A 72,089-nucleotide genomic window follows, 5' to 3' on the forward strand; every position below is an offset into this window, starting at 1 on the left:
CAGCGCTTCGACGATGGCGTACGCCTCCTTCTCTATTGCCGAGTGTCTCTGCTCGCTTCTAGAGAGAGTTCTCGAGAAGAAAGCGACCGGCCGCCCAGACTGATTAAGTGTTGCAGCTATGGCGTGATTTGAAGCGTCGGTCTCCACCACGAAGGGCACCGAGCTGTCGATCGATAAAACCACGGACTTACTGATATCATCCTTGAGATCGTGGAAAGCTTTCACGACAGCGGCATCTGGTGGAAAGTTTTTGCAATGCACTAGGGGATGTATTTTCTCGGAGTATTGCGAAATCCATCTTGCATAGTAAGCGAACATCCCGATCACCCGGCGCATTGTCTGCAAGTCCTGAGGTGGTGGAAGCTCACGGAGCGGGCGCAATCGCTCAGGATCAGGCTTAATTGTGCCGTCGGCTATCGTGTAGCCGAGAAGGTCAATTGACCTTGCCGAGAATACGCATTTCTCGTAGTTGAGAGTCAGATTATATTTTCTAGCAATGCTCAAGAATCTGTCTAGATTCCTATCATGTTCCCTCTGATCCCTACCGCACACTGTGACATTATCCACGTAAACAAAAGTGTCTTCGAGGTTTTCATCTGAGATGATGTCGTCCATAACCCGTTGGAAGCAAGCTACTCCATTCGTGACACCGAATGGTATCCTTCTGAACTGGTAGAGGCGCCGCCCTGCCTGGAATGCAGTGTACGGTTTGTCTTCCTCTCGGATGGGAATTTGATGATAGGCGCTTCGCAAGTCGATGGTACTGAATACCTTATAATTGGCCACGCGTTCGACCATCTCATCTATGCGCGGCAGGGGTAGGCGTCGAGTTGGGTGAAGCGATTGACCGTTTGGGAATAATCGACAACCATCCGTCTCTTATGGTTCTGACTGCTGGTTACTAACACCTGTGCGCGCCATGGCGAATCGCTCGGTTCTATAATTCCCTCCTCCAGTAATCGCTTGGTTTCTGAAGTGATGAAATTCATGTCAGCAGTGGTATATCGCCGCGATTTGATCGCTATCGGTTTGCAGACCGGCGACAAGTTAGCGAACAGCTGGGGGGACGTCACCTCCGCGGTGGTCAGCGCATTTAAAATTAGACGAGGCTTGCTTCCTCCAAAGGGTATTTCGATGCTCGTGTGCTGCTTGAGGACATTATGACCCAGAATTACGTCTGCGCACAAATCACGAAGCACCAGCACCTTTACATCCCGATGCGTGTAACCTTTTACGTCCAATTCAACATTGCAGTACCCTCGTACGCGGGATTGTAGTGAGGTGGCGGCCATGCATACCGTATTGTCAGTCGGGTGGATTACCCATTTCCTGCCCTTCACTAGCGAGCTGTTGACGAAACTTTCAGAGCTACTGGTATCAATCAGTGCCTCAGCCATATGCCCGTTAATTCGTACGTTGATGATAGCCTTGGATAGATTCCCCGGGGAGGCTGCAGTCAATTTATTTTGCGAGTAGAGAGCCGCAGAAGTGGGTTTATTCCTCCTTAGAGTAGATTTACATACCCTGGCATAATGCCCTTTCTTGTCGCAATTCATGCATGTGGCATCTCTGGCTGGACATTTTTGACGAGGATGCCTTTTGTACCCACAAAAGAAGCATTTACCGACCGGAGCAGTTGCTGAGGAGTTTGACGAGGTCTGGGTATCCGGCTCCTCGGGTGTTTCTCCATCCCTCATGTCTGGCTGTGTCTGTGCCAGTGGGGTTCCTTGGGTTCCCATCGTAGCAGCGTTCATGAGCAGCATCGGTGTCCCAAATGACTCAGATTGCTGCTGAGCCGTATCCATCGCTCGAGCCTGATCGACTACCTTGTCAAGAGTGGGTTGCGCTTTCTCTAGTAAGCGTTGCCGTATGTGGGCTGATCTGAGTCCTTGGATGAATGCCTCCCGTGTCGCTTCCTTTCGGTGTTCCTCGGCGCTTACGGCCCGGAAGCTGCAGTCTTTTCCCAGCTGATTCAGAGCTTGCAGGAACTGATCGATTGTCTCCCCGGCTGCTTGCTTGCGTGTGTTGAGAAGATGTCGTATGTATACCTCGTTCTTGGGCTTCACGTAGAGCGCCTGCAGTACGTCAATCGCTGCTTCGTAAGTGTCGCACCCCGAGAAGAGCCTGTACACGCCGGGCGAGACATGATTCACGAGAGCGGCAAATTTGTCAGCTCCCTCCGCGATGATGGTCAGATAGTGTGAGAAGGAGCAGAACCAATGTGACCATTTCATTTCTGCGTCAGTCGTGTTTGGGTCTGCGTCGAACCTCTCTGGTTTGTAGATCTTGTCCATCTTTGGTTGAGAGAGCCGAGAAAATTAAATGGAATAAATTGAAATGAGAGCGAGAGATGAACCTTCAGAGTTTAGGCTTTATTCCATTTGATTGGAGCCGCTTCTGTGGACACACCAGGAAATACAGGTTCAGCTAGGAGTACATAAGCAGAAACGTATACATGTGCAGTTAACCATTGCAGACTAATCCGCGTAAGCACGGAGTTCGATATAATCTCCATTCTCACCAGTCAATGAGCACCTTCAGTTAACGAGCATCAAGTGGACAGCCGATGTCAATAGCAATGCCCCGGGGACAATCCACCCGTGCCGCAGAGACCTCCCCTTATACGCGAGACGCACAACATGTGATCCCGCGTCATGTCCCTTGATTCACGTTAATTCACCACAGGGATGTCCAATAAAGAACGAAAATACAAGCACATCTGACGCTAGGCCAAGGCTTCAGACTTTGGCACACTCACGAGGCTGTACCGTTGAAACGAAACGTCCCAGAAGATAAAGAAAATAGGCTCACATTTGTACATGTAGTGTTTTAAAATAACGCTTCCTGTGACCAAACATCACATCTTCCAGTTTAATAAAATAACTCCAACCCATCACTTTTGATGGGCTTTTATACCAGTGAGTTAATATTCGATGGTTGTACTTGGGGTATGCCAATGAAGGCTTTAGGTATTAAAAAAGTCGTCGTCACAGGGGTTCAGGAGAGGAGGTTGGGAGGGAAAGGGGTGGGGGGGGGGGTGGAGGGAGTCTATCCATATTGTCAAAGTAAATGTGTACTATATAGCACCACCCGGTGGTGGCGCAGGGTATGTATTTCAAGTGATAACTTGTTGAGATCATTTTGCATTGCACACATAGTATTGCACAAGTGCTTTACTCACCACTGCCAGAGTGATGGCCATCTTTTGTAACTGGTCTCATTTGATCTTGGGGCATGGAAATGGAATGAAGCATGCTATACACCCTCAATATTCCTATTGTTCATGTTACAATTCCCTTGACTGTGGCTCTTCAGAACCATGCCATATTTTGCATTATTTTGCATTCACTTCATAACGATGTTTGCATTCTTGAACGACTGACAATGTATCAGGAACGGCATTGCTCATAGAAGTAGCTTAAATATCTATAATTTGGAGAGTAATGTGAAGGGTTGATTGCTCAATTACAACACAGTCAAACATGTTGACTGTTGCATGGAGTGGAGAGGTTCAAAATTTTTCCTTTCATGCACAGGCAGATTTCCCATTATAGCTTTGTCGAAGAACTCACCCAGGAGACCCTTCCACATGGACTTCTCACAAACATGATTTCATTAACATCCCCTGTACCCTTAGGCTCAAAGTTTGTTGAAAAAGCTTTTCTAATAAATCATACAACATAAGAAGTTGAGAAATGTCCACACTTCATTTTAGAAATGTATGTGTGAATAACATCGCACGTTGAGAAACCTCGTGAAAATTCCAGGTTCATCACAAAGCTGGTAAAACCCACGGAATATATTAACTCAACAGGTGTTTTGAAACAGATCGAATATATATTGTATTTTTATCTATCGTATAAAAACATGACAAAGGGAAATCACAGTCTTCACATCAAAAGTTATAAAAGTTCAAAGTTGTGCAAAGACTTTATGGACAACCTGCTCAGTACAGTCCAGTAGTCAACATTGAGGTCAACAACATCAACTTCTGTATAATATGTAGATGGTCTCAAATCAAAAATCGATATGGTTCTCTCTTCTGTGAAAGAACCACTTCCAACAAGCTTCAGGAATTTTAACATTCTGTACTGATCTGTCCCAAAGACAAATGAAGATGGACATGCAGGATGAAAACATCATAGGCTAAAATTAACAGCTGCACATTTGATTATATTAAAAGGCAAGTACCATCTTGCTTGTTGGACTCGGTACAAAATCGTCATCGTGCTCATTTACAACAAAGCTGTACCCTTTTAAATGCAAGAGAAAGAGCAAATGCTCGAGATTTTGTACGGCTGGTGTCCCTTGTTGAGTATTCATTGGAGGAGGGAACCTGCCTCCTTCAATTTAATGAAAGTCTATTGAAAGTGCTTGAGAAAGAAATTTTGTCAATAAAACTTGCTTTAAAGGGGAACCCAAACGCAATTTCTTTTCTTCTGAAACCTGTGAAAACCATTAATCGCAGTCTAATTTGAAGGGAAAAAAAATTGAGATTTTTTTTTTGCCAATCACAAAGTGCTGAAAAAAGCCCAAAAGTGTCGATTTTCGATTTTCACAAGTGACGTCACAGCTTGAAAACCCACCTACTGTATATCCAAATTGTGGCTTTACAAAGAGGAACAGGGTATTTCGAGCTTGGATTGCGACACTGATCCCACCGTCATCAGCAGCTCTGAAGGTTCTCAGAATGTTGAAACTGATCACTAGGATTTTGCAGAAACGATTGGAGACAAAATTAGTGATGGAAACACTTTCGGGGGAATTATGGAGCCGTATTGTTTCGAGCCTTATGCGAGCAATTCAGATGAAGATGGCAACAATGGAGGTGTTCGTGAAGATGAAAACGCTGGTCGCATGCTCACTACAGATTGGTAGGTTTTGTTTTTCTGTTCAATCGTCTGTTTATAAGAGATTTTGTTTTAATTGATAAATCAGTTATACTACTCCAGCAGAAACACAACACGGACAACTGCCGACATAATGAGCGACAAATGCTTTGTCCCACCATCACAGGCTGACCAGGTGTCCTGTGTGTTTCAGGATCATCCCGTTATCCACTTTCCCGGGACACCATTTGTGTCTGTAGTCATGTCCGTGCTGTGTCCTACCATCATATCCACGCCATGCCGTGCTGTGTCCCACCATCGTGTCCATGTCTCACCATCGTGTCTGTGCCGTGTCCCACTGTCATGTCGTGTCTGTGCCGTGTCCCACTGTCATGTCCCTGCAGGCAAACACATGCGTTTCATCCACCACTCAAATTGTCCGTGTACATGTGCTGGTAGCTGGGAAGAGATAGTGTTACAGTTTTGAGCAATGGACGTTTCTTCCGCTTAATCATGGGGATGGCATCTTCTCTCAATTGTGGCGGATAACCACAAGATCTAGCCATCTCTGTTGTTTCATAACAATGCTCTTAGGGTCTTTCGGCCATTGGTGTAGCCTGAAACCATCTTGGTTTATATTACTACAAACACCAAGGATGCATCAACTGGGCATATTTGTGAAAAATCGAAAATAATTGTTCCACAACGAGTTCAATTGTTTCGCGATGTAACCCGTAGAGGGTATAAATATTGCAGTGGACGCCCGGATGTGACGTCACGGCTAAATGTGAAGAAGATGGTTTCGACTTTTAATTTCAAAATTACCTACTTTATAAATTGCAAATCGGAAAATGACACAGCATATCGATTTTGTAGGTTATCAAGAGATAGATTAGCATGGAGGTGGTCTGAGCATTTGGGTTCCCCTTTAAAAACGAGACTCTTCAACACTTTTCTCACACGAGTTTGCAGGAGCTGTCGGATGGCAAGAATATCGTTCTTGTGTATTCCAGATGGCATGCAGCGGATACTTCAATGTGCCTTTCCTGTACATTTATCTCTATATTACTAAAACTCTCATCTTGTATGTATGTATGTATGTAGGTATGTATGTTGGAATGTATGTATGTATGTAGGTATGTATGTATGTTCCTGAAAAACAGCCAAAACAGTGCACGATAGCGCAAAATATTTATGGCCACCTTACTCACCATTCACCTGCGGTGTGCAGTATCAAGTTTCGTTCAAATTGTGCAACGAAAAAATTATTAAAAAATAAATTCCCAATTGAGTCAAGTACTCTTCAGGATGATTTGAACAATGCAAACAACCTCAGCGGTATAGTTCGCTGGAACTATCTTTTTTTTTTTTTTGAAATGATTTTTTTTATCAACTGCTGTTAACAACGGGAACCCAACGGGTTCATGGGTCGTCTGGTATCTATTAATCGGAATATCAGATGTCCCATTTGTGAAATCTACAAAAGATGATAACATTGTTTCAAGGATGTTGATATTGATGTTACGATAGGTAAAGACCACTTGTGTTAAATAAATATTACAGAAAACGAAATTTTGAAAACAATTTTTTGTGAGGGATTTGTTGAACCCTGGAAACGCAATACAATATAAGAGGGGGAGTCAAGGGAAACTTTGCAAATGTATTCTTTCTAAGTATAAATACGGAAGCATTTCCCCCATCTAACATGTTTTGGCATTGGTGAGAAACCTTTTTGTGTTATCCCTGTTACTTTAGATGTTTTGTAGGTAATCTCTGAGTGATGACATAATCCTGCTCACCTGCTGATCTCTGACGCTGATCCTGCTCACCAGATTCTCTCAGCGAGGGAGTCTCGTGAGTGGAGGAGGCCGATAGGACGACCACGTGCCTCGTGGTTGCAGCAGGTTGATCGGCATCTCAAGGAGATGGGGATGGGTCAGGCATCTGCCTGGAGGATGGCCAGACGGAGGCCCCTGGAGTACCGGCGGAAAGTGGACGCAGCGACGCGCTGCTCTGGCACATGCTCCCATACCTGACCTGACCTGACCTGATGACATAATTTTGACGTGATAATGGGAAGTTTCACAGAATCTGAGTTTACAACAACATACAATATCAAGAGTATACAATTATAATATGTAAAATACGAATATATGAGGAAAAGGAGAAGCATCCTCCATGTTTCCATCCGTCATGTTTACGATAATAAAAATGGTACCGTTGGAAACCTAATAATCGATTTACTTGGAACAAAAAATCAGTTTTTTAATAAATGTAGCTTTGCATACCCGTCACTTCACTGATAGGTTTAATCAAAAGACAGCATTACTCTTCACAAACATATTGCATGTCTATCTGAGTCTCAATGAGGATGTCACATGAAGTGAAATACATGAAAAAAAGGTGGTTATAACATGTAGTTGAAGTTGTTGCTGCTGTCATGGTGGCTGTGGTTGTTATTGTTTGTGTGCTCCTTCCATGTACTTTTATATATTTCTCTATTGCTTTGAGAAGTATTACGATGTATAATTTTGTGTGCTCCTTCTGTGTCTGTCACACGTTATTCTAAAGGGTTCCTGCCATCATGGAATAATATAAAATGTTGCCGTTGGAACTTGGAACCACCGCATTAAGCTCATAATCCCGCTTCCTCTTCTTAAATGCTGGAAAGATTAGCTTTCAAAAAAATGCATCTTTATGTTTAGACACACAAAATTTCTGTTCCAAGTAAATATTCATTATCAACTTTTCAACAAAATAAATCGATTATTAGCTTTCCAAAAGTACCATTTTTAGCTCACCTGAACTTTAGTCAGGTGAGCTTATGCGATCGAGCAGTGTCCATAAGTGAGTGAATGAGTGAGTCAGTCAGTCCGTAAACACTTCAGTCATTATTCGCTTGAATCAAACATACAATTTTGATGAAACTTGCCCACAAGCTTCATATCTGATGTCTAACGAAGGTTTTTTGACCACATCAAAATCTGTGCTCATTAAGGAGGTCTACGGGGAAGTTTTCTGACCACCCCAAAATAGGTATTTGCTCTCTTTTCCGAAACCACACACACAATTTTGATGAAACCTGATCATAACCTTCATCACCCATAATGTACCAAAGTGTATTGACCGCATGAAATTTCTGTGCTTATGAAAGGGGGTCTCTTGGGGGGGGGTACCCCCAAAATAGGTGTTTTGCTTTCTTCTCAGAAACTCCACACACAATTATGATGAAACTTGACCACAACATTCATCACACATGATGCACCAAAGTTTGTTCACGGCATTAAAAAAACATCCATAGGTATCTACTTTCTTCTCCGTTACATATTTTATGGGTCATCCACACCTACCGGTGGTTCCCTGGTTTTCTTATTCAGCCACTACCAGGTGAGTACCCAGGGGTATTGCCCCTATAAGCTGTTGGTCCATGAGGGTGAGACAGTGCATCATCTGACTTAAAGAAAAAGGAGTGGGATCTTTTTTTGCCCTAAACCATCAAAGGTACTAAATTTTGAAAGGAAGCTTATTACCGCACATGCACAGTGCAAAGCAGGGTTAAGCAATTAGTTCATTCTCTGTTCGTCTGTCTGTCTACAGCCATCAGCCTATGATCGAGGTACGACTTTATTTAAATTGAATTATGGGTCAAAGCAGCTAAGTGTGAGCCAAATTGTTTCAGAAGTCGTGAAAAAAAAATCAATTTTCATGTACAGTGAAGTTGTTGCAGCATAAAAAAAATCAAAGATTCACTGAACATTTTGCAAAAAAAAGTTTATAAAAAGGATTGGTCATCACAAAATGTCATCATTTTCAAAATAGAGTAGGATTTTTTTATTTGGTCAGGCTGACATGCAAGTTTTCAACTCAAACAACAGCAAAGTCAGCTCTAATGATTGGTCCAGGACAAAAACATTGTAGTTTCGGGGTTTTATAGCTTGTACCATTGTTTCATAATGCTATGTGAACCATTGTTTAAAATGACTGTCAGTTCATCGATGACTCATTCGAAGGGTCAAAAACACAAAATTGTCCAGAAATGATAACCTGAATAAAATACTGCATCAATGCTATCAATAAGCTTAGTAATATAATCAAAAGCATTTATTATGGAAAATAACAGGAATTACACAGAAAATAATCACCTTTCTGAAAATGTGACGGACCGGTGGAGAAATTTTCATCGGATGATATTTTCTCTAATAGGGGGAATAAGGGAATGATACTTGGTCAGATTAACCACTCCCATTGTATTTGAGTATATAACCAACAACAATTTAATTGCCATGTTATGAGTCAAAACTATTGACTGAAATGCAAAATGTGATGGACCGGTGGAGATTTTCACTGACCAAACCCAATTTGCTAGCCGAGTCATATCAGTTCCCTAATCCTGATGGTACCTAACATGAAAGTTTACTATTACTCGAAGAAACTTTCAAGCAATATCATGAGAAAAAAATATTTATTTTTTATCGGATTCGACTCGAGGGAATTTATAGGCACCAATAAGAGCCTTCTCGTGTGAAAATGGTCAATTTCGACATTTTCCGTCAGTTCACATGGATAGACCCTTTTCGAGCTATTCCAATTCTATTTTCAAATAATATTGGGGCTATTTGTCATACTGGGAACCAAGACTAGCATAAACAATGGAAATAATTATGTCAGCCCTACAAGAAATGTCATTAATTTACAAATGTGAAAATAAAAAACAGGCCCTTATTGACAACTTCATTACAAATTCCCCAGAGTGAGCACATGAAGGACTCGATATAGACCAGGAAGACCACACATTTTTTATTGATTTTCAAACGGTTTTTTAGAATATCTCCTCCAAAATTTTGTTTAGTAAACTATTTAGGCACACTGACCACTTTCTACAATGAGGGTTCCCTGAAACACTGTTGCTCACACTTCCCTGCGTTGAGCCTTATATATTTTGAATGCTGTAGAACACAAATCGGAATAACAACCTGCAACTTAGTAGTACATTGGCTCTGAATTTGGCAAATTGAACACAATCTCGTCCCAAGTGCACATGCGTACAGAGTAGCAACTTTGTCGTTTTGTCTCGCAGTCAAACAAAATTGAAAATCATTACAAACAGGAAACTTACTGTTTTAATGGACGTTTTTGAATGCTGGGAGTATTTTTAGATCCTCGTGGAGGATCTCTAAGTCTTATTCACGTTGTTGTTCTTCATCTTCTTCTTGTGGACTTTTTTGTTTCACAGCCTACAGTTTTCATCGAAACTTCCTGAAACTTGGCATATATATGTAAAAATACCCTGCACAGACAGTAACCATCTCCGATTTTGAAAAATCCTCCTAGAAAAAAAGTTATGATGTCAAAATATCTCCGCTAATGGAAATCGCCGAAAAAATTATCTCTGAAACTAGGCAAGCTTTTTGAATTCTGTTTGCGGGAATCGAACAGGGCATTAGCAGAGATGAATTACCGCACATATGATACATCACTATGATGTCATATCAATTTTTATGACGTCATTCCTATTTTTTTGACATTTTTTGTTTCACAACCCAGAGTTTTCATCGAATCTTCGTGAAACTTGCCACGTATATGCAGAAAGCCCACATGCAGGCAGTAACCATCTCCGATTTTGGAAATTCTTCTGAGAAAAAAAAGTTGACGTCATAATATCGCCGCTAATGGCAATCGCCTATGCCATTATCTCCGAAACAGGCAAGCTGTTTGAATTTTGTTTGCGGGAATCAAGCCGGGCATTAGCACAGATAATTTATCGCAAACCTGATACATCACAATGACGTCATATTCGTTTTTATGACGTCATCATTAAGAGGACGAGGATCTTAGCTCATTTGAGCTTGTTGATACTAAAGTACCATATTGCAGCCTCATAATTTGCTCTCTTTTCCTGCATACACAGAAAATGTGTCTCTCCTGAATGCACTTCATCTTTCTTGGCCAGAAACAATTCATCAACCTCACTCATTCTGAATCTGGATGAATACAGCTTGCATGTACAGCCAGTATAAGGGACCAAATAATAGGCACGAGGAACTGATATAACATGTTAAATAAGGTGGTATAAAAAAAACAGTGCATCAACGGTGGTAAATTTCTGAAAAAGTGGTTTGTTTTGGTTTTTTCGGCAACTTCGAAAACGCTTATTTTATTCAAATGGAATTAAGGACTTGAACACTGTAGGAAACAAACTGCCTTGCTTACACTTCGAAAAACACTATTTCGCAGTACTTGGGCAAAATGTTACACTATTTTACACCATCTAGCTTCATCAAATTTGCCATTCACACTCGGCAGGGGAATATGGAGATTTAGACAAAGTGGCAGATCATCCTTGGAAATATATATCGTGCTCGGAAATGCAAAGCAAGAGTTGGAAAGACCCTTCCAATGACATTTTTCTCAAGACTGCATGAGGTAAAGTGTTCATTGAATCCTTCAGCTATAAGCTTTTCTTTCGTAAGTTCAATGCTTTTTCGCCGCCATATTGGATTTGCCATATTTCTTTCATTAAGCTGTTGCTCTGGCAAGTCTCATATTTTTTTATCATTCCATACCATGTGATTAAAAAGCAAAACCCATCTACGTCTGGTCCCTTCTGGTGGTACCGAAAATGGTCTAGCTCATGGACAAATGGGAAGTAAAGAGTTTCTGCGAAAATGTACAAGATCTAAACTTCTCCGTCCTGATTATAAGTTCAGTAATCTTAATTTCTGCACCAGAGGGCTCTCTTGTTGAGGGAATTGCAAGAAGTTTCATACGAAAGATATGTTCACTAAGTTGAACAAAAGGAAGAAGACGGATCTGTACATCAGACAAGAAACTTTTTCTCTCATCAATGAACCACAGCACAGTGTTCTATGTGTTGCCATTATGGTGTTGTACCTGTGCCAGTCTCAGTATCCAACACCCTCAATCTGTTTCACTCTTGCTATTTAAATCCCCAGTTATCTTTCACTTATACTTTGCTACACAAACGTGGTGTGTGTGTGTGTGTTGAACATGTGAGGATAACGTTTCATAGGGAGGGAAGATTGCGTAATGTGGTGGGAATGGGGGAAAGAGGGGGGGGGGGTGAAGGACTGCTTCCCAGAAGGGAGGATGGGAAAAGGAAGAAGGGAATGGATAGAAGAGGAATTAATGAGAGGGGAGCAGAGGAGGGGAAAGGTGAAAATGAATGCATGCAATATTATGCATGCGTAACATTAGAATGCACACCAGGCCTATGCTGTCACAATACACCTGGCCAGGTATCTCCTATTGTCCCCGCTCTTATCATAGCAGAATATAATAATCTCATTGCTTGCTGTTGGAATTCATTTCTAAAAAGCAAGTGTCTCAATATATACACGAGTTTGGTTATTCTATGGTTTGCCTGAATCTCAAGAGTAGATTAAGTGTTGAATTGTGTTTTAAATATTCGTAACAGATACAATTTTCAATGCTTGAACATCCAGCAAAGTTGATCCACAATGACATCAGAATTATAAGTCAAAACACGTTTTCTTTCCAACCACGAAGGAATCATCCTGTGCCACTGAAACTCGGAATATATGTCAGTCCTTTCATGTGGAGTTTGCAGCCAGTCAGATGTTTCCCCAGTGGTGTGTGAGTTCTCTAATGGCATTGGAATATATTTTAAAAAGGTAAAAACTTTCTTACCAACCTTCACGAGTACTGCACTTCAATTGTGAATATCTCTATAATCTCTGCATGCCAATTTTCACAATACTAGTATTGAGAAACTCCATATAATGTCTTTGATATTTGAATAAAAGCAAATTAGTGAAAAAAATAGAAAGCATTGTTCTCTAAAAATCAAGTGGAAAATGCATAAAAGAAAAGGTTTGCAAATGAAAATGTCATAACTCAATATTGTGATTGTGAATTATAAGAGACATTGTTATGATGGAACAAACCTTGTTTGTTACCATTGTTACCATTGTTACGATTTGCAGAACACAATTCAAGTGCAGAGAAAGACGTGATGATGTCGGCAGGTGATTATCGCCGTTGACGTTGCTGCGTCGCATCCACATCCGGGTTTGTTCCATCATAACCGCAAGGGAGATGCTTTGCCATGGCCTCCTCTCGAGGACGTAGCGTGCAGGGTGGCTGTGCCCGAGCATACATCTCACTTGAGAAGTTGTTCCAAGCCACGTGGCCCAAATCTCTCCAAGTCTAACACCGAGGCTGTGACCGATCTGTTGAATATGTGGTCCTGACGATGACAACGCTGCGTCGAAGCCACTCCAACCTGCGGGAATGGTAGAATCGAGTGTGGTCACAGAGGTAGGATGCCAGTATGATGACCGAGGCCTGGGAGGAGGAGTGGGTGGAGTTCATGCAGCGCTCGGAGTGAGCTCTCCATCGAGATGAATGAAGTGCTCGGTGCAAGAGTGGGACACACTTGGTCTTGTGTTGATGTGTCGGGGTGTATGGTCCCGAGTTCTGAGCCGGCGGGGTCCTGCTGTTTTGCGTCTACAGGTTCGTTCTCGTGGCCTGTTTGCAAGGCCTGGGCGCATGGACAACTGTGGCTACAGTGCAGGCGATTTCATCGCTGATACCAGCACTCCGTGTGCCCTGACTGAGTGAGCGTTGAGCCATGGGGACTCTGAGCTTGGATACCTTTTGTTGCAATTTAAAATCTCTTTATTTCTGGCTAATATGCATTTTTATACGCCCGATATATATATATATATATATATATATATATATATATATATATATATATATATATATATATATATATATATATATATATATATATATATATATCGGGGCGTATTATGTGATAACGGTCGTCCATCCGTCCGTTCCTGTCCGCACTCTAACTCCCAAAGTTTTCAACTTTCACGTTTCATATTTGGTACATAGGTACAGACTGTGGAGACAGTGTGTTGCGACATACGTTCGTCACCTAAAGTGGTTGCCATGGCAACTGGGATGCTGTTTTCCATGTAGTAGCACAATTCTGTATATACCTTCTTGTTCGGGCGTATATTGTGCTCACTTGAGCTCTTGTTATTCTATACATTTATTTCATTTCATAATATACATTGTCATGTAATTTTATATGATGATTATTATTAATTCTATATACGCATACATTTTTATATATGCATATATATTTGTAAGTTTGTTTTATGATTGTAAACTTGACAAATATCAGTGTTTCGAATGCCTTGTTAAGCGTTTGAGGTTCTCAATAAACCAAAATGATTGATTGATTGACTGATTGATATGATGCAATATTTTTGGGAAGGACTCTTGGATCATGCATAAATGGATTTAATATTGACAGAATTAACTAAAATTTATCGTATTTATAATCCCACCTTCTCCCATTACAAAAACTAAACGTAAAATGAAAAACAATACTGTTTGTTGTATGAAATTAAAATATACTGTAGGTTGTACGATATTGGAGGAGTGTACTGTATATACATTGTTTTTGATGTTCCTCCAGACAAGAGATTATGCATCCATTTGGAATAAGAGCAATGTTTCATTTGTACTATTCATGCTTTAGAGTTTAGGCTGTCTGCATATGTGTTGTCTGAAGCCTTTGTTAGTCTGACAGTTTGTCTTCTGAAACCATAAAAGTCAGCTAAAGCATGACTTTAGGGATATAACCAGGAGGCAGTGATCTGTATTTTATCGAGGGCATTCAATGGCTACAAGTAAATACTTGCATCTGAAACATGTGACTCCATACAGGGTGTTCCAGATGAAACACCATGATGTTACATTTTTATTATTGATTAAATAATGATGAGAAAAAAAATATACTGAACAAAAATATAAACGCACCAAGCGATTGTTACTATTTTACCTCGAACTCATTAATACTAAATCTTCACAACAATTTGGTTATAGAATCCATGACAATTGAGCATTAAATTTCAAAGAGTTCCTTGAGAATTCTGGCGACAGTCTTTGCGCTACAACAGCCGACACAACCGAGGTGTCACTGTCAGAGTTCACACAGTCACTAGCGGGTGTTGGCCTCCCTCAAGCTTGGCCTCCCTCAAGCTTGGCCTCCCTCAAGCGGTTACGCACCGTCTGGGCTGAAATGCGCCTGTTATGCAGCCCGACAGTCTCATCGGCAGTCCTCGTGGCCGGTCGGAGTCGATCCCGGAGATGTTGCAGCCTCATGTGACGATCCTGACCGGCGGTGGTCACACGTGGTCGCCGGGCATGTGGGCGGTTCACGGTGCTTCCAGTCTCTCTGAGGCGCGTTCTCAGGCGGCTAATGGTGGAGTGGTGGACATTGAAGTGTGCTGCAACGGCCCGTACTGACGTCCCAGCATTCAGCATGCCAATGGCACGCTCCCTCAAGATTTGTGACATCTGTGGCGTGTTGACATTTGGCACCAGTCCACATTTTGGGGAGGCCTTTTATAGGGCAAGCTATAGGGAGTGTTTGTGTCCTGGTCACGCTCACTGACCATCACTCTGTCAAGCCCCATGGTGCTCATGGGAAGGATTACTCAACGTGTGAGTCCACACACTCAGAGTGGTCAATTTCAATGGGAACATCTGTCTTGAGCAAAACAAAGGAACCATTGCTCAAACATATCATCGGTTTGACCATTTTCCCATAATGGCAATCTTGACTTAGATATTTAGGTTGGTGCGTTTATATATTTGTTCAGTATATATACAACTGGTATCACCCGACAGAGGCACAGTCCACAGTTTTGTTTCATATTGTTACAGGTTTGCCAGCTGGGTCACGACTGGTCTCTCAGATCCACTTCCCGACTTTTGACCCTGAAGTCGACGAGCCGCAGATAACGCTGCAGCATGATGGGTTTAAAAGCAACTTCAGACGCATCTGAGATGATTAACTTAGATGAGGTCCTCGACTCAAATTCCCACTTTACCTTCCCGGCAAGTTAATTACTGCAGAGAGGGAACCGTGCTCTCGATGGCCCACTCCTATTTAAATCCAGTCTGGCCAAGCTGAACCGTAAGTGGGACATCGGCTAGTCTGACTGAAGCAAATCAGCGGGCAAAACTCACATCCACTATTTACACATGAGTGTCTAACCAATAGAGAAAGAGACAATTGAGCAGGATGGAAACGAAAGGTCTTGTTAAACAAATAGTGCATATTTACAGGCAATACAGTGTCATGAAAGAAAGTCTTACCATTATAAATGTAAGCCCTTTCGGCAATCAGCTTATCAATGAAACCATAGACATAGGCACTTCATTCACTCCAGGAAATGAGATAAGTAAGAGTGATAGACAGCGAGACACAGAAGGCGGGGTTCATTGGCAACCCCTGGCTCACCCGACACCAGCCTCCGATGTGAAAAAGGGAGGGGGGGGGGAGAAGAGATGGTGATGGTGTAATGTGCTGTTGGGGAGAAATGCAGTGAATGCTTTGTCATCATATTCATGAAATCATGAATATGCATCACTCACCCTGCTGTGAGCGAGTCGAGGGTGAAATCATTGGTTTGTTTTTGCATTTTAAGTGAATGATTAGGGAAAGCTAGAGAAAGATCATGTAAATCAGTGTGCAATCGCCGGTACGAACAGGGAAATAGCTCTGCGGCTCGTTTGTACTCACCCTGTGGCGACTCGCCACTCGCCTCATTCGCACTTGCTCACTCCCTCCAAAGCCTGTCAGCGCAGTGGCTCACATTTGGCCGGCTCATTCCTGGAGAATTACTTCTGGCTCCTGTTGCTCCCTGGACATACACGACTCCGAATTCTAGTTGACCCGGACTTATAAAGCCCTTGGCTGAGGCGTGGTCAGCGTCCCAGCGCAACTTGTTCCTTACATACAAAGGTATGGCTTTTGCAGTCGAGTGCAGTTGTGGTCAAACCATGCTCATTGGTCAAGCTCCTGGCTCAGGAAAACTGTCCTCCAATAACCCCGCCCATATATATTTTTTGTATATATTGTCGAGACTTGTATAGGAGCTAAAACACAGAACATATAACAATGGGAGCAGGAGACAAGAGGGAAGCACAAAACAGTCGGGAGCAGAGAAATTAGATCTGTGGAAGGGAGATGGATGGGGCAGGGTACACGTGGTAAAGAAGATGGACACTACATGGACTTTCAGGAAGGAAAGCAGGGAATTTGAATGAGGTGGGTATGGGGTGGATTAACAGAGGTATAAAATATCATCGTTTTGGATGGGGGAAGATAAGAGATGGTGAAGAGTGGGATTGAAGAGAGTGTGGGAGTTTGTTCCATTGGTGGGGAAAAAAAAAAGAGGAATGAAAGAGTGAAGGTGAGCAGTGATTCTTGATTTTGGAAGTTTCACCAGAATGGGGTTGCTGGAGCGCCATGCAGAAATATGGGGGTGGGGGGCATATCACAGACAGAGCGGGGTAGGGGGGGGCGAGGCCGGAAAGGAGATGGTAGAAGACAGAAAGACCACTGACCTACCGGCAGTGAGACAGTGAGAGACCCAAAGACTCAGTTTCATCTTTGGAGATACCAGTGATTCTAAAAGCCTTGATTTCCACAGCGTGAAGAGAAGAAAGGTATGAGGCAGAAGCACCAGTCCAGAGGGGAGAGCAGTACTCCATCAGGCTATGGATGAAAGCTTTTTATGTGGTCAGGAGCTCAGGTTTACCAAGGAATGATTTAGATGATGGAGGATGCCCAGTCGGCGACCTCCTTATTCCATCGGGCGGTTCTTCCTGCTGGATGTTCTGGTGCTACCGGAAGATTTGGCTTTGTAATGAAATTCAGGTTTGTGTGTTGTAAAATTTGCAAGGTGCACTGAAAAGAGGTGCAAAGAATGAGAGATTCAGAGGGATAGGTGGGGGGGGGGGGAGATATTAGAAGATTCCTTCTAATGCAAGGAAAAACTGCAAGGAAATGGCTTCACGTGACCCTGACATTGATTCAAGCCTGCCACACAAACAAAACACATTTCTCTGTTTACTGATACAAGAGGAAAGGTAATCTATCTCAATAAAATGCTACCAATATATCTCAACTCCAGGGTTGTTTTATGTGTTGGATGTAACTCCCCAGGGTCATCCAAAACAGCAACACTAATAATGATTTTTTTTAAAAAAAACATACAACTGGTACCACTCTTGAGGCAGGGCCAGAGTTTTGTTTCATATTACGTTTTGCATACCCTCTACAAACCTTTCATCATTACGTTAATGGGAATGGCTATACGGAAATGCCCCAGACACATTACTTTATTGAATTGTTACATCAACATTTCCTAAAGGACACAAATGATTTCAACAGGATGGGATGCGTATGCACACCACGGATAATATCTTGGATTACCTACATTTCCAACTTCGTATCAGGGTCATGTCAACCATTTCCCTGCAGTTTTGCAAAAGGGCTCTCCTGGCCACCATCAAACCCAGACCAAATTCCTTGTGTGCTCTGATGGGAATTCCTCAATGAGCAAGTCCACAAGATAGCCCCGAGGACTATCCATGACCTGAAAAATGTGAGTCGAGACACTTTGGTAAAATTATGGACAACGTGAATATCGATACATAATTGCAACGATTGTCATGTTGAACATAAAACTCGACTTATCTTTGTATTTTGGTGCCAGGTTTATGTTGTTGTCATGAATCGGTGATTTTCAATAAATGTGTAAAATCAATGTGTTTCATCTGGAACACCATCTATTAAATATGAAGGACGTGTAATCTTTGAACTCATTGTTTGACCTGGGAATCAATAGAATGACAGTACATGGTCTAATCCAGACTGAATGGCAAGTACATTATTTGTGAGGTGTTCCATCATTTAACACGTGTTATGTAAATGGCTCTGAAGTACTCTTCAAAATATTCAAAATAAATAAGAATAAAATAAAAAAAATCTTCCAAAACAAAATTATTGGTTGCAAAATCCATTGCAAAATATCGAACAAAAAATAATCCATGGTGTGATGAGCTCTGAATGGTGACATCAATGGTGCCATGAATGGTGACATCTTTCAGACATCATTCAGGTGAACAACAATAGTTGGAATATTATGCACAATAAATAAAGTCATCCAATTCCCAATGCAGGATATGAAAAATCACTAGTGACCAAGAGATGTTGGACCTCCAATGTTTTAAAATGTTCTATAATTCCCTCCCAAGTAAGAAACTTTAAGTTCCAGGTGAGAGTGAGCAAAGTCAGCAGTGATGGAATGGCAGTGGCCTGCAAAAGTATTCACACCCCTCAAAAGTTTTCACATTTTGATGCCACCTGAGATAATTTCATGATGCTTTCAAATCAAATTTAACATAAAGTCTTCACAAGCTAATCAAAAGTGATAAAGCTAAAAAAATGCAGATAGAATGTGAATAAGTAAGATTAACATAAAAAATCAGATGATTCTCAGTTGCAGAACTATTGAAACCCTTTACCTAATCAACCCCAAATCACTTCAGGAGCAAATGATTTGTTTGAGAAGTTACAAAATAAATGCAATTGGTTTCTCCTGAATATAATCAATGGTTTCACTTAGAAATCGAGCTCCCCAACTTATCTAAGGAGTTTTAAGGTGAAACTCACTTGATCAACCAACAAGGCAGAACATGAAGACCAAGGAGCTTTCCAAAGAAGTCAGACATAAAGTGGTGGAGAAGCACCATTCAGGAGAGGGTTATAAGAAGATTTCAGTCACTCATTATCTCTGAGTACGGTGAACTCCATCATTAATAAGTGGAAGACGTATCATACCACCAAGACTGTACCCAGATCTGGTCACCCATTCAAACTCACCAGCCGGGCAATCAGGAAACTGGTTGAGGATGTCACTGTAAATCCAACAATGACTTTGAAAGATCTGCAAGACTCTATATGTCCGAGATGGGGGTCAGTATTCATCAATCAACAATATCCTGTTCCCTTCACAAAGCTGGCCTCTATGGACAGGCAGCAAGAAAAAAGCCATTACTGAAAAAGACGCATCGAAAAGCTCAAATAGAGTTTGCAAAAAAAGAATCTTAATTATTCTGCAGGCACGTGGAGAAAAGTTTTGTGGTCGGACGAGATAAAAATTGAAATTTTTGGTCTAAATTCAAAGTGTTACATCTGGCGCAAGCCTAACACTGCACAACACCCAGTCAACACCATCTGTACTGTTAAGCATGATGGTGGCAGCATCATGCTATGAGGATGCTTTTCAGCATCAGGGACTGGGAGACTTGTATGGATCGAGGAAACAATGAATGGAGACAAATACAGGCAAATCCATGAGGAGAACCTGCTTCAGAGTGCAAAAGACCTTAGACTGTGGTGAATGTTTACATTCCAACAAGACAATAACCCCAAGCATACAGCCAAAGCAACACTGGAATGGCTTCAAAACTAGAACATGAAAGTTCTTGAATGGCTCATCCAAAGCCCAGATTTGAATCCCACTGAGAATATGTGGATGGACTTGAAGATTGGTGTTCACCGACGCTGCTTTTCATCAGTAGGGACTGACAAGCTTGGCAGGATAGAATGGATGGTGTAAAGTACAGGAGAATCCTTGATGAAAACCTGCTTCAGTCAGAAATGAATCTGAAACTGGGGAGAAGAGTCACATTTCAGCAGGACAACGATCTGAAGCACAAAGCTAAATCTACACTGTAGTGGCTGAATAAGAAGATAATAAATGTTCTTGAGTGGCCCAGTCAAAGTCCTGACTTGAACCAAATTGAACATTTATGGCGAGACTTGAAGATTGCAGTCCATCGACGATCCCCATCCAACTTGGCAGAACTGGAGCAATTTTCACGTGAAGAATGGGTAAAGATTTCACCATCTCACTGTGAAAAACTGGTGGAAAGCAACCCAAAGACTCGTCGCAGTCATTACTGTAAAAAGTGCTTCCACCAAGTGCTGACCGAAAGGGGCTGAATACTTTTACAACCAGTGAATTTTGATTTGTTCATGTTTTTTTGTAGGTATTCCTGACATATAACCTCCTTCAACTGTAACAGTGTTTAGTTTAATATCTTCATTTATGAATAAAATAGTTCATTTGGAAAAATTGTTTCAACATAATTCGTAATTCATCTGAATGTGGCATTATTGTTCAGGGGTGAATAATTTTGCAGGCCAATGTATAACTATCCTTTTTGTATCCAAAGTCAAAGTTAATGGAAGAGTTACAAAACAAAACAGAACAGCGAGAACACAGTGGAAAGTGAGAAAACACACCTACAGCACAATAGAAGGGCACAACAGGGGGGGGGGTGGAACTTTGAGGAAGGATGTGTGAGGGGAAGAATAAGAGACCTGTTATTGATTCTCCACATCATCATCATCTCCACAACACCTGATATTGATTCTTTGTTGGTAGACTTTTGTGAAAGCATTACATCTCTCATGGTCTGGTTTATCCTATTCAGTCTGAGATTTTCCTATCTATCCTCTTGACATTGGTATGATGAGTCTGTAAGGCTCACAAGTGTGTGTCCATCCTAGGGCAAGCCAGAAAACGTCATTTTGTGAATCGAAAGACTGAACTCTCCAACCAGTCCCCTTCCTCCAAATCATGGTGGAACCTTATCAAGTCAGTCTCTGGTGTTTGCTCCCCTCACTTCAAATGGCTGTACTGCAGACTCTGCCCGAGATAAGGTAGAATGTCTAAATTCAGTCTTTGCCTCCAAATACAATGTACCCAACCCATCTGACCACAACATACTCACTGTCTAATGAACAGTGGCCTTCTCACCCAATAATATTGAGAAAGTTCTCTCTGATGTTCACCCTGTTTCAGTGATGGCACCAGATGGCATCAGTGCCCTTGTTCTCAAATCCTGCTCTGCTGTTCTTTGCTCCCTCTGTCTGCCTTTCTTCTTTCATATGATATTTTAGACAATTATGATTGAATATCTAGAAATTATAGCCATTTCATCACAGCATAATTACCTCTGCCACTGAAGGTGAAACGTTATGTTTTCACCCCTTTCTGTCTGTTTGCTTGTTTGTGTGCAGGATATCTTGAAAAGTTGGTGACGGATCCGGATTAAATTTGGTGGGAAGGTTGGGTGTGTGGCAAGGACGAACTGATTAGATTTTGATGAAGATCCGGATCCGGATTCGGCTACTAGACTTTTTAAAAGTGATTCTTCACCAATGAGAGATAGGGCCAAAAACGATGCACGATATCTCAAAATGTTGTGAGATGGATTCGGATGAAACTTGGTGGACACGCCGGGTGTGTGACAAGATCAAATTGATTCGATGTTGGTGAAGATCCGAATCCGTATCTGGATATGAGAATTATAATTTAATTCAAAAAGTGATTCTTCACCATTGAGAGATAAGGCCAAAAACGATATATAATATCGCATGATATTTCAAAAATGTATTTGGCCCGGTATGTTCTCGTGGATCAGGCATTGCATGGGGGAGCTATGCGCTCTTCCGAAAGCCCTTCTACTGGTTTTGTTTAGTTCTGCAAAGGACCCACTGAATCTCCTCTACACAATGTCCTGTAGAACATGTACGACTGTCTGATCTTGATGGCCACAGATACACACTGGGCTCTCAGTTTGCTTCCACTTACACATATGATGGGCGATCCTTGCATATAAAGTTCACCGTCAGTTAAGACCACCCCATTGACATATCTAAAGATCAAAGCCTGGGGGCTCGTTCGTGGGATCTTGAATTAGCTGGCAATTTTGGACTGATGCTTTTTTCCCGTTGCTGCCACTACAATTCCTTATCATTAATACTGGCCCCTAATCCAGAAAGGCTTCCTTGACTCAAATCGAAGTCTTGGAGGAATCATAGCTCTTAGTAGATTGGCAAGTCAGCATTAGTTTGTATCTAAAGGTACACTCGGGACGTTCTTGCTTGCCTGTGAATGTCTGGGATGCGATGTTCGGCAGCTGAGGGAGCCACGGGAGTCACCACAGCGGCATGTAATATATATATATATATATATATATATATATATATATATATATATATATATGTATGTATATCAGTACATATATATATATATACATATATATATATATACATATATATATACATATATATATATACATATATATATATACATATATATATATACATACATATATACATATATATATATATATATATATATACATACATATATACATATATATATATATATATATATACATACATATATACATATATATATATATATATATATATATATATATATGTATATATATATATATGTATATATATGTATATATATATATATATATATATATATATATATATATATATATATATATATATATATATATATGTATATATATATATATATATATATATATATATATATATATATATACATATCTTCTTTTTCTTTCGGCTGCTCCCGTTTCGGACTGCTCGCAGCCCAGACAGGTGCCCCTGTCTGTCCTATTCACATTGTTTACTTTTAGCTGCCTCCCCTCTGCATGGAAGTCAGCAAACATCACTCTCGCTCAAAAGAAGGGTGCTCAAAGGGACCTTGCCAACTCTCTACCAGTGAGTTTGCTTCCATTTACAAGTAAAGTCATGGAATGCATCATTGCTTCTGACGTCAAGTATTTTGTGTTTTCAAACAATATGATTTATGATCATCAATTTGGATTTTTGCCCCATTCACTCAAAGCTGGACATGCTTCGGCTACTCTCTCAGCAATGGTCCGAATCCCTCAAAAGGAAACAGGGTAGGACTGGATCCCTGGACATATCTCGGACATTCGACACAGTCTGGAATCCCTCTTTGCTCGTCGGGCTCTCTACCAGTGGCGTAGAAGGCCACCTTTGTTCCTAGGTTTCTTCCTTCCTCTATTCAGGCAGTCAATTTGTTGTCATCATTGGAACCCTTTTCTCTCCTCTCCTCGTGAAGGCTGGAGATACCCAAATCAGAGTTTGGGGTCCAGTCTTGTTTCTTATGCATACAAATGACCTTGAAACCTTCTCTTTCTTTTTGTAAACGACAACACATTGTGTCATCCAGTATGCCAACCTCCTGCTAGGCAGACTACATATCTATATATCTCTCTATCTCTCTATCTCTCTATCTCTCTATCTCTCTATCTCTCTATCTCTCTATCTCCTCTCTCTATCTATCTCTCTCTCTCTCTCTCTCTCTCTCTCTCTCTCTCTCTCTCTCTCTCTCTCTCTCTCTCTCTCTCTCTCTGGAAATGATTAAACTCTGGTCTGATAAATGGGACATGTCCTTCGATGCTGAAAAATCCCAGTCTCACCCTATTGCTTAGGAATGGTTGTCAAGCAAACCCAACTATCTATTTTCTTGGTTATACACTGGAAAGTAAGTCTATTGAACTTGTAGGGCTCACAATCAGCCCTGACTTTTCCTGAGCTGACCACATTATAAAGTTGGCCTCCAAAACCAGCCGCAGACTGGGTATCCTCTGTCGATTCAAGTCTTTCCTCAGAAAATCAGAGCTACTTATCGTCTACAAGGCCTTTTTCCATATGTGATGGCAGCACCGCTCTCCACTGCAGTCTGGTGCTCCTGCATCACAGCTGTCTTTTCTCGAAAGCTCTCAAAATTATTGGAATATTCCATGATGCATCCAATATTCCATCCATATTGGAATATTCCCAACCCCTGATGACACTTCCAAAATCCAGGCTGACTGCACAGCTCAAATCTTTTAATCCTCATGTCTCCTATCGATGGAATTGCATTATAGAGGGTGTTCTGTCTCTCTCTTCCCTCTCGGGCTTTAAGCAGGCAGTGCACTGCCACTTTGCGTCATCTCCCATCCTGACCCATGATCTTTATTACCTCCATTAACCCTTCCTTACTTGCAGATTTCAGTGTTCTCCCCCCCCCCCTCTCTTTCTCTCTCTTGTCCTTTCCTGGTCATGTATTCCCTTATCGGTTGCTCACAATTGTTGCCCCGCTGCCCCACTGTTAATTTAACCTTTATCTTCAATGAGCTTTGCTCTTGTAGAAAAAAGAAGAGAAAACTGTGGATGAAGCAGAAATTGAAGACACAGAAAGGTGGGTGGAGGGAGAGAGGAGATAACACAGTAACCTGGAAAGGAACTGGGTGTCTTGGTGAGGGTTTATGAGGGTATAATAGATCACATGGGTTTTTATGGCAGATCATCTGAGGATGAGGTGAAAACCCATATTGAAGCCCTGGAGGGAAGAATGAGATGGATCACACTGATGAAGTTGGTTCCACAGATGGAAGAAAAGACAAACAATTTAGTGGGGGGTGAATAATACGCCTGGCTTTTGGGATTTTCACCAGAAGTGGGTTACTGGCAGATCACATATGACCTGTAGAAAACTGGAGGGGGTCGGGGGTAGCAGAGCACAGAAACAACAGAAGGAAGAAGACCAGAAAGGAGGCAGCAGAACACAGAGAGGCTTCCATCTTCTCTGTGACAAGGGAATAATAGGCCAAGTGATTCAGCATCATCCTTATTTATTTATTCAGTTGCTTTTTGAACATCTGCCACCACTATTTACAATGATCACTCTTATCTAAATATTCGTGGCTTATTGCACAATGTCGACCATTTCTTCCCACCGCAAAGTATTAGTTACTGCACTGGTTTCATAGCAGTTTATTTTGACGGTTACTCACAGGCCTATTCTCATGTACACTGCAACATCAGTCATCATGTAATATTCCTTTACCTTTTAGGGATGGCGCATACATACATTGCAGAACTGAAGAATGACCAAAACTCCAAATCGGAAATTATGAATGAACGAGAAGGGCATTCTTCGACTTCGCGACCTCACCAGATATTCCTCTGCCAAAATTATTACATTGTTATACATTCTTGTACCAAGTTTGATTTAAATCTCTGAACCCAAATTCAAAATATTAAATAATTCTGGCTGCCAGACCATGTGTCCGATCAGGTTGTAATTTAAAACATATTCCACATCATAATCATAATCGTGAATTTTCATATCGATTGATGAAGCGGTCCAAGAGAAATAATTTTTTTATGACATCATCAAAAAAAAAATCATACTTCTTTTCTTCCCATGGGGAGTACCTCACATGTGCCAAGTTTCGATTTTTTCCATTGCAGTGGTATCAGAGATACAGAGGTCCAAAGTTTTTTCCTTTTTTCCAACATGACTGCCACACCACGTGACCTATGACGTCATAATTATCATTAAAACATTCTAAATGAGTAGCTGCACCTCAGGTGAAAATTTTTGTGTAAATCGGATAAGCAGTTGCAGAGAAAATGGAGAAAATTTGCACAGATATATGAACCGACGGATGGACAACTAAAAAAACATAATCCCTTCGGCGACTTCGTCAGCGGAGGAATAAAAACACAAGATTTACATGATGAAAATGGGAAGGGCACTCGGTGGAGTGCATACCTCGGAAAGGCTGAACAGTTTACGTTTTGTTTCCTACTGATAGGCCGGATATGCTGATCTGAACCAAAATGTAATTGGCTTGTTCTTGTCAACTACCCAACTCATCCACAAAGTTTTGTCCAAGTACGTCAACAGCTTTTTGAGATATCGTGCTAGAAATCGTTTTTGGTCTTATCGTTCAATAGTGAAGAATCACATAAAAAATTCTAGTATTCAAATCCGGATCCCGATCTTCATAAAAAATCTAATCAGTTCATCCTTGTCACACGACCATCCTCTCCACGAAATTTCGTCCGAATCAGTCCACAACTTTTTTCGATATTGTGATCACAGACAGACAGACAGACAGACGGACGGACAAATAACCAGACAGGGGTGAAAACATAACAGTGTCCACCTTCGGTGACGAAGGCAATAACGTAATGACCTTTGATTGTTAAGACATCTCTTTCATGAATTTGTGAGACATACGGAGTCGAGGCTCTTATAAAATCTGGAACACTGAACGGATCAGGACACAACAGGACAAAGGAAACGGTAGAGATCGGAAGAAAAAAAAGGGGGGCGGGAACAATTTCAACACTATAAACACATATTCAAAAGAACTTATTATCTGTAGCAGAGAAAATACATTTAAAAGTTGCAAATTTTCATTGTAAGAATGACGAGCTCTACTACATACACGCTTGAATGTACTCAGGTCGATCCCACTGTGCTGCGGAAGCACAGTGGATGATTCACATTTTCTTCACACATTTTAATTAATCTCAGCCTGCGATCGAATAAGTATCACAGTTCAGAGGGGTAGCTCGGCCAAACAGAAAGCCTAATTTTGACCTCCAAAATGGGAGGGCTGAACTTTTATGAACGACATGGAAGATTGAGTTTAACATTGGTGGGTAGATGTTTATTTTTACACTTTGATCTACTAATGATCGATGGAGTAGCTTGTACATGTATAACATACTGGACAAACACATGAGCAGACAATACACGTTTTTACATGAACGACAAGGGAAATGGACTAATGCATATGGCATATGTGATTTGAACCTATGTTTCTTGCATCATGAGACAGGGGTTCAGATGAGAGCATTAACAGGCTAATTGAGTAGAATCTATAACCAAATTCACAACACAATATGCCTCGAAATAATACACGTCTTTCCATGAACATATGTGCGGTACCTCAAGAAATGGTAATCTTGTTACTTTGGCACCTGCTCAACATGCAACACTAATTGTATTGCCGCGACATCTAAGTTGTCTTTGTCTTGTATCTGTCAAGATATGTTGTGATTGTGATGCTTTCATGGCTTCATCACTCAACTGCAATGATGTCACATCACATATAGATTCGAGTTCATGAGTTGGTCTTCAATGGGAAATTAATGTTTCAATATCTCCTTGAAACATAATTTTTCACTGTCGCATTTGTCCAATTTTCTTTCCGCCTTTAGGGATCTCGACGACATAACTACTATTTTATAATTACATCGGCAATAGCTTACATAAACATCTCTCACCTTCTATGGAATATCTATCATAAATAATCTTTCGAGGAATTTTTTTTTGTTTCATAAAAGCTTTCCTTTTTGTATTAATGTTTTGGCCACTCAAGGTCGATTCGTGAGAGTTATTGCCTGCAGCAGTTTGGCACCATTAAGTATCTTGAAATGATCACTGAGATTTGATCCTTTGGCATTGCCATCCAGATAAACATGTCAGATATTTATTGCTGCTTTTATTGAAGTGAAAAATGTATAACCCACTATTTACCAAGCCGATGCAAACCCATATAAATTTAAACAAACAAACAAACAAGGTTTATTTATTCAGCTTCGAAGGCTTTCTGTGGCCTTCCCAACTCAAATAATTGCCTGCAATCATGGTGTTGTGCTGGAGCAGAGAGTGATATCAGTGTTGCGTGGTTGTGTAGCTGCAGGGCAAAGCAGTTTGGTTAATGGTGCTTCACAGTCTGTGCTTGCAAACTAATTCCAAACATATTACAGGAATGGCAATGGAATGAAGAGGCATTGCTTTTGAAAACTTCAAGCACAATCCCGATTATTCACTTTAATCTTAAAGTGCCAGTTCAAAAGTTACTGAAAGTGGCTGCATAACATTTTATGTCCATTTTGTAGAAAGACCACTGTTGCCTCATTAATTTGTGCGATGATGAAATTCTGCATGGTGAGAGAGCAAGGTTCCATCACATGGGAACATTTTGCCTTTGTCTCATGGAAAGTAAATCCAACTGAGGGTAATCTCAGTTCTTTCCATAAAGCTCGGAACAAGTGTGTATCTACCCTCAGGAAAGCCAGAAAACAACATCTTTCTAATCTCAAGTCCGAACTTTCAAACCTCTCTCCCTCCTCCAAATCCGGGTGGCCTCTCGTTAAGTCTATTTCTGGTGTTTGCTCCTCCTCCATCCTTCCCTGACCTCAAATGGTCGCACAGCTGACACTGCACGTGAAAAGGCTGAATGCCTAAACTCCGTGTTTTTATCTAAATCTTGTGTCCCAAACCCATCGCTTTCTGTACTCACCTTACCCAGTCACACCCATTCCTGGAATCTGTGTACTTTTCTCCTGACAAAGTGGAGAGCTTTCTGTCAAACCTCGAATCAGATTCTGCAACCGGTCCAGAAGGCATCAGCCCACGTGTCTTAAAAACCTGCTCCGCTGCTCTTTCTCACCCTCTCTCTGTTCTATTCACCCTCTCATTTGCTCAAGGTCATTGGCCATCTGCTTGGAAATCAGCAAACATTACCGCTCTACATAAAGAGGTGCAAAAACAGATCCCTGCAACTACAGACCAATCAGCCTTCTCTCAATCATCAGCAAGGTTACGGAATCCAACACCGCTTCAGACATTAAATCCTTCCTCTTATCCAATGGTTTGATTTCCGATCATCAATTTGAGTTCAGAACAGGTCACTCCATGCTGGATCTGCTGCTTCTGCTCTCTCAACAATGGATGGAGGTCCTCAATATCAGACATGAAATCAGACTCCTATCCCTAGACATATTGTGTGCTTTCAATACAGTCTGGGATCCTGCCCTGCTCACCAAACTCTCTTCCTGTGGTATCCAAGGCCATCTCCACTCATGGTCCCACAGACTTCCTCTCCTGTCGCAGTCATCGTGTGGCCCGAAATGGAGTTCTCTCATCCTCTCTTCCTGTCCAGGATGGAATTCCTCAAGGCAGTATTCTGGGCCCTGTTATTTTTCTGGTTTTCATCAATTATCTCTCCGACTATGGAAAATCCTCTTTATCTCTTTGCTGATGACTCCACCCTCTGCCGTACCATCTGTCATCTCTCAGATTGTCAAGCATCAGCTTCTTCGCTCTCTGCCGTTCGGGATAAAATCACAAACTGGTCCAACACATGGAACGTGTCTTTCAATCCTGACAAATCTCACAATCTCAGTTTGTCTCTCCGAAAGGACCATCTGGACCATCCCCCCCCCCATCTACTTTCTCAACATTCCACTCGAAGAAGTCCTTTCATTCAAGCTTCTGGGTCCCACTATCTGCCATGATCTTTCCGTGAAAAGGCACATTTCCAAACTGGCCTGCAAAGCCAGTCGCTGAATGGGCATCCTCCATTGTCCTTCCTCAGCCCACCTGAGTTCCTGACCACATACAAAGCTTTCATCCACAGCCTGATGGAGTACTGCTCTCCCCTCTGGGATGGTGCTCCTGCCTTTCACGTTTCTCGGCTTCACGCTGTGGAAACCAAGGCATTTAGAATCTTTGGTATCTAACGTGGTGAGGCTGTCTTTGGGTCTCTCATGCTCTCACCGCAGGCGGGTCAGTGGTCTTTCTGTCTTCTACCATCTCCTCTCTGGTCTCACCCCTCCTCCCCTACCCCCGCTCTTTCTGCAACATGTCCCCCCATATTTCCTGAGGGCGCTCAATGTCCGTAAGTAACCTCCTCCTGGTAAAACTACCAAAACTAGAGGGAGAGCACTCGGTAGAGTGCAAAACCTCCGCCGCCAATACTGCTAGGTCACTCAAGTGAACCTGATATCCTATTCATTCAATTTGACGTCAACAGTGCTCACAGAGTTATAGTTTGCAACTTTCCTTTTACTTTTAACTTTAAATACTCAATTCATTCGTCATAACTGGTTCCTTGAGACAGAAATTGATTTTACGTGGGTATATCCACCTGAAGTTCCAAAATCAGCCGCAATTATAATTTTGGCATGTTTTTTGTTGGAAATGACTTATAACATGAAGAAATGCAAAAAAAAAAAAAAAAATCGAAATTTTGTTGAAAAAAAAGTTGCAGAAATTTTTTTTCTCTAACAATTTTTGTGGGGGGGGGAGAGGGGGGTTGGAAATCACTTAAAACATGTAGAAATGCAAAAAAAAAAAATCGAAATTTTGTTGAAAAAAAAGTTGCAGAAATTTTTTTTAGGGGGGGGAGGGGGGTTGGAAATCACTTAAAACATGTAGAAATGAAAAAAAAAATTCAAATATTTTTTTCAAAATGGCCGCCATAGCGGCCATATTGGATTTTGGACCGAGTTCAAAATCTAATGGCATGATCCTTGGACCATACCTAATCACCCCACCAAGTTTCGTCGAAATCCGTTAAGGAGTTTTTCCGTAATACTGTTCACAAACAAACAAACAAACAAACAAACAGAAAGGCGTGAAAACAGTAACCTCTGATCTTCGATGGCGGAGGTTAACTAGAGGGGGAGCACTCGGGAGAGTGCAAAACCTCCGCCGCCAATACTGCTGGGTCACTCAAGTAAACCTTATATCTTATTCATTAAATATGACGTCAACAGTGCTGACAGTTATAGTTCTTTTCTCCAACATTTTTTTTTGGGGGGGGGGGGGGTTGGAAATCACTTAAAACATGTAGAAATGCAAAAAAAAAGAAATCAAAATTTTGTTGAAAAAAAAGTTGCAAAATATTTTTTTCTCTAACAATTATTTTGGGGGGGGGGGTTGGAAATCACTTAAAACATGTAGAAATGCCCCCAAAATTTTTTTTCTCTCTAACAATTTTTTTTTCTCCAACAATTTTTTTTTTGGGGGGGGTTGGAAATCACTAAAAACATGTAGAAATGCAAAAAAAAAATTCTTTCTTTTGGGAGGGGGGTAAAAAAAATTGGGGGGGGGGGTTGGAAATCACTTAAAACATGTAGAAATGCAAAAAAAAAGTTTCTCTAACAATTTTTTTTTGGGGGGGGGTTGGAAATCACTTAAAACATGTAGAAATGCAAAAAAATTTCTTTAACAATTTTTTTTTGGGGGGGGGTTGGAAATCACTTAAAACATGTAGAAATGCAAAAAAAAAATTTTTTTTCTCTAAATTTTTTTCGGGGGGGGGGTAACAATTTTTTTTTTGGGGGGGGGTTGGAAATCACTTAAAACATGTAGAAATGCAAAAAAAAATTCTCTATTTTTTGGGGGGGGGCTGAGGGTTAACATAGGTTAGGGTTAGTTAGATCGTTTGAAGACGATTTGACCTTTTGAACTTTTACCAAATATTAATTTGGCTTCATATTCTCACAAAGCTTTGTTGAAAAGTAACAATTTTTTTGGGGGGGGGGGTTGGAAATCACTTAAAACATGTAGAAATGCAAAAAAAAAAAATTCTCCAACAATTTTTTTTGGGGGGGGGACCAAGTCCAAAATTTAATGGCATGATCCTTGGACCATACCTAACCCCCCCCCCCCCACCAAGTTTCGTCGAAATCCGTCGAAGAGTTTTTCCATAATACTGTTCACAAACAAACAAACAAGCAGTCATAGACTGGTACTTACGAAATCGTGAACTTGACCTCTGACCTTGTCCTAATAAAAGCATGAATCAGTCAGAAGCCCAAGGGGAGCTTGAATTCTGAATTAATTGTGGTCTTCGATTTACACTGTGGTTTTCAGATAATGAGTCCCAGATAAAACTAGATTTCTTATAAAAATTCCATTTTTTTGTTTTTATTTTTAAAAAAGTGATTCTCATTGTTCTCATTGTTCTGCAGGAATACTATGCGGCCAAGTTCCCAATGACTTTCATCCCTGCAGTCAAAATCAAAACCTGTTAAAATCTAACCTGCATCAATAGAGGGAAGGACATATATCAGGCAATGCTACCCACCATTTGTGCTGGTCAACATATTCCTCATTATTGTTCCAAAAAAAATTACTGAGCCAGAGTCCTGCAGCCACCGAAACAAGCTTCATTCTTATGTATAGTACTTCACGATGGATACTTATAAACTGGTCCCTTCAATGATTCATTCAAGGTTGACTGCTATGTACCCTTAATGCCCAATATCAACTTGCCTTTGGCTGTACCCATTTCACAGTGGACCTCTGAAGCCCAATCCAACCTCTGACCCTGTTCTTTTCAGACACCCATTTCTCCATTCTCTGCCCAAACTAACTCTTCCTTCATTTCCAGATGTGTTTTCATTACATCCACTAGTTTTGCCACCATAACAGGTTCCACCTATTTAGACACATCTAATTGGAAGGCTAGGAAAGGGGATAATACTGCAACTCCCACACCTAAAATGGTAACATCAAATACCTCAAAATGTTGAAAAGGCTGGGCCTCAGAGATCCCCAACCACAAACACAACCTGATCTCTAAAGTCAATTATATCAGGCTGTGATTGTAATGCAGCCTCAAGGTTCTCCCCATTCACTTTCAAGGGCTCTGATCGGGCCACTAGAGTTGACCCAAGAACAACCTGATGCCTTCTGCCCTTACGACGAGTCGTAAAGGACTTTGTCAGCCATGAAGCATATTTTCAAGAGCACCACACAAGATGCATTCAAGAGGTGGAGACGACACCCATTCGAAGTTCTTCATTAACATGCAGCACAAGCCTGCGGGGTAGCATCATTGGCCGAGGGTGCCACTGTGCCGGTGATACAGTGCCCTCTGCTGGTTCAGGCAGGAATTTGGAACTTGGCCATGGTGCCAGCAATATCTCACCTGCTCTTCGCAAAGGACACTGTGGGATCTTTAACGTCCACCAACAAATGCTGGCAGATGGGACGCTAGTTTAACATCCATCCGAGGGACGGCACACACATCGTTGAATCACCTACCTGTGAAACACCAGGATGACAGTTTATAGCTGGGTCAGGATTCAAACCGAGACTAGATAGCTTAGAGACAACTATGCATACCTCAAGACCAACTTGTCAGCCCCCCAATTCCAAGTGACCTATTGTCCCACAATAAAAAACAAGGTCCACTCGTACAATAACTTTCCTGGTGGCCTGTTCTCCTTCCTTCTCCCAAAAGCAAGAATGCAGCTGGCTAGGATAAAATATTTGTCCTCTCAAAAACACAATCATTATAATACTGGGAAAATTATAACAGGGATGGTAGTGTGTTCACGCAAGCACAATCCCAAACTCATCCTACACAATTTTGATACCTGACCCATAAATATGTATCGAGTTCTCCAAAGCAATGCTGACACGTTAATTATAAAATAAATCCATAAGTCGTGACTACGTTTTATCGCGTCGGTATTTGTACGACGACGTAATACGTCCGTTGAACGACCTCAGAGATGAGTACGCCTGCATGTGTAATGTCAGTACAGCTTCTCAAGGTACAGCTATTGACTCAAAATCAACGTCTGCAGAATAAACTCCCATTTGTCTCCTGAGAATCTGCCTCTGAATCATCACGCCGTAATCCACTGGGTCACATAAAACTGGGTTGGCCCATCCAGTCACATAACAGATACACAAAAGTTTCATTTCCATCCTTTGCTTCACACTTGCCAAGAACTATTCAACTATAAACTACCTCAAAAGGTTTATCACTAGTGACAGCAAAGATGTAATCAATGACGTTACACTGCAGCTTCAGCACACGAAGAAGAACCAAGTTTACAAACAGGTGATGATTCATGAACTCAAAAGCTATTGCGCTGCACCAGGAGGCATATAATATGATTCAAGTCATATAATATGCTCTTTGTTTGCACACTTTCCTTACAACTTTCTGTCCAAACGATAATCAAATCCTTGCTACTTATTGGGAAACTAAACCTTCCACTTTTGAAATAATCAAGTGTATGGACACCCACAGTCGACAATCTACACGCATGGTGTTCTTTAGCCTCATAATCACAATGTTCCATCTCCTAGAAGTGCTCACATGATCATACATCTCGACAGTTACACTTTCCATTGATCCCATCCTTACCGGTCGATTCGCCTCTCAATTGTAATGGCGACAATGACAAATTGTAAAGTCATAACACTGGCCAGTGGATCGGGTGATGGCCGTTCATGCACACCTCAGCTGATTCTGTGCCTTGCCAAAAGCAAATCACAATCGGACAAAAATGCCTTTGTAATGATTGATTTGCAGGTCACTGGGCATGTTTGCTGCCTGTAACCCCCACCAACAGACCTTCTTCCACTTCTGCATTTGCAGACTTACTGCATTTATCTCAGCACATATTTCCAACTCCAGAATTGTTTCATTAACTATTATTATGCACCAACAATAGACAAATAAGTGAAGGAAGGTCCATCAACAAGCTTCAAGCTACTATTCACTTCCATGCTGCGATCATGCCCCACTCTCAAGTAGGGCCGAGACAAGGAGTGGGGGGGGGGGTGATACAGCACACACATTTGGCAAGGGGTCAGCAAAATATACAAATAATTTTACAACTAAAATGTGAAAAGAGCACGCAGGAAAGGAGGAGGTGTGGCTGACGTCTGCAACATAATTCCTTCAGCAAAATAAAAATAACAAAATAATGCAAGTTCTAATCGAGGTAAGTCCACAGCTTAAAAATGGGACGTGTAGATTTTACAATGGAATAAAAGGAATAAAGGTAAAAAAAGTAAATAAATAAATAATTAAATGTGATATGTTGTTGGTGGATATGGGAAAGTGTAAGTCAATAACATAATTCAAGGCGATATGTTTGTTTGTAGTGTCGCATATATAAATAAACAAATAAATTAGGGTGAAATGTGGGGAGCAGTGATGGTAAAATATGTATGTATGTATGTATGTATATATACACACACACACACATATATATATATATATATATATATATATATATATATATATATATATATATATATATATATATATATATATATATATATATATATATATATATATATGGATTTCAGAATCGGATCTCACTAATGCATACAAACATTTGGGTCCTCAGACAGTTATTTCCATAAATGCATGCCCAGGGTAGACCCATCCCCATGTCTGGTGGGATTCTAACGTTGATGCATTGGAGAAGGGAATATAATAGATTCCTTTTCGTATGGGATGGCCTTTTTCTCTTGGCTCCCAAACTTGGCCCCCAGAGCACTTCCCAAATGTCCCTCCCATTCCCTGCAATACATTAAAAAAAATTGATGTTTGCTGCACAGTGGAAGATAATAGCAACTGCAAATTCAAAACAATGACAACTAAATGCGCTATTTATTCAAATATAATACAAAACTCCTAATAAGCTTACTTCTAAATGATATGATTTTTAAAAAGAACTTAACGACATATTCCAGTAAAACCAACTTTCATCAACAATACAACAGCGTTCGTTGGTAGTCCACCTACTTCATTGTTCTCTCAACTTTCAATGAGATGGATGAGCTTGGTGCAGTGATATCAGCTTCTCAACATCAGGCTGGAAGTCACTCAGAAGGGGTCTCAGATCCCCACGTTCAGTAATTTACAGTCTGTTTCATTGCTTGGAAAGAAGTTGGGCAACCGCACTGAAACCGCGCTCGACTAAATACACTATTGGAAAAGCAATAACGAGCATCTTGACCTTTTTCCAAAATGCAGAATATCGTTCAGAGATTTCTTTCTGCAGCCAAAAGTGTTGATAGGATTTTTTGAACCTTCGCTTCAGCTCAACGTCATTTTACAGTGAGATCAGTTCTTCCTCCATCCTTCCTGTTTCATCATTGCAAGTGTCTAGGAATGGATTTATTATCCAGTCTGGAATTTGGATCGATAAAAGATCCTGAAATCTCTGAGACATGTCTTCGTGCAGCTCATCCAGATGTGCGCAATATACTTGAAGATCATCATCTGGTATTCTGCCTTTCTCTTCCAACTCGGAGAGGCTCAGAAATTGGAATAGTTCGCGACGGCCAATGGTGCGCTTGAATATGGTTAGCCTGGATATAAACGTGGAGACGACTGATTTGACTTTGATAAGATTCACATCATTTCCTTGCAATTACAAATTGATTTCCTTGAACTTTGCGAATACTTCGGACAAATAAGCAATGTCATGCCTGATATTCTTGAGTTCATTACTGAGCGAACCATTCAAGTCATTAAAGAATTCTATCACAGTTTCAAAAAGCGCATAAAAGTGATTCAGGTAGTTTCCTTTTGAGAGCCATCTGAATTCTGTGTGCAGCAGCAAGCATTCAAAATGTTCATCATTCTCAATACAAAGCTCTCGAAATAGTCGAGAATTGAGAGCGTGGGCCTTGATTTTATTTATCGCTGTGATAACAGTATTTAAAGATTTGTGAAGCCAAATACTTTGGGTTTGATTACCGACTGTCGGGTTTGGGAGAGAATTGAGAATACGGTTCTGCTCACCAAAAGCTGAGGACTGAAGACGAATGGCTCACAAGACAAGGAGTCCCAGTGGAGTGGCGCGAAGTTGTGTGAAGGCCGAGGTTGGTTTCAACGGACGGAGGCAGGGTGCTTGCCTATCACCGAGAGAGCATGTAGCCGATGAACACTTGGAAACAAGCGATCAGGGCCGGCCAGAAGTGGTGGGCGTGGGGGACTGGAGGGACGATTCTGGAATCTTCTACACTGACAAAGTCACATATAAACACAAAAAAGGTTTGCTGAGAACAGTGGCGTTGCAAGCTATGAAAATCTGGAGGGGCCAGCAGTCTTTTGGGGGCACTCACTCAAAATTGATAATGGAAAATACGAGGTAAATTTGATCTCGTATAAATAAATTTTTACACCCAAAATTCTGGGGCCAAATTATAATCTGAAGGGTCTGGACACCGATCAACGATGAGTGAAGTCAGGGAGGATCGGTGGGTTCGTGTTTGTTCAGGCGACATTCTCCTTCTCAGCACTCACGTCAGGGCCCTGCATAACCAAACCATGATACTTTTACATGTAAGCCTTATCATGGGCGTCGATTGCTTTTGAAAAGTGTGGGGGGGGGGGGGACATTGCATGTCCAGACCACGAAGCCCACTTCGTGCCGGCGTGGACACAGCAAGTCTACCCTTGCAAGTTCTTGATTTTATACGCTCGTTGACATGCTGCCTTCTGATCACACAAATCCTTTAAATTAATCTGACCATCTATCGACCATCTTTTTATCAAATGTAAGCAGACGGAGCGAAATTAATTAAACATTAATCATACACATTTCAAAGTTTCAAGTGTCATCAAAGAAATACAATATATATATATATATATACATATATATATATACATATATATATATATATATACATATATATATATACATATATATATATATACATATATATATATACATATATATATATATACATATATATACATATATATATATATACATATATATATATATATATATACATATATATATATATATATATATATATATATATATATATATATATATACATATATATATATATATACATATATATATATATATATATATATATATGTTGTTGCGAATTCTGGCTCGTCCGGCGTGCGATCGGCTGCATGACTCGAATGGCGACCGCGTCGCTCACCGGAACAGACAATTCAGTCGTGACCCTCTTGGAACTACCGCCAGGAGCCAGTTACGGGTGGGGGTTTAACCTCACCACAACCCAGTCCGCATTCTACCCGCGCGAAATAGGGTGAATCGCCGAATGTCGATTTACCTAAGTACCCGCACGGGTAGCATACCGAGGAGTTGTACCACGCCGCAGGTCGACTTCTCAGACATGAACCGCTTAAGCGGCTCGTTCCGTGCTGCAGGGATAACCGAGCGGAGTTATCGTCAACCTCGACGGTTCAGATTATTTACCGGGCGTTTTAAACCCACTATCAATCCCTTACGTGATGCAAGATGGAACTTTCAACAGAGGAAAGGACGAAGCAAAACGGGGGAACAATTGGACAAGCACATTTAATGCGCGACACACGGAAGCACGTATTTACAGCAAAAGAAAGCAGGGAAAGAGTTAAAACCGAATAAGCAATTATTCACAGCACAGTCACTTACACTATTCTACTTTACAGGACACGGCGCCACACCATTCATACAAAAACCCAAAAGAAATGATTGAAAGAGCGTGACCGTAGGGAGCTCCCCGAGCTGGTGTCCACCGTGATCCGGCTCCGCCAGCACTGCCGATCCCCTCAAGGCGCCCTCGGTCCGGAGCGACCCAACCAGCACGGTCCGGTGAGTGAGGTCGAGTCCGCGAGCCTCCGCGTCCGCTCGCGCTTCTTCTCAGGAACTCCACTCAGCTCTCCGCGCTCGTGTTCAACCTTTCCCGCCGAGCTCCTCTCACTCGCTCTCTTTTGCGTTCGGCCTTTTCCGCCGAGCTCTCCTCACTCACTCTCTTTCGCGTTCGGCCTTTTCCCGCCGAGCTCTCCTCACTCGCTCGCGTTCGCGTTCAGCCTTTCCCGCCGAGCTCTCCTCACTCGCTCACGTTCAGCCTTTCCCGCCGAGCTCTCCTCACTCGCTCGCATTCAGCCTTTCCCGCCGAGCTCTCCTCACTCGCTCGCATTCGCGTTCAGCCTAAAACTCAACTTCACTGTACTTCACGTTTTCGTTCCGCCCCTTTTTGGCTCCACCCTCCTTCAAGAAGGTTCTCGAAAAGGGGCGTTCCCTCATACCGACTGCCTCACGCTGTTCATCCACTAATCGGCGGCGAGCTGCCCTTCCCCCTTCCCTCACACCAAGCGCAGGGAACTCAAATGGGAGAAACAGGCAGGAAAAGCCCACCAGCATCGTTGGTGGTTTTTGTTTGTTTGAAATCAAAGATAGAGAAAGAAAAACGACTAACTGAAGGATCGCAGCCCGAATGGATCACATAAATTCCCTCTATACAACGGGTTTGGGCTAACTACACATGTGCCTACAGAGATATCTCAACTGAAAGCCCTTTATGGTGTAATGCGAATTTCCACAGCCGTAACAAAAAAAAAAAAATATATATATATATATATATATATATATATATATATATATATATATATATATATATATATATATAATTGTTTATCAAGCCTCCTTCTCACAACCCTTGAACTGATTCACTAAACATAAACTGAAAACTAGACTGACATACAAATTGATATTACACGAGTACGGTCAACTTACCTTAAAACTTGCCAAAAATATAAACCCACTTGTCTGCCGATCCAGTTAAAAACTTTGTAGCAATGTCTTGGGGGTGAAGTGCAGTCAGACGATCTCGGTGAACATGACAGATCATGAGATGGTTGAGGTGTTGTTGGGTCATTGTGGAACGTAACCAAGTCTCCATATGTCTAAGTGTGCTGAATGACCATTCAGTTTCGCATGAACTTGCTGGGGAAACCAATAGAAGCCTAAGCAAACGTTCTACCTGTGGGAACATTCGACGGACTTCCGGCACCATGTCTACAAATATCTTACGGTAATCCTCAACAGATGAACCACTGAACTGGTAACGAAAGAAGCCAAGTTCTTGCTCTAGGGAATCCGACAGTTCGGGATATTTGCGGACTATTTGTGGTTTGAATGACCCAGACAGGAGCATTTCACCCAAATCCCGATATGCCATGAGGTCGGTTGATGTGAAGTACTCGTTCAAGTTCTTGGATGCGCTGTCGATGATTTTGAAAAATTCAATTCTATGTACCTCCTCTGCAGAATTGGCAGTGTATTCCTGCGTGCCTCCATCAAGTCTCTTCGGAAGCTTGCGCTTACGAGGGAGGGTCACTGGATCTAGTTGGCACTGCTGGAGCTTCTGTTGTGCTGCTTCGAAAACCTTAACAGTCTGGGCGGTACGGAGAGATTGGAGATTCTATGCAGTTACCTTTGCAGCAGTAAGCATACCAGAGACGATAACTTGTGAACCCTGAAGTGCCTTATTGAGTTATTCAAGTGATTGGAGAACGGGCAATGATGGAAACAGACCGAGAACACACTTTCCTGATGAAAGACAGCTTCGAATACCGTTGGCTCGCAATGCCGTGTTCGTACCAAAGTCATCACTTGCTTGTTGAAGGCATCCAGTACCGCTTCATAGTTATCCAATATCGATTTCACGGCAGGAGAATGAGTTAACCAACGCGTCGGGCAATTGGCATGAAGGGCAAGGAGTGTCAGCATCGTCAGCGTGGAAATTCAAGAGCAGATGCTTGAATTTTCCAGAGTTGTTGTAGATGTTGCTGAGTACCTGGACATAATCAAGGGCATCTCTTATGAACGGTGCAGTTTGTAGGGCTTTGGATGGACAATCCTCTTTATTTTATTTTCAATGCTGCATTTAAAATCTCTAATTTAATCATTCTAAGTCACACAGTTTAATGAGAAACCTTATCCCGTCGGTCTATCCTTTGTCTTCGTCCTCGTGCAAACGGAAAATTATTCGGATGATGGCGGAAGAGAAATTCCTTCCGAAACGTTATTTTTCCGAGTAAAAATTGCAAGCCGCGGCTAAGCGACTAAGCCCAAGCCTTTTTAAATCGGATTTTCGAGGTAACCTCATTACTACCCTATAGATACTGTATAATCCGAGAACAGAATTCAAAAATAATTTTCCATTCGTTTGTCCGAACTGCTTAGGTGAATATTGCATATTTTTCAACAGCTACCTTTTAAAATCTATAATTAAATCCTCATAAGTATGACGACCGAATGATACCTATCGTTTTCTAGGTCTATACCTCCCCTAAGTCCAAGTACCGATGAAAAAATTATTTTCATTAACCGCCGTAAAAGCGAGTGAATCAGCGCATTTTATTTTATGTTTCCCAAGTATTCAAAGCTAATTTAGTCGCCAAAATACCCACTTTCCTTCGATTTTCACCCGGTTTTCAATGTTGGGATTTAGGCCACTGTTATCGACTGCGAAATATGAAAACAGAATTACAAAATATCTTTCCGTTCGTTCGTGCGAGCCGGTAGAGTGAAACCGCGTCATCCTGCACAAGCTCCACCATCTCAATCAGCATACCAGGCCGCGAAATCTTTTATTGGCTTATAAGTCAACGGTGCAAAGTCACAAAAATTAAACACACACATCATCGTTCAGGTAATAATATCAGGCATCCGGCGATATAAGTTAGAAAGGTGAAATAAACTATTTTGGTCGCTAAAGGGACCCCGAGCCGTTGCGGCCTAACACTATCCGAGGCGTGGCGCTCCAGGCCATGAAGCCGCGATTTCTTGAAACACTCATAAAATGACGATACAAAGTCCGAAAACGTCCCAAAATACCTACAGGTCACGTTCCCTGTTAGTGGGTGAACAATCCAACGCTTGGCGAATTCTGCTTCGCAATGATAGGAAAAGCCGACATCGAAGGATCAAAAAGCGACATCGATATGGACGCTTGGCCGGTGGGAGACCATGGCTTGGGAAGCATGGATTTTCAATGTTGAATTGTTAACCTATCATCTTTAGTAGAACTATAATAGACCAATAAAACTTTAATAGAGATTAAAAAATTTATTTTTGTATTTGAGGAGCATCTCGGCCTGGTTGTACTAGAGCAGCTCGTTTTGTGTTATGTAACTTACGTTCAATGAAAAAAGTGGGGGGGGGACAATCAATATGTTGTCCCCCCCCTTGATAAAAAGTGGGGGGGACATGTCCCCCCCGTCCCCCACCAATCGACGCCCATAAGCCTTATGTTAAGTCATTCCATTGTTGAATTTAGCTTGTCAAATCCGCCCCTCTTGCTACTGAGCACCTCCCTACTGCCCCTCTCCACCTTATTGCCCCCTTCAATCCTCCCAACGCCCCCAGGGGGGTGACATCGCCCACTTTGGGAACCACTAATGGATAGCATGTTATCTCTAAAAGTTGTGGACGGCTTGTGACAAAACGAGGTGGAAGAGTTGGTTATGTGCCAAGTGGCATACAAAATGTGAACTATTCAGCCTGGCGGAGGTATGTTCTCTCTGGAGTGCCATTCCGTTTCGCCAAGTAGTCACTTTCAGAGTAAATTTTCATTATGTCTGTTTGGCTGTCTGTCTGTCTGTCTGTCTGTCTGTCTGTCTGTCTGTCTGTCTGTCTGTCTGTCAATTGCCTACAGCTCACAATTTTAAACTGATCTTCACAAAACTTCACCACATGGTAGAGTTTGTCATAAGCACGAAGCCTATTGTTTATGAGGTCAAAAGGTCAAAAGCTCAACATAGGCCAAAGGTCAACAAATTTCTCAAATTTCTAAATTCCTCAATTTTCATCCGATTGACTAGCTATTTGAAAGGGATTTTCATATCAGCTGACTGAATTCAACAACCAATTAATTTTGAGGTCAACAAGGATCAAAAGGTCAGCATAGACCAAAGGTCAACAACACCTGTCAGGTCAGTCAGGTGTCTTGACTGCCACTGGTAACATGTAACCCAGTATTACCTGCCACATGGTCGGGTTGTCGGCGACTAAACCGACACCCCTTACTGGCTTTGCCAGTGGGGAGGGTGACTGTGACACACTGCCAGGATGAAAAACAACACCTGCTAAAGGGTGGATGAGCTCCTTTCGGGAGCCAACAGCCAATCAGTAAGGAGATGGTGTCTCTGATAAAACACCCATCCGGTTAGACCGTTTTTTTAGGTCATAGGCTGTAGAGAGCAACCGCTCAGGTTGGTACTACTGTTTGACTTAGGAGCGTTAAAAGTGGTTCCCGGAACCATCTTGCACTCGCATGTCAGGAAATGTCATACGGACATGTCAGGATTGCTGGTCTTACTTTCTGTCTCACTATGATTAAAACGTCATAATTATGATTAAAACCTTCGAGAAGAGTAGTCGCACCGATGGTGAAAATTTTGTCTCAATCCGACAAGCGGTTACGGAGAAAAACACAAAAGTTCTGTGCGGACAAACAAACAAACAAATAAACCAATGTCACCCTCAGGGTGACCCGTATCTTGCCAAAAGGTGACCACGTGTGACTTCTTTAAGGTCACACTGAGGTGAACAGAGCTGCTATCCACCAGGAGCGACTCCTTGAGGAATATCTGCCTACGAGAGATTCCGATGAGAATCGTTTTGCAGAGTAACCATGAAAAATATGCGTTTGCCTCATAACGTCACCAAATGACGTCATAATGTCTCAAGCTTGACATATCTAGAAAGCACTCTTCGAGGTGTTCAATTTGAGGTACTACACGATATGGTTCCTAAAACTAGAAAATTTGACCTTGGGGTCAAATATGTTTGACCTTCGGCGCTAACCATGAAGGTCAAGGCCAATCGCCACCAAAAATTAATCAGCTGAGCGCCAGACCATGAACTATATTCCCATGAAGTTTGAAGATGATCCGGTCAAAATTACTCAAAAAATAAGGGTTTCGTCGACTCCCCTGATTTGCGACAAAGTGACCTTGACCTTTGACCTTGACCTTCAAAATTTTGTGCGCTGAAAGGGACCTCTATAGGCCTCTGATATGCGAAGTTACAAAAATTTCCAATGATAACTGTGCTCTGCAGAATTTTTTTTATACGTGATTACAGACAAACAAACAAAAAAACAACAAACAAACAAAAAAACATACAAGCTGACTAACATATCTTGCAAAAACTTCGTTTTGGCAAGATAACAAACAAACAGACAAACAAGGAAACTGCATCGTGCAGAGCACGATACTTGCAAAATCCATGAAACAAATTTGACCTCAACAATAATTGGTGCTTGAATAAAATGACCAAATATACAACTGCTCTTCAAATTTCAAGTCAATCAGATGAAAATTGAGGATTTTAGAAATCTCACCTACAGTAAGTTGTTGACCTTTGGCCTATGTTGACGTTTTGGTCCAAATAGACCACAAAAATAATTGGCTAGTTGAATTCAGTAAGCCGAGATTAAAATCCTGTTTAAATTTCTCTTCAATTGGATGAAAATTGAGGATTTTAGAAATACCACCATAGTTGTTGACCTTGGCCCTATGTTGACCTTTTGGTCCATTTTGACCACAAAAATTATTGGCTGGTTGTATTAATTGATGTGACATATAATACTCTTCAAATTTCAAGTCAATCAGATGAAAATTAAGGATTTTAGAAATACCATCTTAGTTGTTGACCTTGGGCCCATGTTGACCTCATTGTGACCTTTTGACCTCAAAAACAATAGGCTTCTTCCTTATGACAAACTCTACCATGTGGTGAAGTTTCGTGAAGATCTGTTTAAAATTGTGACCTGTAGGTGACAAATAGACAGACAGGAGTGAAAACATAACCTCCTTCCACTTTTGGTGGTGGAGGTAATAATAACTGCTAATGAAAAAAATATTGTGTTTTTGTAACGGTGTCGGTGGCCAAGGAGGGGGCACCTCTGTGAAAGTCAATCGGATGAAAATTAAGGGGACACCCCAGGGGGTACCTCTTGAAACTGTGACCCGAGCCCTTGAGGCACCTCCCCTGGTTGCACCTGTGCATACGACACGTTTTCTTATCTGAACATGCGCATAGCAAGGTTCAGGGTTGATCGAGTAGGCGTGGGGAAGGGCATGGCCTTGCCAAACTACAGTGGTGTTGGTTGAATACGAGAGAACATGCTCTCAGTCAGAGTATCTGTAAATATTTAGCTGTACAAACAAACGACAGCAAAGGGTGCTTCAGACAGTCGTGGCCAAAAATAATGGCACCCTTGCACTTTTTTCAAATGATGCACCATTTCTTCCAGAAAATTGTTGAAATTAAAAAAAAAAATTGGTATCCACAATTGTATTTATTTGGTTTGCAGTGGAACAAAACAAAAAAGCTGAAAAAATTACTAAATCTTAGCTTATTCCGCATAGAAATCCTAAAATGGCCCAGACAATATTATTGGCACCTTTTAGAAGTTGTTAGAAATAATTAGATTTCAAGCAGGTGATTCTCCGTTACTTTGGAAATGAACTCACCTGTGGTTAGTTGCAGGTGCCTGCGATATAAAAAAAACACTCATTCAACCAGTTTGAAGAGAGAAAAGGAGTCATTCTGCTGTTTTGCGCCACTGTGTGCACAGCAATGATCATGGAGAAAAGAAAGAAAACCAGATAATTGTCTGAGGAGGTTATACACAAGATTGTAGCGAAGCATGGACAATCTCAAGGCTACACGTCCATCTCCAGAGACCTTGATGATACTCTGTCCACCGTACACAATGTTATCAGGAAGTTTAAGGCCCATTATCCTGTCGCCAACCTCCCTGGACATGGCCGCAAGAGAAAACTTGATCGAAGATTGCAGAAATGGATTGTTCGAATGGTAGAGACAGCACCCCGATCAACTGCCAAACAGATTCAAGCTGACCTTCAGACACAAGGTATGACAGCTTCAACTAACACCATCGGTCAGCAACTCATTGAAAGGGGGTTCTGTGGTAGGAGACCCCGGAGGACCCCACTGCTGAGAGAGACATAAGAAAGCCTGACTGGAGTTTGTCAAAACACACCTGAACAAGCCAAAATCCTTCTGGGAGAATCTCCTTTGGACAGAGGAGACCAAATTGGAGCTTTTTGGGAAAGCACATCATCATCATTTTTGGTAAAGCACATCACTGTCAGGTCAGGTCAGATTAGATCTGTGACTTGCTACAGGTACCATGTAAACCTCTACGAACCTGTTCCATGGTCGGGGTGTCTGCGACTAAACCGTCTCCTCCACCAAGTTTCTTGGTGAGGAGGATTTATGATTTGGACAACCAGCAGGATGAGGAGCAAAACTTGTCAAAGGGCAGAGGAGCTCCTTGTGAGCCAACGACCATCCATATCTCATGCCAAACTATGACTGCGGACGTCCTCCTGCAGTTGGGATACTTTTTATGAGGTTCGTGGCAGGATTTGCACTCCGGCCACCGTAAAACCCTTCATTCTGCAAAACATTCTAAAAGCAGAAAAAATTTGAAAACCCACTCCGTGGGAGTACCTCCTGTGCAGCTGCCCTTCACAGGGCAGCTCACCGGATGACCGGATTGGGGCAAAGCCTTCGGGATCCCCAATCTTTGATGATAGGATGGAAACCATGGGGTAACATTCCCTGGTCAGATTGTAGTAGTGTGTGTCAGAGTGGTGCTGAGGTGTCGTCCACCAGACGGCGGTCTCCTTGGGTTAACCTGAGGCGGTCCCTTTGGGTGGGTACCTGGAATGTCCTATCCCTAAAAGAGGATGATCACCTGTCTTTGTTATCACCTGAGCTCAAACATGTGGACATCGCTATTGCAGCACTCTCTGAGGTTCGGAGAGTGGATAGTGGCGAGATCATGGTGAGTGGTTACACCTACTATTGGTCTGGTCACTCTGATGGTTTCCATACCCAAGGAGTTGCTGTAGCTGTGTCCAATAAGCTGACCCCAATGATAATTGAGGTAACACCGGTCAACGAGCGAATTATGAGACTAAGGATTTGTCACTCCTTGGGTGTCATTTCCTTGGTCTCTGTCTCTGCTCTGACTGAGGCAAGTGATCTCACCGTGAAGGACGCATTCTATGCCACACTCAAGTCTGTGGTTGATCAGTGCCCCAAAGGAGAAACTCTTCTAGTCTTGGGGGATTTCAATGCATCGACTGGAACTGATAGGGACGTTTATGACACATGTGTTGGTCCCCATTGGCTTGGAACTGTGAACCAGAACAGCACTAAGTTCCTTGACTTTGCAAGAAGTCATGGACTTCAGATGGCTGGTCCATGGTTTCAGTGCCCACAGGCTCATCGCTGGACTTGGTATTCCAACGATTGCAGTGTGGCAAAGCTCGTTTATGATTGCTGAAGGATGATCCAGAACTGCAGGGTCTACCAGAGTGCTCCGTTCCTCAATACTGACCACAGACTTATTGAAGCAACTGTGAAGTTGCAGCTTAAATCTTGGAGAATGGTACCATCCCAGCCTTAGCTGGGTGTTGGCAAGCTCAATGATGAGAGAGTAGCTGAGGAGTGTGCAAACAGGCTGAATGAAGATTTGCGGGGTCTGGGTGCTTTGGAGGATCCTGAAAAGTTATGGAGTGCCTTCAAGACCACCGTCCTTGATGTTGCAGGTCAATGCCTTGGAACTCACCGGAGGACGAAGAAGAATTTTGTCTCTCAAGGGACACTGAACACCATTGACCAGAGTCGCAGGGCCAAGCTGAATGGCAGAGCTGAGTTGTTCAGGGTGCTGAGGCGTAAAACTGTATGTGCACTAAGGGTGGCGAAGGAGGCCGATGTGTGAGGAATCTGTGAGGGGGTAGAGCATCACCTGTGGTCAAGTGATTCTCATCCTGCTTACAAGGGAATTCACACAATTTTTTCCTCCAAGCCCATCCCTTGGTGACCGGCAGTTAGAGCGGAGGGTGTTGGGCTCTTGACAGAGGAGCCAGAAGTGAAGGCCCGCTGGACCGGTTACTTTGAGCGGCTGTACCAGGCTGACCCACCAGATTTTGAGTCGGATGTCAGAGGTGTTACAATCCCTATTGCTGACCCTCCAATCAACTGTGGTCACCTTCGTTTGTAGAAACAGACTGCGGTGAACTGGTTGAAATGTGGTAAAGCAACTCGGATCTGTGGCATCCACTGGCATTTGCCAGTTTTGACTGATATCAGTTTTCTTACCATCACCAGAGGAGAGGGTATTGCATTGGCGTCCATTTGTTTGTCCGTCTGTCTGTTTGTTTGGTTGTCCGCACAGAACTTGAGTGTTTTTCTCCGCAACCGCTTGTCGGATTGAGAGAAAATTTTCAACATTAGAGAGACTACTCAGGTAGAGTGTTGTATTGATAATGATGATGTCATAGGTCACGTGGTGTGGCAGCCATGTTGGAAAAAAGGAAAAAAATTGGACCTCTGTATCTCTGAAACCGCAACAAGGAAAAAATTGAAACTTTTTGCTCCAGACAGCAAGTACTTCTCATGGGGAATAAGTGAGTTTTTTATGACATCGTAGGTGCCGTTGGTATGACGTCATAATTGCGGATGTATTTTATTGCATTTGAAAAAATATTTTTCATACATAATATGAAAACAGCAAAAGTCAGTATTTTAATAAAAAAAAAAAATCTTAATATTTCAGACATAATATTGAGGCCAGATAACGCAGAGTCGGAAAACACCTGAGCTGCTGTCAATTTAACATCTCTCCGTTCTGGAATGGTCATAGGGATTAAATTGCTCCAGAAGAAGAATAGATTGCCTGCTTGTTAAAAAAACACAAAACCTTAATTAGTAACTTCATGAGGATGGTATGTTTGATTTTACCTTTGTGTAGGCTACACAGGTCCTGATGACAGAATCTCAAGTTGAAATCTCATGTATTTCGTTTTTCTACATTGTCCTTGTATTTAATTTAAGAGTCCACTAAATCACAAATGTCTTTTAATTTCCTTGTCTCGCATGTGAGTTATGTCCCTGCACACCCTGAGCTTGATGTCACCTCAATAAAATCCTGGAATCGCTTCAGCCGGCAGAGCAGCTCCTTTTCATTGCTATTCTTTATTTTATGTCTGCTGTCTCCAATTATCTTGACTCTGATTCAATATCCGTGAAGGTCTATATCAGATATCGCTCACACCATAAAGTTCACTCGAAAAACAAACGGTTTTCAGAGGGATGAATTTCAATGGGTTTCAAAAAGAAGAAAACGGTTTGAGTGGACTTGGATTTCTCATACAACCCCATCTCTAACACATGAACCCCTTCTTCCGAATGAAGAAATCAAAAAGAGTGGATATGGATTCGGCCAAATGGAGCAAGAAACTTAAAATTAGGTCCATTATATTTTGGTCGACCACAAGATTCTTGCAACAGATTCATTTTGGTCATTCATTAGCAAATCGTTTTTAATTCATTCAGTCTTAAACTTTCCTTCCTCATTTCCACTCTTCTCTCCCTCCCCCCCCCCTCCCCTGTCACTCCATCAATTTATACCCTTTAACATAACAATTTAAATGTTCAATCTCCCTACATACTTCCAAATACCTATCTCTCATTCTGCTTTCCATTCTGTCTTTTATTTTTGCTTCATCCATGGATCACTTGAAAACTCATGCCTCATCCACAATCGTGTTCATATAGCACTTTCTTTATTCGTGCTTTAATCATCATCCCAATCCTGATGTCTGCCTTCATCTCTCTGCCCTTGGAATCCTAAAATCCAAGCCATTTTGTAATGTGTGTTAGAACTACGGCGGCAAACTCACACACGTCAGTCCATCCTCCATGTCATCTTCATATCTCGGTTCCCCTACACCTACTCCAGGCTGTCCCACACCCACACCTGCTCGGCATCCTCCAATTCCATGTCCTTCCACTCCATGTCCCCCCTTTTGCTTCATTCACACCCTACCCACTCCTTGATTCCTTCACTCCCTCTCCCTTTTATGCTTCGTTTAGTCCCTGTCCACTATTTGCTTCCTCCACTCTCCACAGCCTCTTTGCTTTTTTCATGCCATGCATCCTTCTACAACTGCATCCCAGCTTCTCTATTCTTCTCTGCATCTCACCACAATCTGCTTTGCCAACATCCCACCTCCCCCTTTCTTCCCCAGCATCCTATCCTCCATCTGCTTCCCCAGCATCCCACCCCCTCTCTGCTTCTCCAGTGTCCCACTCCCTCTCTGCTTCTCCAGTGTCCCACCCCCTCTCTGCTTCTTCAGTGTCCCACCTCCTCTCAGCATCTCCAGTGTCCCACTTCCTCTCTGCTTTTCCAGTGTCCCACCCCCTTTCTGCTTCTTCAATGTCCCACCTCCTATCTGCTTTGCCAACATCCCACCTCCCCCTTTCTTCCCCAGCATCCTATCCTCCATCTGCTTCCCCAGCGTCCCACCCCCTCTCTGCTTCTCCAGCGTCCCATCCCCTCTCTGCTTCCGCAGCGTCCCACCCCCTCTCTGCTTCTCCAGTGTCCCACTCCCTCTCTGCTTCTCCAGTGTCCCACTCCCTCTCTGCTTCTCCAGTGTCCCACACCCTCTCTGCTTCTCCAGTGTCCCACCCGCTCTCTGCTTCTCCTGTGTCCCTCTCCCTCTCTTCTTCTCCGGTGTCCCACCCCCTCTCTGCTTCTCCAGTGTCCCACTCCCTCTCTGCTTCTCCAGTGTCCCACCCCCTCTCTGCTTCTCCAGTGTCCCACTCTCTCTCTGCTTCTCCAGTCTCCCACTCCCTCTCTGCTTCTCCAGTGTCCCACTCCCTCTCTGCTTCTCCAGTGTCCCACCCCCTCTCTGCTTCTCCAGTGTCCCACCCCCTCTCTGCTCCTCCAGTGTCCCACTCCCTCTCTGCTTCTCCAGTGTCCCACCCCCTCTCTGCTTCTCCAGTGTCCCACTCCCTCTCTGCTTCTCCAGTGTCCCACTCCCTCTCTGCTTCTCCAGTGTCCCACCCCCTCTCTGCTTCTCCAGTGTCCCACTCCCTCTCTGCTTCTCCAGTGTCCCACTCCCTCTCTGCTCCTCCAGTGTCCCACTCCCTCTCTGCTTCTCCAGTGTCCCACCCCCTCTCTGCTTCTCCAGTGTCCCACTCCCTCTCTGCTTCTCCAGTGTCCCACTCCCTCTCTGCTTCTCCAGAGTCCCACCCCTCTCTGCTTCTCCAGTGTCCCACTCCCTCTCTGCTTCTCCAGTGTCCCACTCCCTCTCTGCTCCTCCAGTGTCCCACCCCCTCTCTGCTTCTCCAGTGTCCCACCTCCTCTCAGCTTCCTTAGCTTCAAACCCCCTCTCTACTTCCCCAGGATCCCGCATCCTCAATGTTTCCCAGCATCCCATCCCCTCAGCCTAAATTCACCTTATACCACCAACCCCTCTCCACGTTCCCCACCTCCTTCCCTCTTTCCAACTCCCTGCCAACAGCCCTGCTCTTCCCATCCAAAACTCTATTTAACTCCAACATCCAAGGTCTTTGCTCAAATTTGGCAGATGTCATTACAAGCTGCCAACTGGTAAACCTGACATTATCTACCAAAAGAGAAAGCAATGCCTGATCCAATAGAACATATCAGGTCCAATAAATATATCGTTTTTAGCCCCATCTCCCAGTGGTGAAGAATCACTTTTAAAATTTTAATAGGTGGATCTGGATCCGGATTTTCACCAAAATCTAATAATTTCAGCCTTGTCACACACCCAACCTGCCCACCAAATTTCATCCAAATCTGTCCGCAACTTTTTGAGATATCCTGCACACCAACAAATAAACAGACAGACGGGGGTGAAAAGATAACCATCCTTCCTCCCACAAGATATCCCAGATTCCTGTGTCTCTCCCTGGGTTTTGTCTTTTCTCATTTGACAAGTCTGAACCCTGTTCCAGTGTTGGAGCTGCAGTTTATGTCAAAAACTCCATTTCCCACTCTCGGCGTGTTACCGTTGCTCCTGTTAACCCCCAGGAGTACCTTTGGCTGTGCTCCTCCCTCTGCAACCACCTCTTGTTATCTGTATGCTGTACCATCCTCCGAACAAGGATGACTCCATTTACATCTCCCTCTCCGCCAACATGGACAATCTTTTATAACCACCCATCCCAAATCTTGCTTCCTCATACGTGGTGATTTCAATTGTCACCGTAACAATTTGCTGGGTGTTGGCACCTCTTCATCCAACCATAGCATTGCAGCAAAGGTCTTATGTGACTTCATTGGCCTCACTCAATTAGTGAACTTTCCAACCGAAATTTCTCCCAGTGACGCATCCTTCCTTCTGGACTTGGAAATTACGAAGTTTCCTACTCATGTCTCCTGTTCCTCTTCTGCTCCAATAGGTTCATCTTATCATGTGCTTATGAGAGACAACATCTCTCGGGCCATTGTCAGTGAGCTGCCTCAGTGCCACAGATTCTGGCAGTTTACTCAAGCTGCCCTCTCATGTTAAGACTGGTTCCTCATGTCCTCCACCTCTCCTGATAGTTGTACTGCCTGGGAATCCTTCTACAAAAGCTTGCTCTCCCTTATGTTCATATTTATACCATCTCATCTGCAGTAACAATACCCATCCTCTCATATGATCCCGATTATACACAATCTTGTGGTGAGAGAGTTGCCTAAAACCAACTTGCCATGTCTCCCTGGAACCTAACTAACCCTCACTGCTCCTGGATATTGTGTGTTTCTTACCTGAAAAGGTGGAAAATCTTGACTGATTTCTGGAAAACCTGGACTCTAATTCTATGACAGGCACAGACAGCATCAGTGCACGTGGCCAAAAAAACCTATTCTGCTGCACTTGGTCATACCGTCTCTGCTCGGTTCACCCAATCATTACCTCTGTCACCGAAGGTGGAAGGACGTTATGTTTTCACCCCTTTCTGTTTGTGTGCAGGATATCTTTAAAAAGTTGTAGACGGATTTGGATGAAATTTGGTGGACAAGTTCGGTGTGTGACAAGGATGAACTGATGAGATTTTGGTGAAGATCAGATCTGGATCCGGCCACTTGAATTTTTAAAGCGATTCTTCACCATTGAGAGACGGGGTGATAAAACGATAAATAGCACGATATCTCAAAAAAGTTGTGGATGGATTCCAACGAAACTTGGTGGACACTTTGGGTGCGTGACTAGGAAGAATTGTTACAATTTTGGTGAAGATCCGAATCCAGATCTGGATACGATAATTATTTATTTTTTAAAGTGATTCTTCACCATTGAGAGATGGGGCGAAAAAAGATATATGGCATGATATTTAAAAAAGTTATTGGGCTCGATATGCTCCACTGGATCAGGCATTGCATGGTAGAGGTATGCGGTCTACCGAGTGCCCTTCTCGTTCTCTCTGGGTCAGTTTCTGTATGCCTGGAAGTTAGCCAACATCACTGCAATGCACAACCGAGGTGTGAAAAATGACCTCTTAACTACTAGCATTTTACCTTGCTTCCAATTTTCAGCAAGGCCATGCAGTTGATATGAAATCATTCCTTTTCTCCAACGGCCTGATCTCGGATCATATTTTCAGTTTCAGACCTGGTCGTTCTACCCCAGACATGCTGCTTCCATCTCCCAACAATGGATGGAAGTCCTCAATCTCAGACAGGAGATCAGGGCCGTCTTTCTGAACATTTCTTGAGCATTTGATACCGTCTGGCACCCCACCTTGATCTCCAATCTATCTGCTCATGGCATTGAAGGACATCTCCTCCCATCGCGCACTGACTTCCTCCACTCCTATAGTCAGTGTGTAACTCTTAAGTGGGTCACTTCATTTCCTCTTTCTGTCATGGTTGGAGTGCCCCCCAAGGTACTGTCTTTGGCACTGTATCGTACTTCATCAAAATTAATGAACGATCCGATTCCCTGGGACAGCGAGGCCTCAAGACAAATAAAACAAAAATTCTCAAAAACAACAACCTCTATATTTAGTTAATTGGTCAGCGGTCTCCCGCCACTTAGGTCTCCCGCCACTTATTGCGGGGATGCAATATGGAACTGGTGGCTATTTTATATATTTCTGTCTGCCATGTCTGCAGTGCTTTGCTGAGGAGTGTCACAAAGCCCCGTTTTCTCTGTTCTGTGCTTTCTCTTGATCTTTTGTTCATTCTACAGGTATGGTCACTTTGTAAGTTGTTATCTTGCTGTGAAAATACCTTTCCATAATGCTTTAATAGCTCCGCATTTTGTTGTGGTTGTTTTATTGCTTGGTATTTCATTCTGCTTGATTGATTTAATTTCCTTTATGTACAATTTTGTTAATTTGAGAATAAAATGACATTGGAGGAATGTGTTGTCACATTCACATCCATAACGCCCATTGGTGCGGTACAAGTCAGCCTACGCATGTACACTTCACAAACCCCACAATATACCCACCCTGTCTCTCCAAGAAGACCGTCTGGAAAAACCTCCCATCTACTTCCTTCACAGTCCTCTTGAAGAAGTTCAGTCACTCAAAGTTTTGGGCCTCACTGTTATCCATGACCTTTATTGGGAAAATTTCTCACAGTCTCCTTCTATTTTGTCCCTCAGCTCTACTATTGATGTGCCCCCTCCTCTCTTTCTCCTGATTTTTTTTCATCCTGTTACGTGCTGATTCACTCTGAGTTCCAGTTCCTCAATGAGCCTTGACAATGCGTACCATAAAAGCATTGTGCTTTGACTGGACATGCTGAGTTTTTTGCCCAAAGTAATAAAATGGAAGCATTACAGAGGTTAAACATGCATGCATTCTTCATTAAACATGCAGAATTATTATTATATTGTTGTGGTTACCAAATTCGCAAACCACCATTCAGGTCCCTTAGGTGAGGTATCTCGGTAAGTGCATGTGTAGTTAGGCCCAAACCCGTTGTCTAGTGGGAATACATGTCATTTATGCGTGCTGCGACTCTTCAGGATAGCCGTTTTTCTTTTACTATCTTTAATTTGGACCAACCGCCATTGTTACCACCACCAGTCACAACATCAACCACCAACCACAACGCCGCTTCACCACAACCGCCACGACCTGCACGTCACACCTCGCAACCGTCGCATCGCCACCGTTCTTGCGCCGCTTGTGGGTACCGGTGTTGGACTCGTGCAGGGCGCGCGCCGAACAGCATGTACAAAATCACGGATTTTGTGCTTCAAAAACGGATCAAAAACGACACACGCCCACTTTTTGCCGTCCAATCGGTGAGCGAGGGCGGGTGGCCCCGCCCCCAGGGCGTTGGAGGGCGATCGATATATGCAAATTTATGGATCAAAAAGCATTCACGCCCACTTTTTCTTGGGCCAATGGGGAGCGAGGTGAAAGGTCGAAGGGAGGGGGTCAAAGATGAGAGGGCGAAGCCACGGGGCTGATATAAGCGACCGTGTTCGTCAGTCCAGGGAGTAGTAGAGTCGAGAGGGAACAGAGAGTTAAGACTTCGCGGGCGGTGGAGTTGGCAAGAAGGAGCTGGTCGTCGTGTGCGTTGGAGTCGGAGCGGAGGGGACGGAGCTGTGGAGAGGCGGCGAGGGCAGACGAGGGGATGCTCGCGTCGTGCAGGGAGCTGCACCCCAGGGAGGCCGACAGCGCGACCTGGCCGAGGTGGAGACGCTCGTCGCGGGACAATAAAAATCCTCTATACCCCGAGCATCAGCAACCCCCTCCTGTTTCCCCCCGCGCTGAGATAGTGCGACCAAGGGGGCCCCTTTCCCACCCCCTACCAGACACTGTCCGCGAGGCCCGCGGAGTTGAGGCACCATCGCCGCTCCGCGTCTCATCACCAGACGGGTAGGCCCGACCCGGTCTCGGCCTCAGGCCCGCCTCATCCTTGAGGGTATTCTTTCCTTGGTTTTGGGTATGTGTTGTCGGCGCCGTCTGTGAAGTAAAATTGTATAAGTGTTGCCGTGTGCTCGTGTAATCGGTATTAGATCTGCATTGTCGCATTTGCTTTTTGTGTAAATTGCATTGTGTTTTTCTTTTCTGTGTGCTTTTGGTGGAATTGAATGTGTGCTTTCCGTTCAGCGCGAATAAATGTGCTTTGTGTTGAACTGTTTCCCGCTTCGCTTCGTCATTTCCTTCATTGAATCCTCATCTTGCTTCACGTAAAGGGTTGGTAGTGGGCTGAATACGTCCGATAATTAATCGAACCGTCGAGGTCGACGAATAACACCGCTCGGTTATCCCGATAGTACGGAACGGGTCGCTTAAGTGGCCCGTGTCCGAAGTCGACCTGCGGCGAGGTGCGATCGCCCGGTCTACCCTCCGTGTGGGTACTTAGGTAGGTCGAATTTGGCGAGCAACCCTATCCCACGCGGGGGCTGATTGGCTCGATCGCGGTGAGACCGAAAGGTCCACCCGTGACTGGTTCCCGGCGTTAGTCCGAGAGGGTGACGACTGGATTGTCCGTCCGGTGGGCGACGTGCCGCGATTCGAGTTACGTGGCCGTCAGCACGCTGGCGGGCGCGAAATCCGCAACAATATGAACTCTGCATTGAAAAAATATATAATTTACTGGTATTTCAGGCATAAGAAAATAATGAAGACAGCATGTCGGTGGCTACTGATGAGATCCAGTTTGCATTAACAATCTTCAAAAGAGATAATGCCTCAATGGAAGATATGACTGTTTTATGTGCCATTAACGATGACGGTGAACTGCTGCATTGTAAACGAGAAAAGCTATTTGCAAGGTACGAGGAAAATGGAAAAAATCCCAATAACTTGGAAGAACTCTGAGCTTGCACTGATCCAAAAAAGCAAATATGATGGACCTAAAGAATTAGCATCCGATTTTATCCTTCTCCCCGGTACTATTAAACTGCTCAGAAAAATGATCACTAACAGACTCAGTATTGAACTGGACAATAACCAACCACAGGAGTGAGCACATTTTAAAAGTATCACAGATACTCAACAATGGATGGATCACCTTCATTAAAAAAATATATATATATTTTAAAAATCAGCTTCTGCAAAAATCAAGACAATCTAAACTTCCTATGTGTCTTGTATTTTTAACTCTGCCACCGAAGGTGAAGGAGGTTATGTTTTCACCCCTGTCTGTCTGTTTGCTTGTTGGTGTGCAGGATATCTCAAAAAGTTGCACACAAATTCGGATGAAATTTGGTTGGCAGGTTGGGTGTGTGACAAGGCCGAAATTATTAGATTTTGGTGAAAATCCAGATCCAGATCCGCCTACTAGAATTTTTTAAGTGATTCTTCACCATTGGGAGATGGGGCTAAAAACGATATATATATATATATATATATATATTGGGCCTGATATGTTCTATTGGATCAGGCATTGCACGGTGGAGGTATGCACTCAACCAAGTGCCCTTCTAGTTAGATAATGAAAAAGCCTTTGACAATGTCCAATCAAATACCACCATTCAAGCTGTCATCACCCACATGCCAATGCCAGGTAGATCAATATATTAAGTGAGGTATACCCTGGTGGAACAGCGACATTGAAACTGCAGCAAAATAGTGACAAGATCAAGATCAAAATAAGTGTCAAACAGGGAGAAACAATCTCAAGACAATTGTTCTCTACATATCTAGAGGAAGTATTTCTACAGCAAAATTGGGAAAGTAGAGGAATAAATGTCAATGGAGAAAGACCCAACCACTTACGATTTTCAGATGACTGTTCTAATTTCAAACAATTCTGAAAAACTGAAAATCATGATGGAAGAGCTCAATTTGGACAGTCAACAGATGCGACTAAAAATAAACATGACTAATAAAAAACTAATGTTAAACCGCAAGAAAAAAAGAAAGAGATTCAAACTGATATTTGCAAAAAATGAAGAAAGAAGCAATTACATCTAATTAGGACAACTACTATGAATAGATACGGATCACTTTGATGAAATGACGGTGTACTGGAACAGGATGAGCAGCATTTGGAAAACTCAAAAATATTAATGAAAAGTAAACTGTTCTTGTGTCTGAAAAGTAAAGTATATCATCAATATATTCTCCCAGCAATGATATGTGGCTGTGGAACATGGTCTCGAACAAAGACGATGTGGCAAAAATTGATCAGCTTGCAAAGAGCCATGGAAATATGGGAGTGCATGGGCACAAACAAAAAGGACAATAAGGGAAATTAATGGATCATACAGAAAACAAAATCCTTGGCATTCTGCTCACAATCAATAATTGAAATGGAACTGGGCAGGACATGTAGCAAGATGGGACAACCAGTGGACAAGAAAAATTACAAACTGACAACCTAGAGAATGCCCTGGAGGAAATGAAAGTAGGCCAAAAAGCAGATGGAGAGAGGAAATTAAAAAATTTACTGGAATACAATAGTCTCAGATTGCATTGAATAAAACATCAGAATGGATCAGGTTGAGGAAGGTCTTCATCTTGCAGTGGAATAAATAGATTGGTCAAGTTAAGTTGATGCTATAATTTTAACCTTTAAACAAGTTCTGTGACACAAGTGCAGCACATTTCAAACATGGCCAAAATTCTGGAAAACAAGACATGGGATTCAAGTTTCCGAAACTTTTTTAATTGAATTGAACTGAACTCCATACAATTATCCTTCCATTATCATGGAGTACAGTAGTACTCCATATAGAGGGATGATATTGGGGAAAAAATGGGTGCCCATTCAAATGTGTACACAATGATAGGCTTATAAACCACTTCAGAGTGAAGTCGTAAGCATTTAAAAGCCATGCCGTTTATTCTTTTCGAGCATTTCTTGAACTACCAAGACTTTAAAAGACACCAGAATACATCGCTAAAGCACCACATCAGGAAATTGCTAAGTTGCCAATTTGTACTTCTTCCCATCTAAAAGCAATGTAAAACTGTAGCCCAACCTACGTCAATAACTGCTGATGCTAAGATGGTGATTCCAACGCAAGGAAGTTACTTTGTCTCTTGGCTAGTGAACGTAACCCAACATTTTAAATACACAAAACATTAATCGTTTTATTACGAAAAGAAATCGAACTTAAATGTGGACTCAACCAAACCAGGCTAGGATCGTAGGAAGACGGAGGGGGGGGGGAGATTGGCAATGGACAGAACCATTCTAAAAGTGATACATATCCAAATATTCCCCCAAATCAACTGAAACAAGTATTAAAACAACTTAAAAACTTAGATGGATTTAATCCATATCAAAATAACAAAATATATAAAACATTAAGCATATTATTATTTTTAAAATGATAATTGCATTGACATTTCTGCAGAAGATATGTGGTAATCCACATAGCGAACTGAACTAAAAACGAGGATTGAGAGGGGGGGGGGGGGAGTTAGAATGTACCATCTGCCAAATTTGACATATATGGATTGAACCCATATCAAAATAACAATATATTTATAAAACATAAAGCATTTTATTACTTTAAAAAACATAGCACGCGGAAAAAAAATTTCATAAAACACTAGAAAGTAAAGGCCGGTCGCATCCGGTTTAGGGATATGTCTAAAATTTGGTGGTGGGAGGAGCGAAGAGGGGGAGATTGTTAATGTGATATTCATCACAGGCTTTTTAGATGCTGAATACTGAATAATATACAACACTTGAAGGGGAAGACCAAAATATAAATGCAAAATGCAAAATGCAAAGCATTCCTGTCCGCATTCAAAATGTATCGTCTTTTATATTCAGTCTTCTTCGGTTTTTTTTTTTTTGACAAGCGCAGGCAGGCATGCACACCGACACCGACCTGGAGCTACTTTTATATACAATTCACACATTTTATGCAAACAAATAGAGTGTACAAATTGACCCCACCCAATGTCATTCGGTTTTTATAAGTTTATCGTTTGCTGTGGTTCGCAACTCCACACAGATTACACAACAAGCCAAGGTATGTATGCACTTAGAGTGGTGATAAGACAGCAAACATAGCATGTTTACTTGACTTTATATCCCATGTACTCGACACAAATGTTGATCTGAATTGTAGTTCCATAGAATACGGTAGTATCACAGAGTATGGTAGTATCATGGAGTATTACCATACTCCATATTATCCATGTAAAAAACAAAATATATAAAACATTAAGTAAGAATTTGACTCACAAAAAATTGCAGAAACAAGAAAAAAAACATTTTTTTAAAAAATGGGCATATTGGAAATAAAAAAAAATAAAAAAAGGCATTTCATGGAAACAAATGCTTAAATCTCTGGGAAAATTAGGAGAAAATTACACTACAAAATGAGAGCAGAGTTTTGACCATCGTCATTTGTGCCGTCAATTTATAGCTGGCAGGAAATTCAAATAACTCCAACTCCAACCAGAACCATAACCCTCTCCATCCCCAGCTGCTCCCACATGCAGCCATAATTCAACTGGACTCAAAAGTGATTTTAAGCAATCCACAAGCTGCATCTTGAATCAGAGCATCCTCTCACACAATTCCTTAGACTTGTGCTTAAATCATAACGTTGGGTTTGAATTCAAAAGGACTGCTTGGATTTCATATTTTTCCTGCTGCTTCTTTATTGCCTCTGACTGATGGAGGGTGTGATTGTCTCGTGATCAACGTGAATAATGCAGCAGTTTCATTCAGCAGAGTGGTTGAGTGCATCGATGTTTTGGTAAAGTATCAATTGTAAAAGTAAATGCATTTAAAGAGTTTAACATTCTGTATTATTTTGTAAATTTAAATGGTCTTGACAGATACCAAAGTGTGAAAATGAAAATTGCTGTACCGGTATTTAATTTATATGTCATCATTGTCAGATATAACACACTGTATATTCTGTTGACATCTTGTGATGTAGTTGCAGGTTTCTGTATATCATTTGTAGTATAATGTGAAGGTGCAGCCCACATAAGACCTCATGCGGGGGTCACATGTGCGGTCGTCAATGATGAACACGCTAAGACACCCTGTTGTTAAGGGACAGTGTGAGGACACATGGCTTGCTTGGATTGAACGTCTTACGAGCTTGTGTTCTATTGTTTGGACAAGATAACAATCATTTTCAGGTGAGAATGAAATATCATTGCTGCAAAATATTTGTTGCTACGTTTCCTGACTGTGCTACATAGTGGTGAATCATCCACCTAATGGTTGAGGGTGGCCAAGGTGAGATGAGAGGTCATTAATGTAAGCCAAAAAAATAAATGGGACCCAGCAGGCTCTCCTGATGGACAACAGCTGCCAAAAGAATGGTGGAGGAAAGTACACAGTTAAGAGTAACATGCTGTTTTTTTGGCTTGGAGAAGGTTGTCAAGCCATCCATTGAGAAGGCACTTGATAGCATTGGCAGATAGCTTGCCAAGAAGGGATCGGCGCCAGATGCAAAAAATGACGAATAAAATTTCACCAAAATCAAGATTATACAGTATCCTCATTTTTGGATGCTTCATGATATTAATCAAAATAAAGACCAATTACTGTACCATACACCCAAAAAGGAAGCCAGACATAAACGCACGCACACACTGTACTGGTAAATACATACAAAAGCTATCTTATTTGAAGTTATAATCTTAACTTAGAAGCAATTCACTGATTTCCCAAATGGCTGGATCATCAGCTGGGCACCGTTTTTCAACGAGGTTTCGGTCCTTTCAGCTGAGAACCTCTCCAAACGGTGGATCCACAACCCCGATCGCAGGTCCACATCAGTAGATTACTCAACATTAATGGGCCCACATCCTCAAAATTGTGTTCCGACAGTCAGTCAACACAGCAATGCAATATCCGTATTCAAACTTATTTAATGATTACATTTATTAAAAGTATTATGACAAATGAATAACGTTAATCATACACCACTTTATATGATAATATATTAAGTGAAAACACTATATCTTGTAGACATGTCCATTACACAGCACCTCCATCTAACCACTGTCATAAACAACCGACAATTTCAACATGCTGTACTGCGTATCTCAGCAACAACCAATAAATTATTTTAATGCTTATTTACTTTATTTGAATACTATATATACATATATATATATATATATATATATATATATATATATATACATATATATATATATATACATATATATATATATATATATATATATATATATACATACACACATCCATCAGGACCATATTCTGTGCATAGCATTGGTGCTGCCTCAGCAGTCTCCTTGGCCATTGGGCATAATCCTGGACAGGTCGCCTCTCCGAGACAGGATACCAGCATGCTGGAACTCATTTTGCCAACCTCGGAAGGTTGACAGGTAGAGTCAACCCCACCTGGATTAATTCAACAGATGAGGGGGATTTGAACTCAGGATCCCAGGATCCCAAGCCCACCACCCTAACCAATAAAGCCAACACCAGGTATGTATATATATATATATATATATATATATATATATATATATATATATATATATATATATATATATATATATATATTGTTGCGGTTGTGGAAATTCACAAACCACCTTTCAGGTCCCGTAGGTGAGATATCTCTGTAAGTACATGTGTAGTTAGCCCCAAACCCGTTGTTTGGAGGGAATAAATGTGATTCATTCGGGCTGCGATGCTTTGAGATAGTCGTTTTTCTGTTCTATCTTTATTTTGAACCAACCACGCTCCAACCATCACACAACAACAACAACGCCAACAGCCACGATCTTTACCTTCACAACTCGCTCCCACAAACATCGCATCACCGCCATTCCAAATGGCACCATGGCCATAAACCACCACCATAAACCCTCCACCACCTTCACCTCTCTCCTTCTACGGCCATTCCCGCACCACCTGTGAGCACCGAGCGTCAGGCTGTCCTGGGCTCGTACGGGACGCGCGCCGAGCCGCGAGTGCAAAATGCGGCCTTTCCGAGGAGAATTCGGATCAGGAATGCTACACGCCCACTTCTGATCCGTCCAATCAGCAAGCGCGGGGCGGTTTGGCCCCGCCTCCAGGCGCGTCTGTGTGGAATCGAGATATGCAAATTCGAGGATCAGGGGAGATTCACACCCCTTTTCCTCCGTCCAATGGGCGAGCGTGGCTCCACACCCGAGCTCGTTCTGATCCAGAAATTTGCATAAGGGTTCTCCTGCCGGCCTATAAAGCGCCGAGCGCAAGGCGAATCTTGGCAGAGTCGGTTTGGGTAGAGTCGGTTTGGGCAGAGTCGGCCTTGGAAGAGCGGAGAGTGTTTTGGGCAGAGTCGGTTTGGGCAGAGTCGGCCTTGGAAGAGCCGGCCTTGGAAGAGCGGAGAGTGGCAGAAGAGCGGAGAGAGTTTTGGGCAGAGGCAGTTTGGAGCGCGGAGTGGAGTCGGGAGGCGAGGGCGTCCCAGTGGTTTTCGGCAGTCGGCTGAGGAGAATTGGGGGAAGAGACCGAGGAGTTCGGGTCCGAGGCAAGGAAGACGGCGGTCGGCGACGAGGTCGTTGTGGAATCGCTCATCACGGGACCCATGCAAGCCAGCTCTACTCTTTCCCCAGAGCATCAACAATTCCCCCCCCTTTTTCCCCCGCGCTGAGATAGTGCGAAAAGGGGGCCCCGTTCCCACCCCACTCCAAGCAGTGCCAACGAAACCCACGAAGGAGCACGAAGTCGGGGCACCGCCGCGCTGCCACATTTGCGGCTCATCACAAAGACACGGGTAGGACCCACCCGGTCTCGCGGACCTGACCGCTCTTTCAGGTCCCACGCAAATATTGGCCCACAGGCCCCTTCTGCCCCCTTTTCTTTGAGGGTGGCCTTTTCTTTTGTTTCTGTGTAAACGTGTGTGTGTGGCACCAGTCTGATGAAGTAAAACTGTTACGTGTTGCCATGTGTCGGTCTTAGTCGGTAGTATCTCTGCGTCATTGTTTCTTTTGTAGCATTTGATATATGTGCATAATTGTTTTAATTGTATATGTGTGCTTTCCGTGTGCTGCGGAATAAATGTGCATTATGTTGAACTGTTTTCCCGTTTCGCTTCGTCTTTTCTTTAATTGAATCTCCATCTTGCTTCACGTAAAGGGTTGGTAGTGGGCTTAATACGCCCAATAATTAGTCGGAACCGTCGAGGCCGACGATAACACCGCTCGGTTATCCCGATAGTACGGAACGGGTCGCTTAAGCGGCCCGTGTCCGGGGTCGACCTGTGGCGAGGTGCGATCGCCCGGTCTACCCTCCGCGTGGGTACTTAGGTAGGTCGAGTTTGGCGAACAACCCTATCCCATGCGGGTGGCCAATTGGCACGATCGTGGTGGGGCCGAAAGGCCCACCCGTGACTAGCTCCCGGCGTTAGTCCGAGACGGTCACGACAGAATTGTCCGTCCGGTGGGCGACGTGCCGCGATTCGAGTCACGTGGCCGTTCGCACGCCGGCGGGAGCGAATTCGCAACAATATATATATATATATATATATATATATATATATATATATATATATATATATATATATATATATATATATATATATATATATATATATATATGTGTTTTTTTAAATCAATAATATTAATTAAATAATTTAGCTCCCCAAAATAATTAATTCATTATTACTATATCAAATACAATGCAATAGGACCTTATAGATCGGAAATTATTCACCGAAATCCCAAATGAAACAGTGCAACAATATTGTGTCCAAAATCAAGGCTCAGGGAGGAGTTAGAACATATAACAGATCAGAATGTAACAGAACAAAATGAAGAGTAGAAAGAGAGAGGAGGGGGCTTGGAGAAATAAGTGATGTGGGGGAGGACACATGGGAGGCTCGGGGAGAACACACAGGGTGGACATGATGTATACAGAAGAAAATTCTCAGAAAGGAAAAACTGGAAACTTGGAGGTGGGCTTGGGTAGGGTTAACGGGTGGAAAAGATCATGATTTTGGAGGGGGGGTGACCTGAGATGGTGGTGAACAGCTGCTTGAAGACCTAGAGGGTAAAATGAGATTGAAGAGAATGTGGAATTTGGTTTCACAGGTTGGTGGAAGTTGGTTCCACAGCCTTTGGGACCCCCATTCCTTGATGATGGGAGGAAAAGCTCGGGGTAATCTTCCTGGGTCAGATTGCGGTTGTGTGTGTCAGAGTGGTGCTGAGGTGTCGTCCATCACATGGCAGTCTCCTTGGGTTAACCTGAGGCGGTCCTTTCGGGTGGGTGCCTGGAATGTCCTATCCCAAAGAAAGGATGATCACCTGTCTCTGTTATCATCTGAGTTCCAAGTGTTTGAACATCGGTATTGCAGCACTCTGAGGTTTTGAGACTGAGGTAGTGGTAAGATCATGGTGGGTGGTTGCACCTAAGTATACCTGGTGTTGGCTTTCTGGTTTGGGTGGTGGAATGCTTCCAGTCTTGGGGGATTTCAATGCATCGACTGGCACTGACAGGGATGGTTATGAGACATGTGTTGGTCCCCATAGGTCTGGAACTGCGAACAAGAATAGCATTAAGTTCCTTGACATTGCAAGAAGTCGTGGACATAGGGTGGCTGGTTCATGGTTTCAGCACCCACACTCATCACTGGACTTGGTATTCCAACGCTGGTGGTGTGGCAAAGGAGATTGGCCATGTGGTCGTTGATGGTCACTGGAGGATGATCCAGAACTGCAGGGTCTACCAGAGTGCTCATTTCCTCAATACTGACCACAGGCTTGTTGTAGCAACTCACTCTGCAATTGCAGCTTAAATCTTGGAGAATGGTGCCATCCCACCGTTTCAAAGACATCTTGGATGCTGCTATCTTGTCTTTCCCTGTTTGTGGTGACATTGTTGAGGTCATGGAGAGATTCACTTACATTAGCAGTGATATTCATGTCTCTGCTGGCTGTGTGCTCGAGGTCAATAGACCCCTTGGTCGGGTCTGGAGAATCATGGATGCACTGGATCATGGCATGTGACGCTGTCGGTACCTGTGCAGGATGACAAAAGTCTGAGTCTTTCGTTCCTTGGTGCTTCAAGTCTTGCTCTACGGACGTGAAACTTGGATTTTGACCAGGGATCTGAGACAGACACTTAACTCCTTTGGTACCATGTCCCTTCGGAGAATCCTTGGCCATGACTGGTCAGACCTTGTATCCAACAAGTGGTTGCTGAGAGAGATTCAAATGAGATTTATTACCTGCATAGTCCATGAACATCAGCTGCGGCAGTGTGGACATGCAGCTCATTTTCCTGATGCTGATCCTGCTCACCAGATTCTCTCAGCGAGGGAGCCTCCGGAGGCCAATGAGCCAACCACGTGCCTCGTCGTTGCAGCAGGTTGATCAGCATCTCAAGGAGATGGGGATGGGCCGGGCATCTGCCTAGGGAATGGTCATATGGAGGCCTCTGGAGTATTGGTGGAAAGTGGATGCAGCGACGCACTACTCCGGTGCATGCTCCAATACCTGACCTGGTTCCCCAGGTTGGAAAAAAAAGAACGAATGAGTGGAGGTGCACAGTGATTCTGAATTTTTTGGACTTTCACCAGAAGAGGGTTGCTGGGAGACTGCCTACACCTGTAGAAACCTGGGGGTGACAGAGCATGGAAAGAGCAAAAAGACCACCAACCTGTCTGCGATGGTGAAGTGATAAGTCCATAGACTCATTTTCATAATGGGAGATTCCAATGGTCTTGAAGGCCATGGTTTACACGACATCAAGCTGAGCAAGGTGTGAGGCAGGAGCACCAGCCCAGAGGTGAGAGTCACGCACCATGAAGCTGTGAATGAAGACTTTATAGGTGGAAAAGAGTTCAGATGTTTTTGTCTGATTAATTATTGCTTCGTGAAACCTAGGAGTTTGAATGTCTGAACTTCCTCAAGAGAATTGTTAAGGAAGTCGATGAGGGGTGGAGTTTTGAGACAATATTTTGAGAGAGAGACAGACATACAGATAAAAAGAGAGTGAGGTGTTTGTCTGGATTGAAAGACATATTCCGGGTGTTTGACCAGTTTGTGATTTTTTTTTCAACTTCTGAAGAGAGGGAAGAGGATGCAGCCTGCTGATCTAAAGGATGAGGGATGTCATGGAAGGAGATTGGAGTCATCAGCAAAGAGATAAAGAGGACTTTCCAGAGTCAGGGAGATCATTGATGAAGACCATTAACCCTTTGAACTCTGGCAGCCATTTTACCAGCTGCTATTCAAACCTCCATATACAAAAGCAGCCAGTTTACCAGCAGCTATTGAAACCTCCATATACGTGAGCAGCCGGATTTTTCTCCAGGGAGCCCAGGATGGGGAAGCCGAAAGTCAAAGGAGCTCAGGGTTTAAAGGGATTAAAGGGTTAATAGGACTCGGACCAGAACACTGCCTTGGGGGCACTCCAGCCTTGACAGGAAGAGGAGATGAAAGGATTCCGTTGAGAGCCACACATTGGATGCGAGAGTGGAGGAAGTCCGTGAGATATGTGCGGATTTGGCCTTGGATGCCATAGGCAGAGAGTTTAGAGTAAGGTGGGATGCCAAACTGCTTCCTAAGCACGAGGTACAGTAGAATCTGGATAATAAGTGTGTGCTTGACCATAAGCGCATATGAAAAATAAGCACACACGGACCTCCCGATTTGATTTCTCCAAAATAAGCGCATATAAAAACGTCATCATAAGGCTTTGAAAACTGAAAATATTATTAATTCAAACACGACAGTGTTTCGTGTTTTATTCGTACCTAAACTTGAAGTCCGAATTTCTTTCATGTCTGGTACTGGTACTTACAAGAGTTGTACGTTCGAAACAACGTTATTCATCAAGAGTGTTTTATGACAGGGGTCGGAAAAGGGTGCTTTATGACAAGGGTCGTAAAGGGTGCTTTATGACAAGGGTCGGAAAAGAGTGCTTTATGACAAGGGTCGGAAAAGGGTGCTTTAAGACAAGGGTCGTAAAAGAGTGTTTTACGACCCTTTATGATGGAGACGTAAAACAACGTTTTTCATCGCAATCAAAATGGACACAGCAGCGAAGCGTTGATCACACACCCGTGAAAAGATTGAGATCATCGCGTTTCACAACTCTTGTAAGAACCAGTAACACACATGTCAGAAATTGAGACTTAACACGAGGACTTTGATGTGAATGGTGAAGAATGAGGAAATAATTGTTCAGCGTGCAGAAGGTTCGAGGAAGATGGGGAGTGGAAGACGTGCCATTCACTCAGACATGGAAAACGAACTTGTTGCGAAGTTTAAACGGATACGTGCTCAAGGACTGAAAGAAAGTGCATTTAGTATCTGTTTCCGAGGTACGGACAATTAAAAATTGCAATAATGTAAAAACTGACATCGATGCAGCCAATCTGAAGAACGTTTACCATTAATTTGGAATAGGCAAAGCCTCGAAGCGAATGTAGACTTCTTCTTACATTCGCTTCTTAAATATATCAAATTAAACCGTCTTTTTGCGATGAAAAAATAAATATTACCTTCACAACAACAACTACACCGCCTGGAACAGGATCTCATCTGCAAAAATAAATATTACCTCAACATTACCTTCACCACAACAACTACACCGCCTAGAACAGGATCTCATCTGCAAAAATAAATATTACCTCAACATTACCTTCACCACAACAACTACACCACCTAGAACAGGATCTCATCTGAAAAAATAAATATTACCTTAACATTACCTTCACAACAACAACTACACCGCCCAGAACAGGATCTCATCTGAAAAAAAAAATATTACCTCAACATTACCTTCACCACAACAACTACACTGCCCAGAACAGGATCTCATCTGAAAAAAAATATATTACCTCAACATTACCTTCACCACAACAACTACACCGCCTAGAACAGGATCTCATCTGCAAAAATAAATATTACCTCAACATTACCTTCACCACAACAACTACACCGCCTAGAACAGGATCTCATCTGCAAAAATAAATATTACCTCAACATTACCTTCACCACAACAACTACACCACCTAGAACAGGATCTCATCTGAAAAAATAAATATTACCTTAACATTACCTTCACAACAACAACTACACCGCCCAGAACAGGATCTCATCTGAAAAAAAAAATATTACCTCAACATTACCTTCACCACAACAACTACACTGCCCAGAACAGGATCTCATCTGAAAAAAAATATATTACCTCAACATTACCTTCACCACAACAACTACACCGCCTAGAACAGGATCTCATCTGCAAAAATAAATATTACCTCAACATTGCCTTCACAACAACAACTACACCGCCGAGAACAGGATCTCATCTGAAAAAAAAAATTCCTCAACATTACCTTCACAACGACAACTACACCGCCTAGAACAGGATCTCATCTAAAAAAAAATAAATACTAGAAGTGAACGTAGTATTCTTCTTACATTCGCTTCTGACTTTACCAACAACTTGTTCACAACTGTATACGCAATTTCCGATCAAATAACGTAAATCACGATTAAAAATTATTTTTTGATGATGTGGGAGATATGTTTATTCAAATCAGTGGAGGAAATAGACACCATGTCTGATATTATTTAGGTATTTCATGTCTCCGGCGATGCCTTTATCTCCCGGCATGCATCATTCCCCATGACAAAAACCGGAAACAAAAAAAACCAGAAGCAAAAAAAAAAACGGAAGCAAAATGGTCATAGCCAACGACACGGATTCACAATTGCCAGGGTATTGTGTTGTTTTTGTTGTTTCCTATTCTCTCATGTGCACGCGTTAAGCAATATTCAAAAGATAGAAATAAAACCCAATCGTGTTTATACACCGCACAGCGTTTAAAAACAACCAGAAGCAAAAGGTCATAGCTAACGACAAGGATTCCAAATCGTCAGGAGTATTGTGTTGTTGTTGTTGTTGTTGTTGTTGTTGTTGTTGTTGTTGTTGTTGTTGTTGTTGTTGTAGTAGTAGTAGTTGTTGTTGTTGTTGTTGTTGTTGTCGTTGTTGTCGTTGTTGTCGTTGTTGTTTCCTATTCTCTCGTGTACGCGTTAAGTATTAAGCTCACTGCGTTCACTAATATGGAATAGGCAAAGCCTAGAAGCGAACGTAGAATTCTTCTTACATTCGCTTCTGACTTTACCTATAACATGTTCACAACTGTGTACTTGCCAACTATACCGTGGTACATGTAAGCGCCGCACAGCTGATGATTTTGACGCAATTTCCGGTTACTTCGGCCTGGATTCGGGATCAGCAATCAAATAATGTAAATCACGATTAAAAATTATTTTTTGATGATGCGGGAGATATCTTTATTAAAATTAACTTTGGGAAAAAAAAATGAATAAATAAATAAATAAACAATCACTTCTCGTGAAGAATAAAAGAAAATATAAGTTCTGGAGAGAGTTTCAAAATCACTCCCGGTAATGCTAAATACAAAATAAACACTTCCTGTCATGAAAAAAAAATCACTTTCGGAAGTATAAAATTAACTTTGGGAAAAAAAAATTGAATAAATAAATAAACACTTCCGGTTATGATCTCCTGGCAAGCATCATTCCCCATGACAAAAACCGGAAACAAACAAAAAAAAAAACAGAAACAAAACAAAAGCAGAAGCAAAAGGGTCATAGCCAACGACACGGATTCACAATTGCCAGGGTATTGTGTTGTTTTTGTTGTTTCCTATTCTCTCATGTGCACGCGTTAAGTAATATTCAAAAGATAGAAATAAAACCCAATTGTGTTTATACACCGCACAGCGTTTAAAAACAACCAGAAGCAAAAGGTCATAGCTAACGACAAGGATTCCAAATCGTCAGTATTGTGTTGTTGTTGTTGTTGTTGTTGTTGTTGTTGTTGTTGTTGTTGTTGTTGTTGTTGTTGTTGTTGTCGTTGTTGTTTCCTATTCTCTCGTGTACGCGTTAAGTATTAAGCTCACTGCGTTCACTAATATGGAATAGGCAAAGCCTAGAAGCGAACGTAGAATTCTTCTTACATTCGCTTCTGACTTTACCTATAACGTGTTCACAACTGCATACTTGCCAACTATACCGTGGTACATGTAAGCGCCGCACAGCTGATGATTTTGACGCAATTTCCGGTTACTTCGGCCTGGATTCGGGATCAGCAATCAAATAATGTAAATCACGATTAAAAATTATTTTTTGATGATGCGGGAGATATCTTTATTAAAATTAACTTTGGGAAAAAATAATTGAATAAATAAATAAATAAACAATCACTTCTCGTGAAGAATAAAAGAAAATATAAGTTCTGGAGAGAGTTTCAAAATCACTCCCGGTAATGCTAAATACAAAATAAACACTTCCTGTCATGAAAAAAAAAATCACTTTCGGAAGTATAAAATTAACTTTGGGAAAAAAAAAATTGAATAAATAAATAAACACTTCCGGTTATGATCTCCTGGCAAGCATCATTCCCCATGACAAAAACCGGAAACAAACAAAAAAAAAACAGAAACAAAACAAAAGCAGAAGCAAAAGGGTCATAGCCAACGACACGGATTCACAATTGCCAGGGTATTGTGTTGTTTTTGTTGTTTCCTATTCTCTCATGTGCACGCATTAAGTAATATTCACAAGATAGAAATAAAACCCAATTGTGTTTATACACCGCACAGCGTTTAACAACAACCGGAAGCAAAAGGTCATATCCAACGACACGGATTCGGAATAGCCAGGGGTATTGTGTTCTTGTTGTTGTTTCCTATTCTCTCATGTGTATGCGTTAAGTATTAAGCTCACTTCGTTCGCTATAAGCATAGGTCAGACTTTTTTAATTTCGCGCATATGGAAAATATGTGCATATGTGCTCCACTAAATCTAAAAATAGGCGCATACGTTTACTATCCAGATTCTCCTGTATATCTGGAGAGATGGCTCTGATCTCATGTCTGACAATGAGGGTCTTCCTCCATCGTTGGATGAATACAAGCAGCATGTGCAAGCTGGAGTGACCTTCTCTGAAACCAAATTGGTGATTTGAGAAGAGGTTGTTGGAGAAAAGGAAATATTTCATGTCAACCGTGACAATGGATTTCATGACCTTGCTGATGATCAGAAATAATTTGAACAGTCAGGGGGATCAGTTTTTGCACCTTTTTATGTAATGCAGCGATGCTGGCCAATGTCCAAACAGAAAGAAGATGACTTGAGGCTAATGATAGGGTGAAAAGGGCAGAGAGAGGATGTGCAAGAGCAGCAGAGCAAGATTTTAGGACACATGCGCTGATGCTGTTCAGTCCAGTTGCAGAGTCAGAATTGAGGGTAGAAATAACTTTCTCCACCTTCTCAGGGGCAAAATACACAGAGTCCAAGAGCAGTTGGGTAAGACAGGGAAGGGTGAGTATCAAGGGTGATGAGTTGGGGACACAAGATTTGGAAGCAAACACAGAAATGAGGCATTCGGCCTTCTCACGAGCAGAGTTGTCGTGATGCCATTTTTAGAGGGGGAATGGAAAGAGGGGAGCATACAACATAGCCAAACTTAAGGTGCCACCAGGTTTTAGAGGAGGGAGACAAGTTTGAAAGTTCATTATTCAGGTTGGACAGATGTTGTGTTCTGGCTCTCTTGAGAATGGACCACAACTGTTACAGACTTT

General features: G+C 42.3%; 1 protein-coding gene and 1 pseudogene across 1 annotated transcript in view; both read right to left on the minus strand.

Moving 5' to 3' along the window:
- LOC147030079 (uncharacterized) overlaps positions 1-2,687 on the minus strand; it is an 8,996-nt gene extending 6,309 nt beyond the window's left edge. The window contains exons 1-2 of the mRNA XM_085872160.1: positions 2,522-2,687; positions 1,323-2,397 (exon numbers count right to left, since the gene is read on the minus strand). Coding sequence (XP_085728286.1) covers positions 1,323-2,294 — 972 coding nt within the window. The 5' untranslated portion in view covers positions 2,295-2,397; positions 2,522-2,687. The remainder of the gene's footprint in view (positions 1-1,322; positions 2,398-2,521) is intronic.
- Positions 2,688-35,772: 33,085 nt separating this feature from the next.
- LOC147030080 (protein FAM200A-like) lies at positions 35,773-49,615 on the minus strand (annotated as a pseudogene).
- Between the last annotated feature and the right edge of the window lie 22,474 nt (positions 49,616-72,089).

Source organism: Eptatretus burgeri, chromosome 3 (genome assembly GCF_056783735.1).
Source record: "Eptatretus burgeri isolate ZD-2024b chromosome 3, Ebu_testis_v1, whole genome shotgun sequence".
Lineage (NCBI taxonomy): Eukaryota > Metazoa > Chordata > Myxini > Myxiniformes > Myxinidae > Eptatretus > Eptatretus burgeri.